Source organism: Micromesistius poutassou, assembly GCF_964030765.1.
Source record: "Micromesistius poutassou genome assembly, chromosome: 4".
Classification (NCBI taxonomy): domain Eukaryota; kingdom Metazoa; phylum Chordata; class Actinopteri; order Gadiformes; family Gadidae; genus Micromesistius; species Micromesistius poutassou.
The window spans coordinates 20,636,163-20,708,251 of record NC_140274.1 but is presented as its reverse complement, the minus strand read 5'-3'; the positions used below and the strand labels follow the sequence as shown (position 1 = coordinate 20,708,251).

The following is a 72,089-nucleotide window of genomic DNA, read 5'->3' as shown; positions in this document are numbered from 1 at the left end:
GTGACAAGGTGAACCACCATAAAGGTACCTGATTGTATTTGATTAAAACTGGATAATTCACAGTCTGAATCAGTCAAAAACCCAGCATAGATTCTAAATCACATATTTCATGATTTTTTTATTAGGCGGAAAACTCTAAACGAACCATCACGTTCAACATGACAGGATCTGCAGACTGTGGGTGAAGAACGTTACCTCTCAATAACAGACGAGTCTCACACGGTAGGTCCTTCATGTCATTCAGACCTCTCCGCAGGTCCTGTGCTGTGGCCTCTCCTGGTATTCCGCACTTCCACCGCTCCAACATCTTCATTTTTTGCATGTTCACATCTGTTTCCCCTGCCTTGATGTCGTCCAGATCTGTGGTGCTCAGGCCCAAGTAGATGCCCACCCGCATCCACTCCTGTCCCAGCGTTTCGGCCACCTTCAGGAGCTGCTTACCGGTCAGAGCCTGCCCTTGGATTGTGTCTGGAAAATGGACACCATGGTAAATCTGATAATTACACTGGGAACATTTCCTACTAAGTTTCTACTCAAAGTGCAAGCAAACTTAAAATAAATAAAGAAATGAGTGTGATATTAACATTAAAGGTATTATATGTAATTTCTGCCACTAGGGGTTGCGTAATCAAAACAATACCAAAAACCGCCATTGCCGGTGAAAATTGATCTGATGTGTCTCGGGCGGAAATCATGTTCACAGACAAATTCATGTATTAAAGCTTATATTATTCACATTACGTTTAGTCACCTTATGTAATTTTATTCTAATGAAATTGCCGCAAGTAACATAGCGTTAACTTGCTAACTTACCCATAGATGAGTCGTCTACTCAAACATTAGATAATGTTACATGTGGTAGCCCAGTGCTGTGTGGTAGCCCAGTGGTCAAAACAATCATACTAAAAATGACTTTTAGGATGTTGAACGTTGTTGTAACTTCATAACATTATCATACACATTACAGTGTTTTACACAGAATTCGATTTTGTGATGGTTGCTGACCAAGAGGGTTGATTACAGCGATGTGACGGTAATCACCGGTATTGGTATGTGTATATCAGGCCTTCCTGCCCAGGAGAGGGTAGGACAGCAGCAAATCCAAAATCTCTAGAGAGGAAATCTAGCGATTTTTAACCCCATTATCATTTTCCTGAGGGTCACCCCATGTTGAGGGAAGTAAAAAACCTGAAGAAAATTTATTTGACATAGCCAGAGATCTGCAGGGCTTTCTGGATATGTCAACTGGGTAATCTGAGGTGAGTGACTCCAGGCAAAAACACAAAGTTTATACTGTTTCTCCACACTATTTGAGAAACGAGCACAGTGGTGTCTCGTAAGGAACCAACTCGTGTTACATAGGTCTTGGAATGGTTTTCTGAATGTGTTTAGAGGCCCCAAAAGTGGATAAAGAGCTTGCCCCCATAGGTTAGTGTTATAGCTATTACGTAGCGCCGGTAGCCAGTGCAGATCTCTGGCTACGTCAAATAAATCTTTGTCTGTTTTTTTACTTCCCTCAACATGGGGTGACCCTCAGGAAAACGATAATGGGGTTAAAAATCTCAGGAGTTCTCCTTTTCATAACCTAGCTAAAATCCAAATAAACTGGAGACATCTCATGTTCAAAAGGTTCCTAATGGATTAAAATCGCTGTTTAGAATCCCAATATGCAACCAAATGTAACATACCTTTACCGTTAATAAAACTACCGATTTTTATGGTTTTGAACATTTTTGGAAACAATTTGGATAAAAATATATAACATAGATGTAGTCGTTTTTAGTTATTTAAATGCGTAAATGATACATATTAGGCCTTTAACATTAACAACTAGCTATGGCAAATAGTTTCTATGTAATAACGTAACATAGCAACTATTGTTACTAGCTAGTTGTTAATGTTAATTTATATCAATTATTTAATTGCATTAACACCATCCAAGGCTCACCTGGCAACAAAGGATTGTTATTCGGCATTACTTCAAAACAGGACTTCTTTTTTTGGCCTGTGCTCTGCTCTGCTGAAGAGAAGGCGGATGTCATAGATAATAGATAACCTGTTAACAACAATGATCCAAAAAACACAGCACCACTAAGAAATGTGTGAAGTGATACCTTTCGTTCTTTTCCTTGGCCTTGGTACCTTCTTACCCGCCCAGTCCCCTAGGATTTGCCATGAAAAAGATCATCACATAGTCTTACAATGCAAATCATAAAAAACACAAAATTAAATTGTGTACTTTTGTTACCTTTTGTGATTTTAGCAGTCCATTTCTGTTCCAAGTCATGAGAGTCCACGAGAAACAATTTGAAAGTGAGAGGCTGATCGAAGACTGCTTCAAAGAAGCCCTTCCTCTCAATTGCCTTAGTGCGGAACTCTAGTTGCTGTTTTTTTGCGGGTGCGTGTGCACACACACACACACACACACACACACACACACACACACACACACACACACACACACACACACACACACACACACACACACACACACACACACACACACATTATGGACTGCAAAACACTTTTTCATTGCAGGATTATGTACATGCAAATGAGATTAAATGGGTCCAAAACACATACCGAAGGTATAATTTCCCCTTCTGGCTTGCTTGTGAGATGGTAGGCCTTCTCTTCCAGCGTACAGTCGACCGATTTGTAAATGCTGATCAATTTCTTACCGGAAGAGAGCACCTGTTCTTCAATAGCCTGCACACACAGGAACAGGATGTGCAGGAGCAAATGATCAGAGATGAAGAGAGGGAAAAAGTAATATGTGAGATGAGATTAATTTTCAAGATAGCAAATCTTGAAAAGGATTTAGACAGATGGGAACCTCAAGATAGGATCTTCAACTGAGTTATAAAGCCTAGTCTACTCCACTCTAATTGCACCTAGCCTTACCCAGCCCAGCCTTGTCCAACCCAGTCTGGCCTAGACCAATCCAGTCAAGCCCATTGTAGTCTAGTCTAGCCAGTTCTTGGCTAGCCCAGTCCAGCCTAGCCAGTTCTTGACTAGCCCAGTCCAGCCTATTTTGATCTATCACCAGGACTCTTGTTCCATGACTGACTCATTGGTCCATTTGCCTCCCTCACCTTGATCTCATACTTGTTGTTCAAGGCCATAAACACGTGGAAGCAGAATTGTTCTTGATGGTCCTTGTAAACCAGCACCGCCCCGTGGTGCTTCACCTGCAGACTGCTCTGAATGATGGGACCCACGGGAGAAAGTGAGGACACGCGCCATTTAACATGGCTCGCCGTGAAGTCCACCGTCGACTCAATGTTGCCATGTTGTTCCTTAACATGCAGAACACTGAAGCTCAGATCATGCTCAGGTCCTGTGGAAACGTTAGCATAACATAACATTATTCTAGCCTGTTGGGTAATGATAATGATAATAGCCAGTATGTACATAAAATATCATAATTCTGAGTAATTCATGCGAAAGTAAAATGTATGTAAATATCTGGAACATGTAACAGAAACAGAAATCCCACTATCAAAAGTCCCTCCCTCTCTCTCGCCAATAACTGTAATTTGGAGCATCCCGTTCAAGGCATTACGTCGTTGAATGAGAACTCCTGGGAAGGAGGTTACCAAAGCTGCCACACACACGGAGATTCAGTATTCGGCTCATTAATCCACCCCCCCTCTTCTTATGTTCTCACCAGGAAGGCACAGAGTGTGTGGGAAATGGATAAACTTGAGTACAGATGAATCCGTGTTGACCACATCCACATCCACATCATAAATCGATCCAGCAGGTCTCCAGGAGTCCTTGAGGAACTCAGAGAATTTGGACCAGGACAGGACCGAGTAGCGGACCAGAGCCTGCTCCGACACTTCAAACACCAGACCTGTAGCCGAACACTCATAGGTCCCCTCGCCTTTCAGCTGTACCCTAACACACACACACACACACACACACACACACACACACACACACACACACACACACACACACACACACACACACACACACACACACACACACACACACACACACATTACAAAAGAATCTGTTTGTGGTTGGGACCATATTATTCTGATAACCCCATGGGACCGAATGTCACTCACTTGAAGCTCCACTTAGAAATCTTCATTGGGGTAACCTTCTCATACTCAGGACTCTGTAAAAAAAAAAAAAAAAAGCAAAAGCAAACAATAAAGAGCAATAAAACTTATTAACTTTACTTTAAGGTAATTTATGTAATGTAAATAAAAAGGTATTTATTTGGTCGAAATTCACCTGCTGAGCTGCTTTACATTTTTCACAATGTGACTTGAAGTGCATCTCCTCTGTCAGGATAAATAATTACTGTCAGTAACAGAACCGACAGCATGTCCAGTGTAAGAGTAATGTGTACATTAAGCCCTCCAATAACAGTTGGCCTCATGATACACTGGCAGGAAGCATTCCTGGTTCAGTGATCCTGGATATATATTTTTTAACAGAGTGAAATACTTCTGTTGTGAGATCACCTCGTCATTGAGACTCAAAGCTCAATGGAAGAGTGACACTGCTCACCTTCATCATCTTCATCAATCTCAGCACTGGCATCTGGCAAAAAGACAAAACAAGAAGAGAGAGCAAGAAGGAGGTAGGGAGAAGCCTGGAGGTATGTAGTGTGAGAGAAGAACCAGAAGAACCACGACTCTTACCAGAATCAGAACAGTCCTCCTCTTCGTACCTGTCCACCACGGGCATGCTTGCTGTGTCTTCGCTGAGACTTGTCCCTGTAAAAGGGGGATAAATCAAACTCTGAAATGTCTGAAAGCACCTCCTCAACCAATCATGGGGAGTTTAGTTGAAAGTTCAACTTAGGGCTTATTTCAAAATAAGAACATACCTGAGCTACTGCTTTCCATTTTTGATAGTAATTCTGCAACGGCACATAATTAGTGTTTAGCGAATAGTTTCAGGGCGTCACTGTTTATTACTCAGCTTGGTCTGGATGTCCTGACCGATGCGTCACTATCGAGGTAACTCTGCCAACAGCACCTTAGAGAACTACTTTAAAGCCCTCACTGGCAGCAGTGGCACACAGCACGGTAACAGACATGTTTTAACGCAGCATCAAAGCAAGTATCCATTCACAACGCCACCTACAGATCTAATGCTGGAGGCAGCGCACCTATTACACAAAACACATTTCTTTACATTACATCACATTTATTTAGCTGACGCTTTCGTCCAAAGCACCAAACTCACCAAAAAGTGAGTACACACACTTGATCAAATAAGCAAACTGCTTTAGGTGCTACACTATAGAATCAAGTGATGGAGAAAGTTGTTTTTATTTGTGTATATATTTATATATTTCTAAAGTAGATACCACCTCATAGGGCATTATGGCTGATGTCGTGGCACCTTACAACCATGTAACCAACCCCCCAACACAGACCTCCACTCATTAGCCAGAGTTTCATAGATCAACGCTCATACAGGAAAGACGTTCACTGTGTGTGGGTGAAGTACGTTACCTTTCAATAACTGATGAGTCTCGACCGGTAGGTCCTCCAGGTCTTCCAGACCTCTCAGCAGGTCCTGTGCTGTGGCCTCTCCTGGGCTTCGGCGCTTCCACAGCCGCAACATGTTCCGTCTCTGCATGAACTCTTTCTCTTCTTTCTTGATCTCGTCCAGATCTTTCTTCTTCAGCCCCAGGTGGATGGCCACCTGCTCCCACTTCGGTCCCAACTTTTGTGCAACAACCCGGAGCTGCTCATCAGACAGTTCCTGCCCTGCGGAGCGGGTTTCATTGTTTATGGCTGGAAAAAAGACAATGAAAATCCACACACAGGCAGGTCAAGTTCCACCTTCTGATGAATTTAGATTTACCACTTTAGAATTTGGTGTGAGGGGTTAAGGTGAGGGTTACCAAACTATAAAAGGTATCCTGTCCCACTAGCATCAACACCAATGAGCCAAGGAACACAGCAGCACTCAGTAAAACACTCACCTCTTGTTTGTTTCTTTGGCTTTACTACCGTCTTGTCATCCCCAAGTCCTAGGATATGAAAAAGGATTGTCAGTCTTTCGGTGAAAACCGTGCACAAAATCCTTCCAAGTGGGAAGTTGCATTTGATAATGAATCACTGGATTCCAGTGGATAAAAGGACAAGAAGATCCCCTGCAGGCAGTGACCGTTTCTTTAAAAAGTACATTCAACGACCCACCCACAACAGCCGTAGAAGAAGAGATCAGACCCAGGGTTGAGCATAAGTGTTTGTCCCTCTTCTTCATACTATCAATCACTATCTGACTTGCTCTCTCCCCTTTCCCCATCACCATGTCAATCAGACATGCTCTGATCATCTGGTTCTCCATCACAGACTTCTTGTCCTCAGTACTGAACACTTTCTGCTGCAAAAGGTCATCCAGGAGACCTCTGATAATTGGGATTTTAACTGTTTTCACAAATTCTAAACAGATCTTTCGAAGCTCCCCTTGAAGATAAATCAAAAGGCAATATACAAATGACCGCGTGCGAACACGATAGTTGAGGCAGGGTGTTCAACACATAGTTCTGAAATGTTGCCGTCAGAATTTAGGAGCCATTGATTAAACTCTTCTTGACCTCTGTAAATATTAAACCGTTTGTCGTACCACCTTGTCCCCCACAACATGTCTCATCAATAAGATTGTGTTTGATAGACTTAGTATCTCAAAATGCTATATTAGGTAAACTTTCCATAAAAACAAGAAGTTTCTCGTTATTGTGTTATATTAAGCGTTACGTAAATGTATTTGTGGGGTTTCAAATCTGATGATATAGAGGGTTATGCAGGTAGACTTAAAACTAGGAGACTTCAACTCACCCAGCATCCTGTTAGTAGGAGGCATTTTGAGGGGCAGAGAGGAGGACAGCTCACCAGGACGGCTCCCCTGTCCGCTACTGCATGACAACTTCTTCTTAACAGGTTTAGTTCGAAGTTCTGAAAGACAAATCAAGAGAAATGGCAAACATCAATGTTTTTTTACTCTCTACATCTCTACGAAAGTTCCTCTACAACTTAAAATCTGACGTCCACAGATAGCTGCTGATAATTGTGCCTCAAAGTCTGTTCAAATTGCCACAACTCAATAAGCAAAATTCCCAAAAGTGGCATAAACTTCCATTGTTTTCACCTCATCTGGCTAACTAGTTTTGACAGATAAGCTATATCTAAGGTGGAAAAGATGGAGAGGTTTACCACTGCGTGTACAAGGGGGGTGAGGGCATCTCAACAGCCAGGACATGGTTAAACCATACACCCCAGACCGTCCAGTACGCTCTATGACTTCCAAACGACTTGCCAGTCCCTCACTATGAGGTGCTGTTTGCCGTCCCGGCTAGTGGCAGAACCATTGTATCTCCTCATCATCCTTCAGTTGTGTTCGGTGGGGGTTCCACCCTGATCAAATATATCAGAAGGCAAGATTGGACTGAGTGGAAAAGGGAAAGTCATAAGAACAGTAGGAGCGTAGGATTCGGTTTGGGAGTTTGTGTTCAATACACAACAGGTGTGCAGCCTCTACCAGCCTCCAGAATCGAATCATTCCAACTCCGGCCGGATGAGGCTGCTTAAACCAGCCATACTCGCAGGGTTTTGAACGCACGCACGCACGCACGCACGCACGCACGCACGCACACGCACGCACAAAAATTAAATTACTTCTTTGTCTTTCTTTTATGCATTCATTTTACAGTAATTTGTGTATGCACACCTGATGCAGACCAACAGGTTCATAATAAGAGCACCTTATTATCGTCACAAAAAGGCAATTCAGCCTCTCCGGGTAGGACTATCCCGCAGCCCATAGCAGTTATTGATCTCATTTCCATCCTGACAACCTGTAGCAGTATTTCATATTTTGTAGGCCTATTGCTTCCGTCCAAAGACGATACATTGAAAAGCTAGGTCTACCAGAAATGGGCGCCAACTGAGTCTTATTAATAAAGCCCACACAAGCAGCAACATGTTCATATAAAAAAAACCTGTAGGCCTATAGCGTAAGGTGACCAGATTTCTGAGACACAATCCGGGGACATTTTGGGTTCAGCGGTGTAAAAACCTCCAACATGTAGTGTTTTTATCATAGAATAACTAAAACGGGGACACTGGCCTTACCATTCACAAAGCAGTTTCTCTCACTCTATTTATCCAAAATGGCAAAGGAATTGATTAATAATTCTGTTTTTTTAAAGTAGTAAATTCTGAGATCAAGAACATCCTTAAAATCAGCTGTAAAAAAACACTTCACCCAAACTAAGGCCTCCTCCTTACACCATATGATTTTCACAAGATTTGGGGAAGACTTTAAAATGGAAAATGCCACACTTCAAGTTGAATGACAACTTCAGGTTATATGGTTTTAGAAAATATATGGTTTTGAGGGGGTTGAATCAGTTTTCCCTAAATGTGGGTGGGAAGTAGCAAGCAGCTGACCTGCCATATATTGTTGTACAATATTAATATTAGTTATTGTGAATGGTCCCTAACTTGAAATATGTGAATTATTAAAAATATATATACATTACGAATGAAGGCCAACATACCTTACACCTTATTTACCTAACCCAATGTATTATACATGGGCAGCACAGTTATGAGGTTGGGACATGTGTCATGCCTGATTTATATTTAGACTAATTCCATGTAAAAGTGGGAGTGACCCACCAAAGAGTTTTTAGTGAAAAACAAATGGTTGCACTCAATTCAGAAAGTTTTAATACAATGGTCTTTACAAAAACTAAGTCAACTTAATCACACACACACACACACACACACACACACACACACACACACACACAACCCCCCCCCCCCCCCCAGCACACACAGAATTGCTACAGTTGGGACACAACATGCAAGTGAATCAAACAGCTGTGTCAAACATATCTGTCATCATACACACACATCGTAGATAATACACATAAATTCAACGTTAAATAACATAACATACAGCATGATAAACAGTAACACTTACAACACCTTTGGTTCGCCAATCGTATTCAATCAATGATATTCCTGCTGTGTTTACACCATAGCTGGCTGAATAGATGCACGAATGCCATGAAAGTACCGCGTAGGTAGGCTACCTGTAGCCTCTCGCGAAGGGAAGAAGATAGTTCTACAGCGCAGCTATGTGCTTTCTAGAGGGACATTCTACTCTGATCGGGGCTTGTTCTGGCTGGCTTTAGCCTGTGGCTGTGCGAGCAGTAGATACGGTGCGCAACTACATGTCTTTTGGTCAACATTTTAGTTTTTTCATTTTTTCCTTTATTCAAATTCGGATCTTTCAGTCACAGTGAAAACCGGGGACATTTCCGGGGACAGCAGTAGCCGGGGACAGGTCACTGAAAACGGGGACTGTCCCCGGAAACCGGGGACGTCTGGTCACCCTACTATAGCGTTATGGAACCGTGGGAAAGTGAGTTAATTCATTCGATCACAGACAGTGAAGGATTGAACATGGAATACAGGAGTGAACCGAATTTACAGTGAAAGGACAGTGAATCTGATATCAGTCCAGATTTAGTAATGTTCCGCTACAATAGCACGGTATAGACCGACCACCACAGTATACATTACCTCTAAAACCAATGTGAATTTCAATAGTGCACACCAAAATCATCATAAAAAGTCCAAGGGGAGTTTATGACAGCTTACCTTCCATAGTTTGGGGTCAGCATGGGCTATGTGGCTGGCTTCCTTAAGATACAATATCCAACATGAATCTACTTTCTACTTTCTGTTCACACACTAGTTCCTTTATTTTTCCAGGTTTGTTGTTGGTTTCGATTCTTGTCTTTAATTACCATGACGTGTTTCGTGTATGCACACCTGACGCACAGGTAAAATGGGGAAATGACTTTCAATTATCTCAGAGGTTTTGTTTAAAAGCCATAATTTCGTAATCATCCAAGGTACACTTACCACGAACCAAGGGATTATGAAACGGACTATCGGGTATAAAACGGGTATATGCTCCTGTAGAAGCCACACGTTAAAGTTGTATTCGCTCGAGTTTGATTTCCCTTCAGTAGGCCTACTGTGCAAATGAAATGAAGTGAGAGTCTGGTACGACCAAGCTAATTTAAAAGCACTACACTACCCACAATCCCAAAGTGTGACGCGACGTCTTGGATTGGTGGAGCTCGCTGTAACGATGGAAACGTTTACCGCCGGCGCGAAAGTCAAACTGTCGTTCACCGCTGCGGCTGAACTCGGTCGTCTACCACAGAGCGGAGTGTCCAAATGGGTGAAAACCAGTACAAGTCCGGCCATGTACTGGTCTGTAGTGTTTGTGAGGGCCAGCTTGAAAGAGAAGACATACGTCTAGTGGTGAGTTTTGCAGGCCGGCCAATTAGTTAGCTGACTCGTTATATCATGCCGTCAAAAAGAAAATAATAAATTAAAAATACATGATATGGCAGTTCTATATAGTAATGTGGGTAGGATAAAGGCTAGGAATATATCATGTTGAATGAATATGTAACTGAATTCACATGTATTGAAAACGAGTAGTTATTCCCTTATACAACCGTCCACTCGTTGTCCTAGCAACCACACTCGGCGGAAACCGGTGGAACCGCCATGCCATTGATGGACGCGCGAGCGTGGTGCGAGGTAATTGGGGTAAGGAACACACACACACACACACACACTATATATATATATATATATATATATATATAAGCAATAGATCATGACAGGCTGTGGAATGTTCTCATTATACCACAGTTAACAGTTTTCCTAACTGTTAGTTAGGAACCAATCAGATCGCTTGATTTAAGCCACCCGTTTATAAATATAAATGATACAACTTTAATTAATTTTCATAAGCGCTAAACGATCTGGTTGGAAGTTGTCGGAAAAGGTTCGCAATGGTTTATGGAAGTAGTTCCTTCACCCGTTCACAAAATAATGCCTTTTTCCAGTTTTTCAATTTTTCAAAGTCATGTAATGGTTTGTTCCCATTGGCTGGCTGTGTGGAGTGTATGCTGTGTGCGTGTATGGTTACCTTCCATCAGTAGCCTACCGGTTAGTCTTATCATACAGTCTGCCCATACACAAAGAGTATCTGGAAACTATATGTCCTGATATTCTCCAGACCGCAGCCTATGTTTCCAGCTTGAAAATAATGCTGCGTTTGAGCCGCCTGAGGATGACCTCCAGGACGAAATAAGCAGCACCTGTTGACCAGGGAATAATGAACCAACATTGACTTGACCTGTCCATGCTCCCTCGGGGAGGAAACTACCACCAGGTGGAGCTAAAGGTCTTCCCGACAGAGGATCGAGGTCCCGCTGAGAGATGAGGCGCATTTCATCTGTGGGTAAGAACCTTTTCATGGTGGAAAAAGTCTCATATCCCACCTGCCAAGACGCTGCAAAACTTTGTAGTTTCCCATATTCATTATCAGTGTAGTTATCCAAGTCATCTGGACAGGGAATAGAAGTTTGAGATTGTGATCATTGTTACGAACGAAATGCAACGCAGATGATTGATTGGTCTACTCAACATTGTAATGTGACTGTAATTAGGACAGGCTTTAAGCATGTATCCCTGTCGCCCCCTAAGTGTGGAGTTTAAAATAATGATTAAAAAAATAAGAAATTATGATACACAGACTCATAATGCCAGATCAATGTTCTTTGCAATTAAGAAATATCTAACCTATTTTCATAATAGTTCGAATCAATTTTGCAATAACATCAAATCATCGGATGATATATAGATATGCCCCATTCAGAGTTTTCAATCAAGTTCGATATGCCTGTCTGAGAGTCTTTCCATTTGTAGACTTCTCAAAGTCTTCAATAATTTCAATGTTATTTGCTTAACCGTATACAAAATGCCTAGCCTGGTCCTACCAGACTCTCGTAGGCCTACTTCATTTCATTTGCTAGGGAAATTAAAATTGAGCGGAAGTACGTAGGCGGGCGGTGCCAGGCTACAAAATGCCTGCAGTGGTAAGTTATACTCTATTCAAACTTAGAAGGATAAACAGTGCCATACAATACATGGTCTTATGGCCCCTGGAAGTAAACCTTACACAGGTTTACTTATAGTAGTTTCCCATATTTATTATCCATGTAGTTATCCAAGTCATCTGGACAGGGAATAGAAGTTTGAGATTGTGTCAAATGTCCATTTTATTTAAATTTGGTTTACCAGTGTTAAACTCAGGAAGTACATTTTTTTTATTTCAGTATTTTGCTGATTCTCTTAATTTGTCTTTCAGACTTTGCATCTTTAAGAATTCCGACATTCAGTAGCGGACAGAGGAGCCGTCCTGGTGAGCTGTCCTCATCTCTGCCCCTTGAAATGCCTACTAGTGACGGGATGCTGGGTGACCCTCACTACAAATGCACCTGAGCTCACATTTCTACCCAAAGATCTTTAGAGAAACCATAAAAAACGTTACACATGAATCTACCGAAGAGTCAATGTTGACCCAATAGCTTTACACTGATGTATTGCATTATAGAATGGTGCTGAATTCTATTAATGTGATAATATTTACTATATTAAACATATTTATTGATATTGAATGTATTGGAAAGAAAGGTATAGAAATATGTCAAACAAATGAAGCAAGAAAGCCGCCTTTTCCACAAAAAAAATTTATTTTGCCACTAACCGACGTCTGAACATTCCTGGCTCAGGCTAATGTTACAGTGAAAACCCTGCAGGGGGATATTGGTTATTGGCAGGTTATACTCAAATAGCTTGATGTTTATGAAGTCACTTGAATAATTACAGTATTGGTCATGACCATGTTAACATAATATATAAAATCTTTTATTTTTTATAAAACACTACTCGCTGCCTCTTGGGGAAAATGAGAAATGCTGAATAAACCTTCTCTATTTTGCCCCAAACAGACGTCTTAACATTCCTGGGTCAGGATAATGTTATGATGAAACCCTGAGAGTGGGATTTTTGTTATATCCATTTTAATTTTTGTTACATCCAATTTTATGTATAATATATATAAAAAAAACATGATATGAAACAATAAAAGCTGCCTCTTGGGGGAAATGTAAAAAAAAAAAAAAAAGAATAAAGTCATTGTGGACTATTAAAAATATCAAGATAAGCGTATTATCCTTTGGCATAATGTCAACTTGTTTTACAAATTCCTTGATCATAACCATACAAAAATTACTTCAAAATAAAATGTTACAAAATTCCTAGCTATACCTGAATACAGGAGGTACCTGAGGGGAACAGCTTAGTACACATGTACTAGCACAGGAAGGCGGTCCTATTCTAAACATGATAGCAACAATTACTATACAGAGTCAAGACAACAGAACAACTGAATTGCAGGACTGACTCAATGAGTCCATCTTTGTAATTCCAATAAAACATACATTTAGTTGCCTCAGGAAAGCAGGGACATGGTCAGATGTTGTCATTTGGCCAGGAGGACCAGGAAACATTCACAGAGCTTCACTGTTTCAATTTGGTCCATTGCTTGTTTTGGTCAATCTTCATTGTTTCTTTCAATGGAGACATCTACTGCACTATAGGCTCTGCAAGTAACTATTATAGAATGAACTATATAGCTAGCCTGGGTACCAGACTAATCTGTGTCATATATTTTATTTGCTCTCGCGTATGCGTCTAGCCCCCGTCTCGTTCAGACAGATTTCCAGCAGACCTGGCCCAGGTCATTTACATTTATGGCATTTAGCAGACACTTTTATCCAAAGCAATCACAAGCGTTTATCTAATATGGGCGGGTTTGATACGATCACTGTACAGAGGAGAACCCAAGGTTCAGGCCATTGAGGAATTATCCTAAACAATGCAGATGGCTGCCGCTGATTTGTCACACACTTCGTTGCTCTGATTGGTTGTTGGTCTATCCAATTGTGTCCAGTTTTGGCCCATTAATAACAGCCCTTGGAAATCTAATATTTACTAAGAAGTTCCACACTACAATGCATTTGCTTGGTGGTCTGGCGGCGTCAGGTTACCGTTCATCATGCCTGAGGAAGCAAAAACTGAAAGGAAATGAGTACACATCAGTATACTTCAGAAAGCAGTTACAACCACAAATAATTGAATTGAATATCAAAGCAAACTAACGCCTGAAGAATCATTCCACATCCCCCCAACCCTCTATCTTGTTTCACATCGTATCACTGAAGTGAGATTCACTTTGAAAATATGCAACCTCATGGGGCATGGCGTCCCCTCTGTTGGGAGTATAGCTCTGGACGTTTAGTGTAGAGCTCCCTTTACACCAGGCACATAACGAATAAACAACATGAAAAGCAAGAACAACTGGGGGGAAAAAATTGCGTCAACTATTTACAGAGTTTACTATGCGAATATGTGCCATTTTCACACCGGTGAAAAAAGCGAATGGATTTAACCTCATGTGGTAAGGACAAGTTTTGTGGTTTGACTCAAAATCTATGTATTTAGAAGATTAAAATATAATGGAGCTTCACTTTTGAATCCAACTTGCAAGTGTAAAATAGTGTGGCGAACGGTAGTTGGCTGATGGGGGATAATGATTTGTGGAAGTGTCTCTGTTGGCTTTTGGAGACGTTAGTTTTCTAAGTTTTTGGGGGTTGCTTCCCTGTTCAATAACTAAAAGTAAGCCAATCCCACGTTGGTATCCAAAACGAAAGCAAAAAATTGGCTTATAGCACTGACCACTGTCCATATGATACATCAACTGATTTACTATCAGTACAGAAAATAATGTGAATGTAGTTTACTACTATGGATGCAATAGGACTGTGTGTGGACGTAAAACGTAATATTAGTACCGCCATTTTATACAACTTGTGACCAGGGAGATTAGTGACAAGGTGAACCACCACGAAAGTACCTTTTTGTACTGGATAATTCACAGGCTGAATCAGTCAAAAATCCACAATAGATTCTAAATGTATGTGTAGTAAAATCACATTGCATGATTTTTTATTAGGGGAAAAACTCTAAATGAACCATTGCGTTCAACATGACAGGATCTTCAGACTTTGGGTGAAGTACGTTACCTTTCAATAACTGACGAGTCTCACACGGTAGGTCCTTCATGTCCTTCAGACCGCTCAGCAGGTCCTGTGCTGTGGCCTCTCCTGGTATTCTGCACTTCCACCGCTCCAACATCTTCATTTTTTGCATGTTCACATCTATTTCCCCTGCCTTGATGTCGTCCAGATCTGTGGTGCTCAGGTCCAAGTAGATGCCCACCCGCCCCCACTCCTGTCCCAGTGTTTCGGCCACCTGCAGGAGCTGCTTATTGGTCAGAGCCTGCCCTCTGTTTGTGTCTGGAAAATGGACACCATGGTTATTCATTAATTTGATAAATAAACTGGGAACATTTCCTACTTAGGTTCTACTCAAAGTGCATGCAAACTTGAGAGATATTGAAACTTGAAGATATTATATGCATACCTGCAAACTAGTCACCTTTCAGCGAAATTCGCCGTTTTCAACTCAAAATAGGTCATTTACGTGAATCGTATAGATCCGAAGAGTTTTTGACCGACCGACCGACCAACCAATCAACCAACCATAGACTGTATAATAACCAGGGGTGCACATAACTGGTACGCAAGTACACATGCACGCCCATAATCAGCGATGCGTAACGTCATTGTGCCACTACAGCGCTTTTGCGTAACTCACCGGCTTTTGCGTTACCCCCGACCCCCCCCCCCCCCCCCCTGTCAACAATCCTGCCCGACCGCAACTAAACACTCTACCCCCCCCTTATCATTAATTAATTAATTAATCACCTTTATCATTATCAAAACGACGCTACGTGTGGAGTGCATACCGAACACCATCTCCTGGTACTCAAATGAGTAACTCACTAAAAAAGTTATGTGCACCCCTGATAATAACCGACTGTATAATGAGCGAGAAACAAGTTTGCTATCTTCACAATAAAAAAATCTTTGGCCAAATGACTCCACGTTCCACATTCCATGTTCCACGACCACCAATCACTATCAAGATATACCACAGCGTGCGTTTTTTTCCCCATCGTTCCAGTCCTGGAGTGGACTGCTCAGTCGTAACTGACCAGTTTCTGGGTCAATAAATGTGCCATTTTTACCATAAGAAAATGTTGTCTTTTCCCTTTATTTTCTTCTGGGAGTACACCAGAATGCTTAATTTACATGTTAAAATAGCAAAATTTGGCTGGGGGGGGATGCCCCCAGACCCCCCCTACAATGGTTTAGTTTGTCACCTTTTTCAACCCTTATGAGTTTGCAGGTATGTATATGTCATTTCTGCCACTGTATATGTCATTTCTGCCACTAGGGGTTGTGTAATAAAACATCTTTCTCAGACAGAGAAAGATCTCAGTACTTTTAATTCAGCCTTGGGTGAAATCGAAGCGTAGTGTCTGTGTGCTTCCACCTTTAATGAATGAATGCCATACGCACTCCCACGGCCGGGACACAATTCTTATAGGGGGTAACTACATTCACCGGCTTCCTCCATCTTCTGCGCCACCTTTTTAAATAAATGGCCGTTTCTCGTTTTCCGACGGCGACAACAACACGACTATCGTCTCCTTCTACTTCCGGCTCACGGCCCCGGGAAAAGATCTCGAGCATGCCCAGAACGCAATTCAACGCATAATCCAATTTGACTCTGTACATGCACACTTAACTCGACTATGAATCGCATTATCTAGGGGTCTTAATTCGACTATAAGTAACCCAATTCGATTCGATTTTAGCTCGGCTAAGGTGTATACATGCATCTTAATAATCCAATCATAGTTGGACTCAGCCAATAATTCGACTTTCGAGTGTCATGTAAACGCACTGACTGAATGATCCAAAAAACACAGTACTACTAAGAAATGTGTGAAGTGATACCTTTTGTTTTTTTCCTTGGCTCTGGTTCCTCTGGTTCCTCCTGGCGTTCCCAGTCCTCTAGGATTTGCCATGAAAAACATCATCACATAGTCTTACGATAGTCTTATGAAACCAGAAAAAAACACAAAATTCAATTGTGTACATCTGTTACCTTTTGTGATTTTAGCATTCCATAATTTCTGGTCAAAGTCTGGGTCCATGAGAAACAATTTGAAAGGGAGATGATGCGGTTCAAAGATTGCTTCAAAGAAGCCCTTCAGCCTTGTTCCTTCAGTGATGAATTCTATTTTCTGTGTGCGTGCACACACACACACACACACACACACACTCTTAATGGACTGCACTTTTCATTGCAGGATTAGGTACATGAAAATGAGATTAAATGGGTTCACAACACATACCGAAGGTTCAATTTCCCCTTCTGGCTCGCTTTTGAGGTGGTAGTACTTCTCTTCCAGCCTACATGTGGGCGGTTTGTCAATCTTGATCCATTTCTTAATGGAAGAGGCCACCTGTTCTTCAATAGCCTGCACACAGGAACAGGATGTGCAGGGACAAATGATCAGAGAAGGAGAGAGGGAGGAAGAGTGAGAGGGGAAAAAAAGAAGAAATTTCGAGATCTTAGTCTATCACCAGGATCTCAGAGTCGTTGTTCGAGGCCAAAAACACGTGGAAGCAGAATTGTTCTTGATGGTACTGCTCCTTGTAAATCAGCACCGCCCCGTGGTGATTCTTCTCCGGACTGCTCGGATTGATGGGACCCACGGGAGAAAGCGAGGACACGCTCCATTTAACATGGCTCGCCGTGAAGTCCACCGTCGACTCAATGTTGCCATGTTGTTCCTTTACATGCAGAACACTGAAGCTCAGATCATGCTCAGGTCCTGTGGAAACGTTAGCATAACATAACATTATTCTAGCCTGTTGGGTAATAGCCAGTGATAATAGCCAAATGATAATAGCCAGTATGTACATAAAATATCATAATTCAGAGTGTAATTCATGCAAAAGTAAAACGTATGATTGTTTGATTTTCTTTACGGAAAGTTTGACAGAGCAATATCTGAAACATGTAACAGAAACAGAAATCCCACTATCAAAAGTCCCTCTCTCTCTCACCAATAACTGTAATTTGGAGCATCCCGTTCAAGACATTACGTCATTGAAAGAGAACTCCTGGGAACGAGGTTACCAAAGCTGACATGCACACAGAGATTCAGTTTTCGGCTCATTAATCCACCCCCCTCTTCTTATGTTCTCACCAGCAAGGCACAGAGAGTGTGGGAAATGGATAAACTTAAGTACAGATGAATCCTTGTTGACCACATCCACATCATAAATCGATCCAGCAGGTCTCCAGGAGTCCTTGAGGAACTTAGAGTATTTGGACCAGGACAGGACCGAGTAGCGGACCAGAGCCTGCTCCGACACTTCAAACACCAGACCTGTAGCCGAACACTCATAGGTCCCCTCGCCTTCCAGCTGTATCCTAACACACACACACACACACACACACACACACACACACACACACACACACACACACACACACACACACACACACACACACACACACACACACACACACACACACACACAACAATACAACAGATTCTGTATGTGGTTGGGACCATATTATTCTGATAACCCCATGGGACCGAATGTCACTCACTGGAAGCTCCACTTAGAAATCCTTGTTGGGGTAACCTTCTCATACTCAGGACTCTTTAAAAAGCAGAAGCAAACAACAATAAAGAGCAATACAACTTATTAACTTAACTTTAAGGTCTTTATGTAATGTAAATAAAAAGGTATTTATTTTGTTGAAATTCACCTGCTGAGCTGCTTTGCATTTTTCACAATGTGACTTGAAGTGCATCTTCTCTGTAAGAATAAATAATTACTGTCAGTAACAGAACCGACAGCATGTCCAGTGTAAGAGTAATGTGTACATTAAGCCCTCCAATAACAGTTGGCCTCATGATACACTTATTGAGGTGACTGACTGAGTGAGTGAGTGACAGACAGACAGTGGTCAGTGGAGCTCTGGTGTGGGTTTAATGTATATTATACAGTATATTGTACTGTACTGTACATATACACTGTTGTGGTCACAGCAGTCTGCTGTGTTTTCCTCCTCCTGGGTCTGCCACTCTCCCTGTCTGTCTCACTTCACACCTGGCCCTCATCTGCAATCATGCTCACCTGGTCGTCATCTCCAATCAACTCCCCTTCATAAAACCTTGGATTCCCTGCTGTCGGTGCCAGATCGTACTACGCACTACAGTGGTAATGATACGTGCCTGGTTCCAGTAAATCTTGTTACCTCGCTCTTGTCTCTTGTTGCTTTTGACCACAACCTAACTCTGTTCCCCTCTGCCTGCAGCTATCCGGATCACTCACTCCAGCTCGCCTGCCTCACTCTCCCCCCGGCTTCCTCATCCTCTACCTGCTCCTCCACCTCATTCAATAAACCCTCTTGCATCAATTCAACACCGTTTCTGTCTGCTCTTGGGTTCAGCATCGTTTATCGTAACAATACACATGTATATATACAGTATGTTGTACTGCACTGTATATTATACAGGTTAAACTGACTTAACATAGACTGTATTTTATACAGGTTAAACTGACTTAACGTAGGCTGTATATTATACAGGTTAAACTGAATTAACATAGGCTGTATATTATATAGAATAGACTTAAAATGTATATTAAACAGTAGTGTTTCCCTGAAGTTAGGGGGCATGAAGCCATCGACATGTGACCGACGGCAATGGACAATTACTGTAAATAATGCGTAAATGTTACATATTAGGCCTTTAATATATGAAGGATTTTATTATAGACGTGTTTCATGTATATTTTAACTGATGAATGTTGGATTGCATCAAAGACCAGGAGGGTTTTATCGTTTAACAGCCAGTTAAGACTGCTTCATTGTGCTACTTTTACATCAGTCTTTTGTAGAATAATATGATATTATGTACCCTGTGTTTTTTGTCATCTAGAACTGACTTAACAGTAAAACTCACAGGAAAAATACTCACTACTTCTCTCTATGGAAGTTCTTCTACAAAGTCCTGCAATATCTTTTATATAAACGCTGCCTTGTTGTGCTACCAATTAAATCAGACTTTGTATTATATTATTACATTATGTAACATGTGATCCAAAAATCTAATAATTTTGAGAACTTCAAATAAAATACGAATCAATTAATTAAACGTGAATTACTGGTTACTGGTCAGTAACCAGTAATCCGCTGACCAGTAATGTTTTTCGTTATATGGCAACTAGTCCTGCCTTTTGAAATCATGTAACTTTATTGAAAACCACCTTTCCCATACACATGTGTAAAATTGCATGACCTACCTTTACCACAGGGGGGGCGTGACAGATTAAGTAGCTCAGGAGGCAGCTCAGGAGGGAAAGCGGTCCTCAACCTCACTGGTCCCAACGAGCTTCCTGGTGCTGCTAAAGATGAACCAAAATGAAATATCATTAAATCAAATTTGTGGTTTGGAACGGAAAACATTGGGATTTTGTCTTCAGGAAGATGATTCATTAGATTAGTTTGGGTGACTATTTCACTTGCATGTGGAATACCCGGTTGGAGAACAACACATGGGTGGGCTGGACCAGATAACCTTCACACTGCTGCTGGTGCTCCTCAATAGTTAGCTAGTGAATCTGCTGCTCTTCTAAACCCCCTCCTTTCTTAGGCGGATCCAGTAAATATGACTCCTTTTGGTTTTTACACCTGCTTTTGAGTTGTTCAACTCACTTTTGAACAGTGATGGGCAAATTACTTTGAAAAAGTAACTAATTACAATTACAAATTACTTCTTAAAAAAGTAATTGAGTTAGTAACTCAATTACTCTATTATAAAAGTAACTAATTACTAGGAAAAGTAATTTTTGCGTTACTAAAACAAAGTAATATGTCAAAGAATTCGGCTTTTTAGAAGCATGTTTCACACGCCAGTTTCATAGAGTAGAACAGCATAGAGAGATAATTAACCTTAAACAAATATCCTTTGCCATGGGGGGGGGGATATGAACTTCAATAATTCAATTTATTGCTCATCAACATAATATTTATTGAAACTGACACATCACTTGTGGTCAGATGCTTCATTAGATTTGAGTTGCTCGCGGCCGATGTGGACAAACGCTTTCCTCCTGAGCATAACGTGCACTTCAAATACAAGTTCTTCCCCTTTCTCTCAACGATGGTGAAGTAGTGTTTATATTTCCACTTGCTAAACGCCCACTTTCCCACTTTATCCTCCTCTTCTGTACTCGCCATTTCTTCTCTGTCTATCACTTTGGTTTTACCGGTCGAAAGTTGTGTGTGTGCGCCGCACAGAAGCTACGTCGGTTTGTGTGTAAAATAAACTCCTACAAGGATTCGTCAATGATGTCACGCAGCTATACATCGTCAAGTCAGTTACTTCCTTGTTCCATATCCGCAAAACATGACCTGTCTTATCCTTGGTATTTATCGAAACCGTGTTGTACTAGTGTGCTCTCTACTCTGCAGCCCGCTTATGAAGTGAGGAGGAGGAAAGGAAGAAAAGAAAAAACAATAGCCTAGAACTCATGCTGGCTGCAGGCTTTTTTTTTTTTTTTTCCATGATCGCGCTGGGGCCCCGATTTTAGTAACGGACTAACGGCAACACAAGTCATGTTAGTAACGGAAACGGCGTTAGTAACGCTGGATAAAGTAATTAATTAGATTACAAATTACAGAGGAATGTAACGGCGTTACGTAATCGCGTTTATTCTAACGGCGTTAGTCTCAACACTGCTTTTGAATCACTGCATGACAACTCAAAAAATATTTAAGTCGTGGGTATGATCAAAACAAGCCATTAGAATTTGTATCCAAGAATCCCAATCAGATATTGCAGAAATCCACACACCTTTGACCTTGTTTAAAAAATGATGATGTGGTCTTATTATGTTATTACATTATATACTTTTTAACTGGTGTTTGTGAAATTTATTTTGACAGGGAAGAACTATGATGTTATGCAGGTAAAGTTCTTTATTAGACTTATTAGACTTCAACTCACCCAGCGTGCTGTCACTTTGGGTGAAATTAAGACAATGAATCAGAATTTCTTCATTGTAGAATTGGTATCACTTTCCTCCTGTTATTAAAACCTTTAAGAATTATATAATTTTGTACTTTTTGATAACTGAATGAATGTTAATAATTTCTAAAAAAAAAAAATAATAATTTAAAAATACATTCAAATTACAACTCACCGCTCAAACAGATAAAGGTTTCTGACTCAGGGTGGAGCATAGTTCAGGGTGCCTATATACAAAACGATGGCTGTCTATAGAGCCAGAGCCATCGTTTGGATTATATTCATAAACAATAGGCCAATTACAAAGTACCCTTCCTTAATAGCATAACTACTATTGATTAATTCATTAATTAGACAGGAGACATCTCAGCTTTAGAAGTATATCCCACTAGGTCAACAACAGTAAAAAGCAGGTAAAGAACTGCGTGGTCAGTGGAGCTCTAGTGTGGGTTTAACGCACACAGACTGTATATTATTGTTATGACCATGGGTCATTTGAGTCTGTATTTGAGTGTGTTCTCCCTCCCTACCAGAGGGAGGTGCTGTTCTCCCTGTGTGTGTGTGTGTGTGTGTGTGTGTGTGTGTGTGTGTGTGTGTGTGTGTGTGTGTGTGTGTGTGTGTGTGTGTGTGTCTCTCTCTCTCTCTCAGTTACAGGTGGTGGCGGTGATTGGTGGGGAGTGGATCAGTCACACTTCAAAAGGACTGTCTGCTGAGGATGACAGCCCCCCCTCCTGATTCTCTAACCCTGAAGCAAAACTATCAAACTGTCAAATAAACCTTATATTTAGGACTGCAACAAAAAACTTGGTTTCCCTGGTCATCTCTGGGAGTTGGGAAAGGGGGGGGCGGGTCGTAACAATACAGGTTAAACTGACTTAACATAGACTGTACATTATACAGGTTAAACTGACTTAACATAGACTGTACATTATACAGGTTAAACTGATTTAACATAGACTGTACATTATACAGGTTAAACTGACTTAACATAGACTGTACATTATACAGGTTAAACTGACTTAACATAGACTGTACATTATACAGGTTAAACTGACTTAACATAGACTGTACATTATACAGGTTAAACTGATTTAACATAGACTGTACATTATACAGGTTAAACTGATTTAACATAGACTGTACATTATACAGGTTAAACTGACTTAACATAGACTGTACATTATACAGGTTAAACTGATTTAACATAGACTGTATGTTATATACAGGTTAAACTTATTTAACATAGACTGTATGTTATATACAGGTTAAACTTATTTAACATAGACTACATAATCCAGATTAAACTGATTTTCATGTATGAATTGGTGGAAACAATGAGACTTTCTTTCCACCAAAAAGGTGCCTACAAAACTAATACACGAGTACTCATTGAGATTTAGACCTTGTTTTCTATTAGTTTATTGGTATTTCTGCTGTCCCTAATACTACTCTGAATTATTTCTATCAATGAATTTGAGCAGCCGTCTTCTCTGGGGGGAAAAGCAACAACAGTCCTTCATTCTGCTCATGATCATGTTTTGATTCAGAGTAGGCATGGAGAGGAGGGGCTATTCAGACGGGTCTCCTGTCAGTGTGTTGGAGAGAGAGAGAGCGAGACTGAATCTGTGCTGCTGAAGCTCTTCAAGGAAATATGATTTTACCCATTTTAAATGTTTTTTTTGTTTGGAAAACTATCAATCGCAGATGGTGTCGTTCTCTCGGACGGATAAAAAAAATAAAAACGACATGTCTTTGACGTTGTTTAAAAAATCAGGTCTTATTATGTTATTATATGACACGTTATTATCATTATTATCTGGTGTGTGTGAACTGTATTTTGACAGGAAAGGAAACATGATATAGAGGGTTATGTTACTTATTACTCCTAAAACTAGGAGACTTAAGGCCCATTCACACCCTACGGTAAATACGGATACGGACGCTTTCGTCCGGTCCCGGAGGTAATTTCGTCCGTCAGTGGGTCCGTTGCCTCTGAGCTTACGAATCCGGAGTGCTCCTGACGAACCGGAGCAATACCACCGAGGCAGCAGTATAGAGTCAGTCCAACCATTCACGAAAATGGAGAGAGAGTATGTATATATAGTTTGTATTTAACGTTTTATACTTATATTATACTATATACCTGACCTTTTTATTTTATTGTTCACCTGCTAAATAATTTTTTTTACTCAGCAAAATAATGTAATTAAAAAAATCACTTCAGTTTACTTCTAGTAAACCAAATTGTTTCAGTGTTGGATCAAAGTGCCACAAAAAACTAGGGGTGGGAAAAATAATAGATTCTTCGATGCATCGCGATTCTCTCTAGAACGATTCCGACTTGATGCAGAAAAATTAATAATCAGAAACAAATTTAATAAAAAATAAATATATACAGCATATATATATATATATTTTTTTAAATTAAATTTGTTCGCCTGCTGCAGAGCGCTACAGAAAACTCCTTTCTGCCTGAATCGAATCAAATCGTGAGGTGCCCAGAGATTCCCACCCCTACAAATAACCAAGCTGAGTTCCCTACATGACCTTAGTTCCTCCTATTACACATTTAAGAATTATATAGTTTTGTACTAACAAATTGATAACTGAATGAATGAATAATTCCTTGGAAAATAATTGAAAAAAACATTAAACTAACAACTCGCCTATCCGAGCAGGAGTTGGGGTCAGACCCAGGGTTGAGCATAGTTCAGGGTGCCTCTTCGTCAGATAATCAACCATCACCCTACTTGTCTCTCCCCTTTCTCCATCAACTTATCAATGAGACAACGTGCTTTGTCTTCTCTGGTCATCTTCTCCTCTACAGTCTTCTTCTCCTCGTAATTCAACACATTTATCTCCAAAAGGTAATGCAGGAGATTGATGACATCGTAGTCCGACAACCAGTGTTGGGAAGGATACTTTTAAAATGTATCCAGTTACAGAATACAGAATACATGCCCAAAAATGTAATTTGTAACATTTTCCGTTACATTGCTCAATCTGTGTATTGTATGATTACTTCCACATTGAATTGCATTTGTGCAGTATGTGTAGGAATGCGGCATTAAATCCTGCTTACTAAACAAGCCTATTCTGGTGTGTTCTTCTGTTCCAACTGGCTGAATGTGTTAGGCCCAAGTCTCCCTGAAAGTGCACTAGATTATATAATTTGCTATAGAGGAGCAAAGACTATAAGGGTATGTTTATGAAAGAAATATGACCAACAGATGAATTGAGAGAGAGAGAGAGAGAGAGAGAGAGAGGGAGAGGGAGAGAGAGAGAGGTACACATGTGTGCAAAGATCGTTAAATCATTGGACAAAAAGGTCTGGGGTGGGGTAAAGCATTAAATTAAAATAAAAAAGGGGGGGGGGGAGGGGGGGGAAGCGCCGGTGAAAGTAAACAATCATGATATCCAGCGTGATATCCATTGATCTGCTGACCGGACCGGTCGAACTCCTTCTCCCTCATCCTGATGCGGAATGTGTTAAATGCATCGGCATTTTAATGTGTGTTTTCCAGCATACGTTTTATGTGGGCGTCTGCCCAAATATCCAATAGACATTCCGTCTCCTCTTTGCTCCATGTTGAGCCACGACTCATTTTCACCCGACGGTCCGACAATGTGCTGCTAATCGATCCGACAATGTGCTGTTACCGCTAATCAAACAATAATTCCCATAATGCGTGCAGCTGAGCAGGTGCCTGTTTAGTCCAATGAGGCGTATGATTTTTAGAACAGGATCGGACGAGGTGCGTTCGCTTTCACATCTCAAGCGAACCGCACCAGGGTTTGTTTGGAAGCAAACCAAGACCACCTCATTAGGGAGGTCTCGGCCAGCTGATTTGGTGCACACACCAAAGTGAGGTGGTTGCATTCACACCAACGCAAACGTACCGAACCAAGGGACCAAACTCGTATAGTGTGCACTATTAAACACTGTTGGTGCGAAAACACACTAGAGAGTGAATAAACTCATGAGACAGAATTATTGTCACGTAATCTATGGATTTCAACAATGTATCTGTATTCTAAATACCAACTATTTAAATTGTACCTGTAACGGAGTACAGTTACTTATAATTTGTATTCTGAATACATAACGCCGGTACATGTATTCTGTTACTCCCCAACACTGCCGACAACATGTCGTCTAATTTAGAGTGAACCCTTCCAAGTTCTGAAAGACAAATCAAGAAAAAAGGCATATTAAATAAATTAAAGTTTTTTTCTCAGCCAAATAATCTCTGCATGTTGGATTGCATCAGAGACCAGGAGGGTTTTTAGTAGTACAGCCAGTTAAGACTGCTTCATTGTGCTACTTTTATATCAGCCTTTTGTATTATAATATGATATTATGTACCCTATGTTTTTAAATGGTATGCACAGACTCTTGTGGGTTCCAGAAAATGTCAACTTCCAGAAATAGTTTATATTCGAAACTATAGTCATGCAAATGATTTATGTTCGAAGTAAGCCATGGTTTTAGAATTTGTATTCCAGAATCCCCATCAAATATTCCAGAAGCCACACATCTTTGACGTTGTTTAAAAAAGTAGGTCTTATTATGTTATTATATGATATATTATTTATCTGGTGTGTGTGAAATGTATTTTGACAGGAAAGAGCTATGATATAGAGTTACTTATTACTCCTAAAACTAGGAGACTTAAACTTACCCAGCACGCTGTCCGCTTTAGCCATTTTGAGGGGCAGAGACGGGGACATCAGACCAGGAGGGCTCCACTGGCTGCTACCGCTACCCCAGTCCGACCAACTCCCACCAAACCCTGAAAGACAAATCCAGAGAATTTGAAGATGGCATTAATTAATTTTTTTTACTCAGCAAAATAATGTAATTTAAAAAATCACTTCAGTTTACTTCTGGTAAACCAAATTGTTTCAGTGTTTGATCAAAGTGCCACAAATAACCAAGCTGAGTTCCCTACATGACATAAGTTCCTCCTATTACACATTTAAGAATTATACAGATTTGTACTAACAAATTGATAACTGAATGAAGGTTAATAATTCCTTGGAAAATAATTGAAAAAAACATTAAAAGAACAACTCGCCTATCTGAGCAGGAGTTGGGGTCAGACCCACGGTTGAGCATAGTGGGTACCTCTTCGTCAGATAGTAAAGCATCATGCTACTTGCTCTCTCCCCTTTCTCCATCACTGTATCAATGAGACAACGTGCTTTGTCTTCTCTGGTCGTCTTCTCCTCTACAGTCTTCTTCTCCTCGTTACTCAACACATTTATCTCCCAAAGGTGCCACAGGAGCATGATGACATCGTGGTCCAACAACATGTAGATTAATTTAGAGCAAATCCTTACAAGTTCTGAAAGACAAATCAAGAAACGTATTTATCAACATTACCTAAACTTCTGTGTGTTCATCTTAATTCACAGCCTACATACATAATGGACAATATTTAAGATTTTGGGTGACATTATACGATTGGCTGTCTGGTGCAGATATCGTAATCTTTGATGTTCTTTTGTAAGACAAGGAGTAAGAATGTATTGTTAAAATAAGATTGTGTTAATGCATTATTATCGCACTAATTTTAACAGTACGAGTTTATAGCAATAATAATAATAAAAAGCGGTGATTAACGGGGTCTGAGAAAAATGAAAAGTCAAGAACACACTAATGGAAGATATGGAAGATATAAACATGACATATAATTATGAAGGAAATATGTTGACGAAGATGTCTCCCTTAATGCCATACTATGCCATACGGCTTTGAGGTGAGTGGGCTGCAGAGCAATGGCCGAATGTCATGTTCAGCCTGGTCTAATCCACCACCGAACCCAGTGTCGCCTTCTCAAGCAATTCACGTCATGATCCTAGAAACAACTATGCCTCAGACAGGGGCGGGGCTTTTTTTAGTCCCAAAATCAAACAACACACATCACACACACCACACACTTAAAATATGCAGTTTATATGTGATTCTAGGCCCCTGCAGGTGAAGTGGTGCATTACGCTTAACAGCAATTACTTTGACACTGAAACTTCAGCAAATGAGTTGCTGAAAAAACTTAACACACATGTTAAGGGAATTTTATAAACATGTTAAACTCACTGATCCGAGCAGAAGTTGGGGTCAGACCCAGGGTTGAGCATAGTGCAGGGTACCTCTTCGTCAGATAGTCAAGCATCATGCTACTTGCTCTCTCCCCTTTCTCCATCACTGTATCAATGAGACAACGTGCTTTGTCTTCTCTGGTCGTCTTCTCCTCTACAGTCTTCTTCTCCTCGTAACTCAACACATTTATCGCCCTAAGGTGCCACAGGAGCATGATGACATCGTGGTCCAACAATATGTAGATTAATTTAGAGCGAATCCTTACAAGTTCTGAAAGACAAATCAAGAAACGTATTTATCAACATTACCTAAACTTCTGTGTGTTCATCTTAATTCACAGCCTACATACATAATGGACAATATTTAAGATTTTGGGTGACATTATACGATTGGCTGTCTGGTGCAGATATCGTAATCTTTGATGTTCTTTTGTAAGACAAGGAGTAAGAATGTATTGTTAGTGTAGATTTATCTTAAATACCAGCTGTTCTTAGATATGACAGTTTTAAAGAGAGTAGAAAAGAGCCGAAAAGAGCAAGGTTATGAAACTAAACAACTAAGAACCGCCCTCTCCCTCTTTGCTCCCTCGCTCCCTGCGTTTATAGTCATAATAATAATAATAATAATAAATATAGTTGCCAGCAACAATAACGGGGTCCTACGGTATGACAGCCACCAGCCTAGCCACCAGCCTAGCCACCAGCCTAGCCATCAGCCTAGCCATCAGCCTAGCCATCAGCCTAGCCGCCACATATACCATGTGCTCCAGTACTGGCCTCTTGTCAAGCCAGCACCTTCCCCCTCTGCCACAACATGAGACTCCCCTTATATAAGCCAATAAGTCCCAGGTGGACTGATTGGGCCATACCAATAACAAGGGGAACTTCCCTGGCCAAGGCACCTTCTGCCCCTTAGTGCGCCAGAAGTCCAAATACCACATTAAATATGTGTGGGGAGAGACAGTGAGAAGGGATTTTCACATTCTCACATGACCGTATGACCGACAGTATGACAGTTTGACCGACAGTATGACAGACAGTATGACAGTATGACCAACAGTATGACTGTATAACCGACAGTATGACTGTATGAACGAAAGTATGACAGTATGACCAACAGTATGACTGTATGACCGACAGTATGACAGTATGACAGACAGTATGACTGTATGACAGTATGACCAACAGTATGACTGTATAACTGACAGTATGACCGTATGACTGTATGAACAAAAGTATGACTGTATGACTGTATGAACGACAATATGACAGTTTGACAGTATGACCGACAGTATGACCGTAGACTGCCAAGGGCAGATTGGAGTATATTTTGAGAAATATAAGTCTTTCCTATTTGGAGGTATGGTGCCTTAAAAACTGGTTTTCCAGCAGTTAACATATCAAAACAATCACCAACCATGTTTCTAAAGCCTACAGTGTCAAAATCCACTGTCAAACGGATGTTTGCGAAATAACGTGTGTACCCCTTTAAGGCCCAGCCTGCATTGTAGAGAGGCCATGGTTCAGAAGGGAGAACTTCAAACTAATGTTTTTTGGTTGTTTTTTCAGATATAGTCTTCAAATTTGGCATGGGTATACTATGGAATCTCCTCTTAATAGCCACATTCAACAGCTGGGCCTAGGTCTTTTGGATGCAATGTTGGAGCTGTTTAAACATGTTGTAGAGCTGTATACATATGCATGTATTTCACTTTAAAATACATATCTCTGCCATCTTTTGCCTTATTGCTATTATTTGATCACCCTATAGTCCCACAGTGACCTGGTACATGTGTGCCAAGTTTGGAGCTTTTCCCACTTTCAGCACCAAAGAAGTTAATGTGTGGGTGTTTGGTCAAGTTGTGGTCACTGCACTATATCCCAATGGTCTGACCATATGGGTTGCAATGTGAAAGTTGTTCATCATGAGAAATGGTGCATGTATACCAAGTTTCATACAAATTGTACCTTCCTAGTGGTAATGGCAGCCTGTTGAAGTCCTGAACTTCAAGGCCTTGTTATAGCGCCACCTATGTGTTATTCTGGACCATCTTTTGATTCCTTTACTAACTTTATGAGTTCTACAAGCCTGCCAATTTTTATAACTTTTGGAGCCAAAAAGTCAGGATAAAAATAATAATAAATATAGTTGCCAGCAACAATAACGGGGTCCTACGGTATAACAGCCACCAGCCTAGCCACCAGCCTAGCCACCAGCCTAGCCACCAGCCTAGCCATCAGCCTAGCCATCAGCCTAGCCATCAGCCTCGCAGCCACATATACCATGTGCTCTAGTACTGGCCTCTTGTCAAGCCAACACCTTCCCCCTCTACCACAAAATGAGACTCCCCTTATATAAGCCAATAAGTCCCAGGTGGACTGATTGGGCCATACCAATAATAAGGGGAACTTCCCTGGCCAAGGCGGGGTTAACCTTCTGCCCCCTAGTGCTCCGGAAGTCCAAATACCACATTAAATATGATGTGAGGGGAGAGACAGTGAGAAGGGATTTTCACATTCTCACATGACCGTATGACCGACAGTATAATAGTATGACCAACTGTATGACAGACAGTATGACAGTATGACAGACAGTATGACCAACAGTATGACTGTATAACCGACAGTATGACTGTATGAACGAAAGTATGACAGTATGACCGTATGACTGTATGAACGACAATATGACAGTATGACGGTATGACCGACAGTATGACTGTAGACTGCCAAGGGCAGATTGGAGTATATTTTGAGAAATATAAGTCTTTCCTATGTGGAGGTATGGTGAGCTTGGTTGGTATGGTAATATGCATTGGTATGCCTTAAAAACTGGTTTTCCGGCAGTTAACATATCAAAACAATCACCAACCATGTTTCTAAAGCCTACTGTGTCAAAATCCACTGTCAAACAGATGTTTGCGAAATAACGTGTGTACCCCTTTAAGGCCCATCCTGCATTGTAGAGAGGCCATGGTTCAGAAGGGAGAACTTCAAACTAATGTTTTTTGGTTGTTTTTTCAGATATAGTCTTCAAATTTGGCATGGGTATACTATGGAATCTCCTCTTAATAGCCACATTCAACAGCTGGGCCTAGGTCTTTTGGATGCAATGTTGGAGCTGTTTAAACATGTTGTAGAGCTGTATACATATGCATGTATTTCACTTTAAAATACATATCTCTGCCATCTTTTGCCTTATTGCTATTATTTGATCACCCTATAGTCCCACAGTGACCTGGTACATGTGTGCCAAGTTTGGAGCTTTTCCCACTTTCAGCACCAAAGGAGTTAATGTGTGGGTGTTTGGTCAAGTTGTGGTCACTGCACTATATCCCAATGGTCTGACCATATGGGTTGCAATGTGAAAGTTGTTCATCATGACAAATGGTGCATGTATACCAAGTTTCATACAAATTGTACCTTCCTAGTGGTAATGGCAGCCTGTTGAAGTCCTGAACTTCAAGGCCTTGTTATAGCGCCACCTATGTGTTATTCTGGACCATCTTTTGATTCCTTTACTAACTTTATGAGTTCTACAAGCCTGCCAATTTTTATAACTTTTGGAGCCAAAAAGTCAGAATAAAAATAATAATAAATATAGTTGCCAGCAACAATAACGGGGTCCTACGGTATAACAGCCATCAGCCTAGCCATCAGCCTAGCCATCAGCCTAGCCATCAGCCTAGCCATCAGCCTAGCCATCAGCCTAGCAGCCACATATACCATGTGCTCTAGTACTGACCTCTTGTCAAGCCAACACCTTCCCCCTCTACCACAAAATGAGACTCCCCTTATATAAGCCAATAAGTCCCAGGTGGACTGATTGGGCCATACCAATAATAAGGGGAACTTCCCTGGCCAAGGCGGGGTTAACCTTCTGCCCCCTAGTGCTCCGGAAGTCCAAATACCACATTAAATATGATGTGAGGGGAGAGACAGTGAGAAGGGATTTTCACATTCTCACATGACCGTATGACCGACAGTATAATAGTATGACCAACTGTATGACAGACAGTATGACAGTATGACAGACAGTATGACCAACAGTATGACTGTATAACCGACAGTATGACTGTATGAACGAAAGTATGACAGTATGACCGTATGACTGTATGAACGACAATATGACAGTATGACGGTATGACCGACAGTATGACTGTAGACTGCCAAGGGCAGATTGGAGTATATTTTGAGAAATATAAGTCTTTCCTATGTGGAGGTATGGTGAGCTTGGTTGGTATGGTAATATGCATTGGTATGCCTTAAAAACTGGTTTTCCGGCAGTTAACATATCAAAACAATCACCAACCATGTTTCTAAAGCCTACTGTGTCAAAATCCACTGTCAAACAGATGTTTGCGAAATAACGTGTGTACCCCTTTAAGGCCCATCCTGCATTGTAGAGAGGCCATGGTTCAGAAGGGAGAACTTCAAACTAATGTTTTTTGGTTGTTTTTTCAGATATAGTCTTCAAATTTGGCATGGGTATACTATGGAATCTCCTCTTAATAGCCACATTCAACAGCTGGGCCTAGGTCTTTTGGATGCAATGTTGGAGCTGTTTAAACATGTTGTAGAGCTGTATACATATGCATGTATTTCACTTTAAAATACATATCTCTGCCATCTTTTGCCTTATTGCTATTATTTGATCACCCTATAGTCCCACAGTGACCTGGTACATGTGTGCCAAGTTTGGAGCTTTTCCCACTTTCAGCACCAAAGGAGTTAATGTGTGGGTGTTTGGTCAAGTTGTGGTCACTGCACTATATCCCAATGGTCTGACCATATGGGTTGCAATGTGAAAGTTGTTCATCATGACAAATGGTGCATGTATACCAAGTTTCATACAAATTGTACCTTCCTAGTGGTAATGGCAGCCTGTTGAAGTCCTGAACTTCAAGGCCTTGTTATAGCGCCACCTATGTGTTATTCTGGCCCATCTTTTGATTCCTTTACTAACTTTACGAGATCTACAAGCCTGCCAATTTTTATAACTTTTGGAGCCAAAAAGTCAGGATAAAAATAATAATAATAATAAATATAGTTGCCAGCAACAATAACGGGGTCCTACGGTATAACAGCCACCAGCCTAGCCACCAGCCTAGCCACCAGCCTAGCCACCAGCCTAGCCATCAGCCTAGCCATCAGCCTAGCCATCAGCCTAGCCATCAGCCTAGCAGCCACATATACCATGTGCTCTAGTACTGGCCTCTTGTCAAGCCAACACCTTCCCCCTCTACCACAAAATGAGACTCCCCTTATATAAGCCAATAAGTCCCAGGTGGACTGATTGGGCCATACCAATAATAAGGGGAACTTCCCTGGCCAAGGCGGGGTGAACCTTCTGCCCCCTAGTGCTCCGGAAGTCCAAATACCACATTAAATATGATGTGAGGGGAGAGACAGTGAGAAGGGATTTTCACATTCTCACATGACCGTATGACCGACAGTATGACAGTATGACCAACAGTATGACAGTATGACTGTATGACCGACAGTATGACAGACAGTATGACTGTATGACAGACAGTATGATTGTATAACTGACAGTATGACCGTATGACTGTATGAATGACAGTATGACCGTATGACTGTATGAACGAAAGTATGACAGTATGACCGTATGACTGTATGAACGACAATATGACAGTATGACAGTATGACCATAGACTGCCAAGGGCAGGTTGGAGTATATTTTGAGAAATATAAGTCTTTCCTATGTGGAGGTATGGTGAGCTTGGTTGGTATGTTAATATGCATTGGTATGCCTTAAAAACTGGTTTTCCGGCAGTTAACATATCAAAACAATCATGTTACTAAAGCCTACGGTGTCAAAATCCACTGTCAAACGGATGTTTGCGAAATAACGTGTGTACCCCTTTAAGGCCCATCCTGCATTGTATTGAGGCCATGGTTCAGAAGGGAGAACTTCAAACTAATGTTTTTTGATTGTTTTTTCAGATATAGTCTTCAAATTTGGCATGGGTATACTATGGAATCTCCTCTTAATAGCCACATTCAACAGCTGGGCCTAGGTCTTTTGGATGCAATGTTGGAGCTGTTTAAACATGTTGTAGAGCTGTATACATATGCATGTATTTCACTTTAAAATACATATCTCTGCCATCTTTTGCCTTATTGCTATTATTTAATCAGCCTATAGTCCCACAGTGACCTGGTACATGTGTGCCAAGTTTGGAGCTTTTCCCACTTTCACCACAAAAGCAGTTAATGTGTGAGTGTTTGGTCAAGTTGTGGTCACTGCACTATATCCCAATGGTCTGACCATATGGGTTGCAATGTGAAAGTTGTTCATCATGAGAAATGGTGCATGTATACCAAGTTTCATACAAATTGCACCTTCCTAGTGGTAATGGCAGCCTGTTGAATTCCTGAACTTCAAGGCCTTATTATAGCGCCACCTATGTGTTATTCTGGACCATCTTTTGATTCCTTTACTAACTTTACGAGTTCTATAAGCCTGCCAATTTTTATAACTTTTGGAGCCAAAAAGTCAGGATAAAAATAATAATAATAATAATAATAATAATAAATATAGTTGCCAGCAACAATAACGGGGTCCTACGGTATAACAGCCATCAGCCTAGCCATCAGCCTAGCCATCAGCCTAGCCATCAGCCTAGCCATCAGCCTAGCCATCAGCCTAGCCATCAGCCACATATGCCATGTGCTCTAGTACTGGCCTCTTGTCAAGCCAACACCTTCCCCCTCTACCACAAAATGAGACTCCCCTTATATAAGCCAATAAGTCCCAGGTGGACTGATTGGGCCATACCAATAATAAGGGGAACTTCCCTGGCCAAGGCGGGGTTAACCTTCTGCCCCCTAGTGCTCCGGAAGTCCAAATACCACATTAAATATGATGTGAGGGGAGAGACAGTGAGAAGGGATTTTCACATTCTCACATGACCGTATGACCGACAGTATAATAGTATGACCAACTGTATGACAGACAGTATGACAGTATGACAGACAGTATGACCAACAGTATGACTGTATAACCGACAGTATGACTGTATGAACGAAAGTATGACAGTATGACCGTATGACTGTATGAACGACAATATGACAGTATGACGGTATGACCGACAGTATGACTGTAGACTGCCAAGGGCAGATTGGAGTATATTTTGAGAAATATAAGTCTTTCCTATGTGGAGGTATGGTGAGCTTGGTTGGTATGGTAATATGCATTGGTATGCCTTAAAAACTGGTTTTCCGGCAGTTAACATATCAAAACAATCACCAACCATGTTTCTAAAGCCTACTGTGTCAAAATCCACTGTCAAACAGATGTTTGCGAAATAACGTGTGTACCCCTTTAAGGCCCAGCCTGCATTGTAGAGAGGCCATGGTTCAGAAGGGAGAACTTCAAACTAATGTTTTTTGGTTGTTTTTTCAGATATAGTCTTCAAATTTGGCATGGGTATACTATGGAATCTCCTCTTAATAGCCACATTCAACAGCTGGGCCTAGGTCTTTTGGATGCAATGTTGGAGCTGTTTAAACATGTTGTAGAGCTGTATACATATGCATGTATTTCACTTTAAAATACATATCTCTGCCATCTTTTGCCTTATTGCTATTATTTGATCACCCTATGGTCCCACAGTGACCTGGTACATGTGTGGCAAGTTTGGAGCTTTTCCCACTTTCAGCACCAAAGGAGTTAATGTGTGGGTGTTTGGTCAAGTTGTGGTCACTGCACTATATCCCAATGGTCTGACCATATGGGTTGCAATGTGAAAGTTGTTCATCATGACAAATGGTGCATGTATACCAAGTTTCATACAAATTTTACCTTCCTAGTGGTAATGGCAGCCTGTTGAAGTCCTGAACTTCAAGGCCTTGTTATAGCGCCACCTATGTGTTATTCTGGACCATCTTTTGATTCCTTTACTAACTTTATGAGTTCTACAAGCCTGCCAATTTTTATAACTTTTGGAGCCAAAAAGTCAGAATAAAAATAATAATAATAATACTAACGAATACAATAGGTTTCCTACGGATTCCGTAGGACCCCTAATAATAATAATAAATATAGTTGCCAGCAACAATAACAGGGTCCTACGGTATGACAGCCACCAGCCTAGCCACCAGCCTAGCCACCAGCCTAGCCACCAGCCTAGCCACCAGCCTAGCCATCAGCCTAGCCATCAGCCTAGCCATCAGCCTAGCCATCAGCCTAGCCATCAGCCTAGCCATCAGCCTAGCCATCAGCCTAGCCATCAGCCTAGCCGCCACATATACCATGTGCTCTAGTACTGGCCTCTTGTCAAGCAAGCACCTGCCACAAAATGAGACTCCCCTTATATAAGCCAATGAGTCCCAGGTGGACTGATTGGGCCATACCAATAATAAGGGGAACTTCCCTGGCCAAGGCGGGGTTAACCTTCTGCCCCCTAGTGCTCCGGAAGTCCAAATACCACATTAAATATGATGTGAGGGGAGAGACAGTGAGAAGAGATTTTGACATTCTCACATGACAGTATGACAGACAGTATGACAGTATGACCAACTGTATGACAGTATGACCAACTGTATGACTGTATGACCAACTGTATGACTGTATGACCAACTGTATGACCGACAGTATGACAGTACGACCAACACTATGACCGACAGTATGACAGTATGACAGACAGTATGACAGTATGACCAACAGTATGACTGTATAACTGACAGTATGACCGTATGACTGTATGAACAAAAGTATGACTGTATGACTGTATGAACGACAATATGACAGTTTGACAGTATGACCGACAGTATGACCGTAGACTGCCAAGGGCAGATTGGAGTATATTTTGAGAAATATAAGTCTTTCCTATGTGGAGGTATGGTGCCTTAAAAACTGGTTTTCCGGCAGTTAACATATCAAAACAATCACCAACCATGTTACTAAAGCCTACTGTGTCAAAATCCACTGTCAAACGGATGTTTGCAAAATAACGTGTGTACCCCTTTAAGGCCCATCCTGCATTGTAGTGAGGCCATGGTTCAGAAGGGAGAACTTCAAACGAATGTTTTTTGATTGTTTTTTCAGATATAGTCTTCAAATTTGGCATGCGTATACTATGGAATCTCCTCTTAATAGCCACATTCAACAGCTGAGCCTACGTGTTTTGGATTCAATGTTGGAGCTGTTTAAACGTGTTGTAGAGCTGTATACATGTGCATGTATTTCACTTTAAAATGCATATCTCTGCCGTCTTTTGCCTTATTGCTATTATTTAATCAGCCTATAGTCCCACAGTGACCTGGTACATGTGTGCCAAGTTTGGAGCTTTTCCCACTTTCACCACAAAAGCAGTTAATGTGTGAGTGTTTGGTCAAGTTGTGGTCACTGCACTATATCCCAATGGTCTGACCATATGGGTTGCAATGGGAAAGTTGTTCATCATGAGAAATGGTGCATGTATACCAAGTTTCATACAAATTGCACCTTCCTAGTGGTAATGGCAGCCTGTTGAAGTCCTGAACTTCAAGGCCTTATTATAGCGCCACCTATGTGTTATTCTGGACCATCTTTTGATTCCTTTACTAACTTTACGAGTTCTACAAGCCTGCCAATTTTTATAACTTTTGGAGCCAAAAAGTCAGGATAAAAATAATAATAATAATAATAATAATAATAATAATAATACTAACGAATACAATAGGTTTCCTACGGATTCCGTAGGACCCCTAAATATAGTTGCCAGCAACAATAACGGGGTCCTACGGTATGACAGCCATCAGCCTAGCCATCAGCCTAGCCATCAGCCTAGCCTCCACATATACCATGTGCTCTAGTACTGGCCTCTTGTCAAGCAAGCACCTACCACAAAATGAGACTCCCCTTATATAAGCCAATGAGTCCCAGGTGGACTGATTGGGCCATACCAATAATAAGGGGAACTTCCCTGGCCAAGGCGGGGTTAACCTTCTGCCCCCTAGTGCTCCGGAAGTCCAAATACCACATTAAATATGATGTGAGGGGAGAGACAGTGAGAAGAGATTTTGACATTCTCACATGACAGTATGACCGACAGTATAATAGTATGACCAACTGTATGACATACAGTATGACAGACAGTATGACAGTATGACCAACAGTATGACTGTATAACCGACAGTATGACCGTATGACTGTATGACTGTATGAACGAAAGTATGACAGTATGACCGTATGACTGTATGAACGACAATATGACAGTATGACGGTATGACCGACAGTATGACTGTAGACTGCCAAGGGCAGATTGGAGTATATTTTGAGAAATCTAAGTCTTGTGGAGGTATGGTGAGCTTGGTTGGTATGGTAATATGCATTGGTATGCCTTAAAAACTGGTTTTCCGGCAGTTAACATATCAAAACAATTACCAACCATGTTACTAAAGCCTACTGTGTCAAAATCCACTGTCAAACAGATGTTTGCGAAATAACGTGTGTACCCCTTTAAGGCCCATCCTGCATTGTATTGAGGCCATGGTTCAGAAGGGAGAACTTAAAACGAATGTTTTTTGATTGTTTTTTCAGATATAGTCTTCAAATTTGGCATGGGTATACTATGGAATCTCCTCTTAATAGCCATATTCAACAGCTGGGCCTAGGTGTTTTGGATGCAATGTTGGAGCTGTTTAAACGTGTTGTAGAGCTGTATACATGTGCATGTATTTCACTTTAAAATGCATATCTCGGCCGTCTTTTGCCTTATTGCTATTATTTATTCAGCCTATAGTCCCACAGTGACCTGGTACATGTGTGCCAAGTTTGGAGCTTTTCCCACTTTCAGCACCAAAGAAGTTAATGTGTGGGTGTTTGGTCAAGTTGTGGTCACTTCACTATATCCCAATGGCCTGACCATATGGGTTGCAATGTGAAAGTTGTTCATCATGACAAATGGTGCATGTATACCAAGTTTCATACACATTGCACCTTCCTAGTGGTAATGGCAGCCTGTTGAAGTCCTGAACTTCAAGGCCTTGTGATAGCGCCACCTATGTGTTTTTCTGGCCCATCTTTTGATTCCTTAACTAACTTTATGAGTTCTACAAGCCTGCCAATTTTTATAACTTTTGGAGCCAAAAAGTCAGAATAAAAATAATAATAATAATAATACTAACGAATACAATAGGTTTCCTACGGAGATTCCGTAGGACCCCTAATAATAATAATACTAACGAATACAATAGGTTTCCTACGGATTCCGTAGGACCCCTAATAATACTAACGAATACAATAGGTTTCCTACGGATTCCGTAGGACCCCTAATAATAATACTAACGAATACAATAGGTTTCCTACGGATTCCGTAGGACCCCTAATAATACTAACGAATACAATAGGTTTCCTACGGATTCCGTAGGACCCCTAATAATAATAACTAGGACTGCAAGCCGTCCCCGAGGTATTCACAGCCCGCGTACTGCCGACCCCAGCGACCTCAAGTGATTCACGTCATGATCCTAGACGCAACTATTCCTCAGAAAGGGGCGGGGCTTTCTTCAGCACTGGGTCCACTTCTCTGAGGGAGTGTGTTCCACAACCAGGCAGCAGCAATGTTCCCTGGTTAATTTATTTTCTCACAATTTCTTGAGTTTGCAGAGCAAGCGATAGGAGCCATACTGGTTGAGGAGGTCGGACCGGTTGAACGGCCAGCGGACTGGATGGTTGGTGTGGACCAGGACCTTGAGGTCAATGTGTGAGCGGATGGGGAGCCGGTGGAGGTCAACTGATACTGGAGGGATGTGTTCACTGAGAATCCGGGCAGCACAGCTCCAGACTTACTGCAGCCTAGGGCTGTATGGTACGGACTAAAATTTATATCACGGTATGATTTGAGGCATAGACGGTACAGTATTATATCACGGTATGTTCATTTTATATTCTAATTTCGATATAAATGCTTCTGAAGGGGTAAAATACTGGTTAGGCAGCTATTTTTGTATAGAAGAAGTATTTTAAGAACATTTATTGACTGCAATAGAAAAAAATGCTAAATCTTTTCTTTTTTTTAAGTTACTTCCAGTATGGATAGATTTCTTTCTCCACTTGGTCGTGGACCTTGCCGTATAGTTTTGGCATCTCAATTTGGCTAAAGTGTGTGCGGGCAGGTAACGCATACCTGGGATCGAGTGTTTTGATCATCTCTTTAAAGCCCTTTCTATCGACATTTTGAAAGGGAACCATGTCCTTACACAGGTAAACAGTGACGGCGTTTGTTATCTCGTTCCACCGCTGGCTTTTTTGTCGTAAGGACTGGCTTTGGAAAATGCCCACGGAAGTGATGTCTGAGATGCAGAGACAGCTTCACGCTACCAGCGTCTGTCTCGTACGGTGAATGAGAGCTCGTGAAGGGAAATACCATATTGACCACCTTGTGAAACAACTATCAAAATATGTTGGTCTGTTCTTTAAACTGAGACACCTGCTTCCTCACACAACACTACGATTTATCGTTTTCTGATCGAAATTGCGATTTCAGACAACGCGATCTCGTGATCGCCAAAGCCGCGGTTTCTTCCGTGTTCCTGACTGACCCGAGATCTGTTGTCAACTATTTATACCGGCACTTGAAAAATCACCACAGGCATTTGCACGATGAGTGCATGACGAAAAAGTCTGGTGAAAAGTCTCCCCCCGTTAACAATTCCGACCGCGGACCCTGTTATAATGTATTGTCCCCAATTAATGTAGTGCAAATTGGCCCGCCGGCATACCGCATTTCAGCGTTAACGCGCGTCTCGGCGTGGTAACCCTGGCGCGTCAACTCTGGCAGCCCGTAATCCCGTACCTCCCCCCTCCCCCCCCGTCAACAATTCCGCCCGCGGACCCTGTTATAATGTAATGTCCCCAATTAATGTAAAGCAATTGGCCCGCTGGCATATCGCATTTCAGCGTTAACGCGTTGACGCGCGTCTTAGCGCGGTAACCCTGGCGCGTCAACTCCGACAGATCGCATCAAAATTAAGGATTTTTTGCATACATTTGAAATCAATTCTTACCTTTAGTTTTCATTCTTGCATTAGAGTAATGGCATGTAATGTTTTAATGGTATGATGTCATATCCATACATTTCATTCCCTCATGTACAGCGTGGAGTGATTTAGTGGAGAGCCAGGGCTGCTTTCAGGATGGTCGTATCGATCGCTCCGGACCCTGGCTTCCACTGGACACTTGCAGCAGTTATTCTAATAGCGTTCCGGTAAATCACTGAACTTGAGGCTACCCAAACTCTCACAGGCGCACCTTAATTACAATCTCTGGCTACGCCCAAACTTTTAGTGCTGGAAATATGCTCATTGGATAATAGTTTGCATGGTGCTTTTAATTACTTCCTTGATATAATGCAATTTACGTATTTTTATTGTTTGCTTTGGCTCTCTTTTTAACGTGCATACAACGTCATTATCGTGGTCTGCACAAACTTGTCATCGTGCGTGTATTCTGCTAACTGCACTGTCCATAACTATTTGATAGGACTTAATTTGTAGCCTAGGCTATTTCCTTATTTTTCGTTGATTTAGTGGGCTCGTTTGTGGGAAGTTGGGAATGAGTTTCACGGAGACCGCCGGCACTCAACAGCCAATCACCGTACTGACCGCTTCAAAACTCGTGCACGAGAATCGACGTAAGGGGGCGTTAGGGGGCGTTACTCTTAGTAGTGATTTATCCTTAGTATGAGTAGGTCTCAGCGGCTTTGTGAATAACTTTTAAGAAAAAACTCCTACGTAAAATGTTTTAGCGCGAGTTAGGAGCACTCCTAGCGGTAAGATAAAAAGCTTTGTGAATACGGCCCCTGGTGTGTGTGAAATGTATTTTGACAGGAAAGAGCTATGATATAGAGGGTGATGTTACTTATTACTCCTAAAACTAGGAGACTTAAACTTACCCAGCACGCTGTCCGCTTTAGGCATTTCCAGGGGCTGAGAAGAGGTCATCAGACCAGGAGGGCTCCACTGGCTGCTACCGCTACCCCTGTCCGACCAACTCCCACCAAACCCTGAAATACAAATCCAGAGAATTTGAAGATGGCATTAATCAATTTTTTTTACTCAGCAAAATAATGTAATTTAAAAAATCACTTCAGTTTACTTCTGGTAAACCAAATTGTTTCAGTGTTTGATCAAAGTGCCACAAATAACCAAGCTGAGTTCCCTACATGACATAAGTTCCTCCTGTTATTAACACATTTAAGAATTATATTGATTTGTACTAACAAATTGATAAATAAATGAAGGTTAATAATTCCTTGGAAAATAATTGAAAAAAACATTAAAAGAACAACTCGCCTATCTGAGCAGGAGTTGGGGTCAGACCCACGGTTGAGCATAGTTCAGGGTGCCTCTTCGTCAGATAGTCAACCATCACCCTACTTGCTCTCTCCCCTTTCTCCATCACCGTATCAATGAGACAACGTGCTTTGTCTTCTCTGGTCGTCTTCTCCTCTACAGTCTTCTTCTCCTCGTTACTCAACACATTTATCGCCCTAAGGTGCCGAAGGAGCATGATGACATCATAGTCCGACAAAATGTTGATTAATTTAGAGTGAATCCTTCGAAGTTCTGAAAGACAAATCAAGAGAAAGGCATATTAAATCAATTAAAGTTTTTTTCTCAGCCAAATAATATCTGCATGTTGGATTGCATCAGAGACCAGGAGGGTTTTTAGTAGTACAGCCAGTTAAGACTGCTTCATTGTGCTACTTTTATAACAGCCTTTTGTATTATAATATGATATTATGTACCCTATGTTTTCAAATGGTATGCACAGACTCTTGTGGGTTCCAGAAAATGTCGACTTCCAGAAATAGTTTATATTCACAACTATAGTCATGCAAATCATTTATGTTCGAAGTAAGCCATGGTTTTAGAATTTGTATTCCAGAATCCCCATCAAATATTCCAGAAGCCACACATCTTTGACGTTGTTTAAAAAAGTAGGTCTTATTATGTTGTTATATGATATATTATTTATCTGGTGTGTGTGAAATGTATTTTGACAGGAAAGAGCTATGATATAGAGTTACTTATTACTCCTAAAACTAGGAGACTTAAACTTACCCAGCACGCTGTTCACTTTAGGCAGAAGGGACAGAGAAGAGGTCATCCTGAGACCAGGAGGGCTCCACTGGCTGCTACCGCTACCCCTGTCCGGACAACTCCCACCAAACCCTGAAAGACAAATCCAGAGAATTTGAAGATGGCATTAATTTAAAAAATTTTTACTCAGCAAAAAACTAATTCAAAAAATCTGTTTCGCGAGTGAGGGTACGATGGAGCGTGAGATTGGCCGGAGAATCGGAGCAGCGGGGGCGGTATTGCGTTCGCTTTACTGCACGGTTACTACGGTAAATACGGATACGGACGCTTTTTTAGGGTAATGTTACTTATTACTCCTAACTCCCTCGAGACTTAAACTTACTCAGCACGCTGTCTGCTTTAGGCATTTCAAGGGGCAGAGAAGAGGTCATCAGAACAGGACCAGGAAGGCTCCACTGGCTGCAACCGCTACCCCTGTCCGGAGAACTCCCACCAAACCCTGAAAGACAAATCAAGAGAATTTGATTTGAAGATTGCATTCATTAATTTCTTTCATTCACACACACAGTGTACGTTTGGTACATGAGCCAAAAATAAAACCACCCTGAAGATAGGCATGCATTATGATCTTACATGTAAGTAGAACTTCAACTTGAAATCATCTTAACTTAAAGAACATCAACCGGACTATGTACAGTCAACGCCAGCTCCACTAATACATCATGAATCAAATCTCCTTAAGTCTGGTGCAGAGGTTTGAGGGACAACAAGTCTGATGGCCCTCCCTCACCCCTAATTACTATTGGACAGGTGTCCATCTCCCACTCTTAATACTAACGTTATTGGAATGAATCGAAACGTCAATTCAACCTAATTTCTACTCTTATTGATTGATGTTTGAAAAAAGAATTATAATAATCCCGCCAGTTTTTTTCAAAGCCAGCCCAAATTGTATGTACCCGCTCAATCTGGCAACACTGACCGCAAAGGAAACAAGTAAACAAGAGCTTGTTGGTGGCGCTGCAGAAACGGACGATGTGGAAACAATCCAACAAGCTTTGGCAAGGAGATAAATTGCTGGCTTTATGCTGTAATGTTTCTAAAAAAAAAAAACTATTAGATAAGAATGCAACAACCAGTTGGCAGTGACGCCTATTTACACATAAAACCTCCAAAACCCAGACCACACTGATCGTATTAAATTCTCATGAAACCAATGCGCATATAATATCATACAGTAGCCTAATAAAGTATACTCAAATGTTACAAAGTCCTAAGATTTTTTGGACAAAGACGGCTTACCTTCCATCAGGGCCGCGGGAAGTGGGGGTGCTGCAGCACCCCCTGCAGCGAGAGGGAGGAAAAAAAAGAAAAAAGTATAAAAAATATTTTGCACAATTTATAAATTCCTTATGAATATTTTGGGAAATTATTTTGACACACGTAGGCTATTACGTGTATTTTGGATTTTAATTTAATTATTTTGAGGCCTAATCAACACAGGTTCACGGAAGTTAGCCTACGTTGTCAACGTCAGGGAGGCTATAGGTCACAGGGTAAAGGTTTCCCGCTCGTTCCATGTAATGGCCTAGCCCCATCTATAAATCGAATGACACGGAAATATGGCACAAAAACGCATTTCAGATTTTTTTGGAAAACCACCACCAGTGAAGAAGAACACTAGTGCCGCAACTACGACAACGGAGAGCAGAGTTATGTCTGTGCCTACCCATCTCCGTGGTCTCATCCGAGTGCACTTTCTCCGCCTTGCGTCTTTTGAAGACATGGGTACGCAGCACCATGACCCAGAAAAGACTCACACACCTTTCGCTGATGCATGCCCACACTGACATTCTGAACTCCCTGGACATTCGTCCCCTCATGAGAGACATTATCTCCATGACCCCAGAGCGCACCTCGACATTTGGACACCTGCTGTAACCAGGGCACTCGGCCTGCAGCTCTAAGTAAGAGCATGGTGCCACCGCGCACTTTCACTTTTACACTTTACATCTATTCATGCAGTTTAACGTCACACTATGTTTTTGTATTATTTTGTGTGTGTGTTCTTTGCTGTGTTGCTGCTCTTTTTCTGTGTTCGTAATGGATGTGGAGAACTGTTCAATAACGTTCAAATAGTGTGGTGTGTGTAAAAGGATTTTGGAGCTTGTTAATCGCCTTTTTTACATGTTAATCCGTGTGTTAGAATAGCATGGTGAGGTGGTTGACGGCATGGGAAACGCTAAAGAGTAAGGACATGTGTGTGTGTGTGTGAGTGAGTGAGTGAGTGAGTGAGTGAGTGAGTGAGTGAGTGAGTGAGTGAGTGAGTGAGTGAGTGAGAGAGAGAGAGAGAGAGAGCGAGAGAGAGAGAAAGAGAGTGGGGGGGAGAGAGTTTGTATATGCGGTGTGTGTGTGTCTCGAGAGAAATAAACACTCCTCATGAATCCATAAATATTGCATTTCTTTGTTTGACGGATGTTTGACACATATTCATGTTTCCTCAATCAATTCCACTGTCATATTCTATCTTTTGTCAGTCATTTTCCAAACAGCAGATCCTGACAATTATCCCGTAGAAACTCCTGATCAAAACCCCCTTTATTCTGAGTGCCGCCGGGCTCCCTCCCTCACTCCCACCCTGCTTCCGTGTGACTTGTCTTCCTCGCACGCGTCGTCTTCATTTGATTCCACCTCTGCATATCGCTCGTTCAGTCGCTCTGTTCAATAACGTTCAAATAGTCAGAGATTATTTCCTTGGGGTGTGCGTAAAAGGATTTTGGAGCTAATAGAGTCGCGTGTGACAAACGTAGATGGGTGCAGTGACTCAGAGTCAGGTTCATGCCAGCTGACCACTATTGCAATCTATTGCTTTGTTATAGCGTTATTGTGAAGTGAACTATTGCGATCTATTGCTTTGTTATAGCGTGTATATGACAATAAAGTAGTGAATCTCAATATATTTATTCATTTTTTAAATGTATTTTAAATAGGCCTATAGGCTCTGACTTCCCGCGGCCCTGCCTTCCATAGTTTCGTGTCAACGTTGCAATATCGACCAATATGAATCTACTTTAGTTTTTAACAGACTTCATTTATCATGCAGGTTTCTTATTGGTTAGATTATTCTCTTTTCCATCACGTGTTTCGTGTATGCACACCGAATGCAGACATGCAACATGTGGTTCAGATTAAGACCTTTCTTGGGGAAAGACGTGACTTATCGTGATGCAAATTAGCACTCCATCATTAGCAGTCACTCAATCAGTCACTCAACCCTAACCCGTTACTGTTTTGGGGAATTCACGCACAGCGGTGGAATAAACCATTTTGTGCCTTCTGTAAGGGCTGACAGTGAGCCACCACTATTTTTTTTTTTACAAAGTTTAGTCACAACAAAAAACAACTTTTCATCTCAGGCTTTGAGGGCCCTCCCCCCATTGGGGCCCTGGGTAACCAGTCCTTTATTATTTATCTGGTGATGTGAAATGTATTTTGAAAGGGAAGTACTATGAAATAGACTGAAATAGAGAGGATTATGCAGGTCGACTTACTGAAACTAGGGAGACTTCAACTCACCCGACTTCAACTGACGCATCCCGTCAGGAGGCATTTTGTGGGGCAGATACGAGGACAGCTCACCAGTACGGCCCCCCTGTCCACTAATGCATGGCGTATTATAGAACGGTATATTCGGTTCAAGTTCTGAAAGAAAAATCAAGAGAATTAGCAAATGGAATTAATTTCTTTTTTCAACTTTTTTCAACACTTTTCAAGCACAATAATGAATGGGCTTGTTTGTGCGATAGACATTCAAATATTATTTAAACACAATTATTCAAAATAGCACCTGGAACAAGAATAGAGTGTCAAATGCTGTTGGAAACCCTGATGGCTACTTGTCCTGCCTTTTGAAATCATGTCACTTTATTGAAAACTACATTTCCCACACACAAGTGTAAAATTGCATGACCTATCTTTGCCTGACAAATTAAGTTGGACAACCCCAGGCTGGCTTCCTCTTGCTGCCGAAGCAGAACCCAAATGAAATATCATTAAATCAAATTTGTGCTTTGGAACAGGAAACATTGGGATTTTGTCTTCAGGAACACGGTTCAATAGGTTTGTTTGCGTGACTATTTCACTTGCATGTGGAATACCAGGTTAGAGAACAACACATGGGTGGGCTGGACCAGATAACCTTCACACTGTCATGCTCCTCAATAGTTAGCTAGTGTATCTGCTGCTCTTTTAAACCACCTTCTTTCTTAAGCGGATACTTTTTCACAGAAATAATCCATTACGGCAGTAATTATGACTCCTTTTAGTTTTTACACCTGCTTTTGAGTGGTCAATCCTTGGTCAACTCACTTTTGAATCACTGTATGACTAGAAAAAGAAGTCCTGCGTATGATGTATGTTTGAAACGAGCCATAGGTTTAGAGTTTGTAAGCCACATACCTTTGACCTAGGCTAAATAAAACGGTTTTAAAATGTTTAAAAAATTAAGTAGTGTATTCATAAAATTAGGTCTCATTATGTTATAATATGAAATACTATTCATCTGGTGGGCTTGAAATGTATTTTGAAAGAGAAGTACTATGATGAAGAGGGTTATGCAGGTCAACTTATACTCCTAAAACTAGGAGACTTGAACTCACCCAGCGTGCTGTCGCTTTTGGGCATTTTGTGTGGCAGACGAATTTTCTTCTTCAGAATGTACTTCTTCTTTGAAAGATTCTGTACAAGTTCTGAAAGACAAACCAAAAGAACTCACCAATGGCATTGCATTTTTATTTACTCAGGACAAATACTCACTACTTCTCTCTATGGAAGTTCTTCTACAAAGTCGTGCAACTGCCTTTGAGTTGGCAATCCTTGTTCATCAAACTTTTGAATCACTGTATGACAACTAGAAAAAGATTTAAGTCCTGCGTATGATGTATGTTTGAAACAAGCCAGTGGTTTAAAATTTGTATCCCAGAATCCCCAACAGATATTCCAGAAAGCCACACACCTTTGACCTTGGTAAAAAAAAAAATGATGTGTGGTCTTATTGTTGTTATATGATATATTATTTATCTGGTGTGTGTGAAATGTATTTTGACAGGAAAGAACTATGATTGGAAGGTTATGTTACTTATTACTCCTAAAACTAGGAGACTTACCCAGCGCAATTTGCGCAATTTGAAGATGGCATTAATTAATTAATTTTTTACTCAAAAAATACTGAAATTTAAAAAAAACACTGAAACACCAAATTGTTTCAGTGTTTGATCAAAGTGCCACAAATAACCAAGCTGAGTTCCCTACGTGACTTTAGTTCCTCCTGTTACTAACACATTTAAGAATTATATAGTTTTGTAACAACAATATGATAACTGAATGAAGGTTAAAAATTCCTTGGAAAATAATTTAAAAATACATTAAAATAACAACTCGCCTATCGATAGTTCAGGGTGCCTCTTCTTCAGATAATCAACCATCAGACTACTTTCGCTCTCCCCTTTCTTCATCACCGTATAAATGAGACAATGTGCTTTGTCTTCTTTGGTCATCTTCTCCTCTACAGTCTTCTTCTCCTCATCATTTAACACATCATCATCATCATCTCCCTAAGGTAATGCAGGAGATTGATGTCATCGCCGTCCGACAATATGTCTAGACTAATTTAGAGCGAATCCTTCCAAGCAGGGCCGGCGATTGCCATAGAACATAAAAACACAGCACATAAAATGTGTTGAGGGCACCCATCCTAAAGCGCCCCCCCCCCGTCAACAATCACGCCAGCCCGTAATCCCGTACCACCCCCCCCTCCGTCAACAATTACGCAAGCCCGCAATTCCGTACCAGGAGGGGGGCGCTCGGAAGGGGTCTTGCACAGGGAGCAATTCAGGGTAGAACCGGCCCTGCTTCCAAGTTCTGAAAGACAAATCAAGAGAAATGGAAAATGGCATTAAAACAAGAGAGCAGCAATGTATAACTCCAAAAAAACAGAATGTGTGTTAATGCGTCAATTATTATTAATCAAATTAAAATAAGATTTTGATAATGCTTTATTATTATCAGGATTCGAACCTCTCAACCTAAGGATCAAGGTTATTTGCCTACCAGGGGCCAGGGCTCCCGACATCAAAGCTAATCTTAGGGGACTGGCATACGGTCAGACAACATACAGGTTTAGACTAGACGTACCAAACACAGACACTAGTTTGGCCAACATTGTAATTGAGTTGAGTAATAAAAGGAACTATCATGTTTGTTCATATTTATTTCCTAGGTTAAGGTTCCACATTAGGTTGCTTGGTTCAGCCTACTTTGATTGAAATACATCCAAATCATCCGTTAATCACTAAAGTTAACGTTGGCATAATGGAGCTGCTTACAGTCATCATACACAACATGATAGTTACCTTGGACGTGCTATTCATTACTTACACAATAGTCTTACAAACATGACCGTATGCAGGACTTTAGAAATACAGAGGTCCAAATAATCTGAGCTTGCTAGAGTTTGTGGGACATGCAAGTACAAATTTTGGTTTTATCCAAGTTCATTTAGAGTCGTTTTGAGATCAAACATTGGATAACAATTAAAACGATATCAGTGGTCTCTTCTGCACCAGCTCGATTCTTTAGCTTTTTCAAAAAAAAATCCATTATGTATTACTCCACTAGGTTTTTACACCTGCTTTGAGTTGGCAATCTTTCTTCTTACTTTTTAGTCACTGCATGACAACTCGAGAAACCTTTAAGTCATGCATCTGACTTATGTTCAAAATAAGCCATAGGTTTAAAATTTGTATCCCAGAACCCCCAACAGATATTCCAGAAAGCCACACACCTTTGACCTTGGTAAAAAAAAAAATGATGTGTGGTCTTATTGTTGTTATATGATATATTATTTATCTGGTGTGTGTGAAATGTATTTTGACAGGAAAGAACTATGATTGGAAGGTTATGTTACTTATTACTCCTAAAACTAGGAGACTTACCCAGCGCAATTTGCGCAATTTGAAGATGGCATTAATTAATTAATTTTTTACTCAAAAAATACTGAAATTAAAAAAAAACACTGAAACACCAAATTGTTTCAGTGTTTGATCAAAGTGCCACAAATAACCAAGCTGAGTTCCCTACGTGACTTTAGTTCCTCCTGTTACTAACACATTTAAGAATTATATAGTTTTGTAACAACAATATGATAACTGAATGAAGGTTAAAAATTCCTTGGAAAATAATTTAAAAATACATTAAAATAACAACTCGCCTATCGATAGTTCAGGGTGCCTCTTCTTCAGATAATCAACCATCAGACTACTTTCGCTCTCCCCTTTCTTCATCACCGTATAAATGAGACAATGTGCTTTGTCTTCTTTGGTCATCTTCTCCTCTACAGTCTTCTTCTCCTCATCATTTAACACATCATCATCATCATCTCCCTAAGGTAATGCAGGAGATTGATGTCATCGCCGTCCGACAATATGTCTAGACTAATTTAGAGCGAATCCTTCCAAGCAGGGCCGGCGATTGCCATAGAACATAAAAACACAGCACATAAAATGTGTTGAGGGCACCCATCCTAAAGCGCCCCCCCCCCGTCAACAATCACGCCAGCCCGTAATCCCGTACCACCCCCCCCTCCGTCAACAATTACGCAAGCCCGCAATTCCGTACCAGGAGGGGGGCGCTCGGAAGGGGTCTTGCACAGGGAGCAATTCAGGGTAGAACCGGCTCTGCTTCCAAGTTCTGAAAGACAAATCAAGAGAAATGGAAAATGGCATTAAAACAAGAGAGCAGCAATGTATAACTCCAAAAAAACAGAATGTGTGTTAATGCGTCAATTATTATTAATCAAATTAAAATAAGATTTTGATAATGCTTTATTATTATCAGGATTCGAACCTCTCAACCTAAGGATCAAGGTTATTTGCCTACCAGGGGCCAGGGCTCCCGACATCAAAGCTAATCTTAGGGGACTGGCATACGGTCAGACAACATACAGGTTTAGACTAGACGTACCAAACACAGACACTAGTTTGGCCAACATTGTAATTGAGTTGAGTAATAAAAGGAACTATCATGTTTGTTCATATTTATTTCCTAGGTTAAGGTTCCACATTAGGTTGCTTGGTTCAGCCTACTTTGATTGAAATACATCCAAATCAGCCGTTAATCACTAAAGTTAACGTTGGCATAATGGAGCTGCTTACAGTCATCATACACAACATGATAGTTACCTTGGACGTGCTATTCATTACTTACACAATAGTCTTACAAACATGACCGTATGCAGGACTTTAGAAATACAGAGGTCCAAATAATCTGAGCTTGCTAGAGTTTGTGGGACATGCAAGTACAAATTTTGGTTTTATCCAAGTTCATTTAGAGTCGTTTTGAGATCAAACATTGGATAACAATTAAAACGATATCAGTGGTCTCTTCTGCACCAGCTCGATTCTTTAGCTTTTTCAAAAAAAAAATCCATTATGTATTACTCCACTAGGTTTTTACACCTGCTTTGAGTTGGCAATCTTTCTTCTTACTTTTTAGTCACTGCATGACAACTCGAGAAACCTTTAAGTCATGCATCTGACTTATGTTCAAAATAAGCCATAGGTTTAAAATTTGTATCCCAGAACCCCCAACAGATATCCCAGGAATCCACACACCTTTGACCTAGGCCAAATAAAAAATAAAATAAAAAATAAAAAGATGTACTACGTATTCATCTGGTGAGCGAACCATGACATAGAGGGTTATGCAGGTAGACTAAAAACTCGACAACTAGGAGACTTGGACTCACCATGCGTGCTACCAGACATTTCAGGTGGAAACGATGACCCCCATTCCGTAGGGTCAGACAGCTTAGACTCGGACAAGCTCCCCTGTCTGCTGCTGTCTGACGCCATCTGACCAGCATATTCTTTCCAGACAGATTCTGAAATACAAATAAATAGAAATTGTATATTGCGTTCAATTATTTTTTTGATTCTGAAAAATACTGAAATGTAAGCTCCGACTTCCACGGATTAGGCAAGGCAACTTTATTTATAAAGCACTTTTCATACACAAGGAAGACTCAAAGTGCTTCAAATAGAAACATCGTCATGAAATACAATACAATCACCACTGAAACATTATTGTGTCAGTGTTTGTTCAAAATTCCACAAATATATAACATGACTGGATCATGTATCATGTTTGTCACATATCAAGTAATTTATCAAATTGCCCTGCGGAGCGGGTTTCATTGTCTCCACCCTCAAAATAGGCATGAATTAAATGATCTTACATGTAGGTAGAACTCCAACTTGAAATCATCTTAACTTAAAGAACATCAACCAGACTATGTACAGTCCACGCCAGCTCCACTAATACATCATGAATCAAATCTCTGGTGCAGAGGTTTGAGGGACAATTATGATGGCCCTCCCTCGCCCCTAATTACTATTGGACAAGTGCCTATCTCTCACCACTAATACTAACGTTATTGGAATAAATCAAAATGTCAACTCAACCTCACGTATATTGGTATTGATTGATGCTTGTAAAAAATAATTATTTTCAAAGCCAGCTCAAATTAAATGTACCCGCCCGAGCTTGAGTTTCGAAGAAGCCAATTTAAATTTAAAAACTTGTTGGTGGCGCTGCAGAAACGGACGATGTGGAAACAATCCAACCAGCTTTGGCAAGGAGAGATAAATCGCTGGCTTTATGCTGTAATGTTTAAAACACCCAGACGACACTGATCGTATTCAATTCTCATGAAACCAATGCGCACATCATAGGCGTCAGTTACGCTGGGGACGCTGGGGACGAGTCCCCACCAGTTTTCGTCAAGATTCATTTTGTACCCACCACTTAAAAAGACAAAAAACTTGAGTTTAATTATTATGGATTATTACACGGCTCTTCTCAATGCTGTGGTATGCGCTGTTCACTTGCATGGTCCTTCCCGACTTGCAGTGGTGAATTATTTTTCGATAATTGACCGTTGCATAATGACCGCTGTCAAGGAAAGTGGCTCTGATTCACGTCTCTCGTATCACTCCGCAAGTAGTCCGGTAACTTATCAACCCCAGCGTATTTGGTTGCTAAGCAACGTCAACGTCTTTGGCGGACTATTTCTCTGCTGATCAACACTACGAATGGTAATAACAAATGAATTGTAAAAAGACACACAAAAAAAAGGCGCGATCGGGATTGTTGACGGGGCGGGGTGGTTGTTGATGGGGGGGCGCGAGATCAGGATTGTTGACGGGGGGGCGCGCGATCGGGATTGTTGACGGGGGGGCGCGCGATCGGGATTGTTGACGGGGGGCGCGCGATCGGGATTGTTAACGGGGGGGGCGCGCCCTAGGATGTTCATGTTTAATAGACATGTTTCATTTGGGCGCCCCCAACACATTTTGCCGCCCTAGGCGATCGCCTAGTTTGCCTATGGCGATCGCCGGGCCTGAGAACAAGCCCCTTCAGGGCGAGACACCTTCACATCGCGCGGTGTCCGGTTCGCCCTGTCCGCCCTGTCGGGGCTTATTTCCCCGATAATGACCGGCGTTCTATAGATTATCCCTTACTTATTTTTGTATGAGCTGCCAGCCTGGCTTGGACAATGAATGAGGTATTAATACCAATACTCTTTGGCTGGGATGCAATGATGAGGCATCAGACAATCAAGTCGTTTTAGCCTGAATACATGAAGGTAAACAGCACCAGAGCAGGTTGGTAGTACCATGGACACACAGAGCGATCACCTGTTGAACTAAATGGATGTGGTGGCAGGCTGCACCACGGGATGCATCTGCAGACCACTGCCACATAAATAAAGGTAAGATGCGATATTTATTGCTTAAGATTTGCTGGTGCTGTGGTGAGGTGTTTTGTGTTTTTTTGCACTGTTTTTTTGTCGGCTGTTTTAACTCGATTTAAGTTAGCCATATAGCCACCAAGTAGCCTAACTTATCCACGGTTTGCGTTCGTACAGTGTTGGGTAGCGGAGATGACGATAGTGGAGTAATTAGTGGAATAACTGTGGTGGGGCGTGCATGAGTTTTGGTCAGAATGCCTGATGTAGATTGGATGGATGCGTGTTGTGAATTGTTGTGTTGTGAACAGTCAGCTCATGATGTGATACAGCGTTCAGCTGTGCAACAAATATCTTTTGCTTTTTCAATCTGTTTCGACATCTGTAGTGCTGTGTGTAGCCACACGTTTGCCCCTTCACAACTTAAACATGTAGTTAATTTGCTTTCCTAGCTCCTCTTTGTTTGTGTTGGTAGCTTTCCACTGTCGGTGGAAAAGCGACAATAGTGGGTCATAGAATATGTCCAATGCTTTTTGGAAACGCTTTCTTCATAAAACGTGTCAGACATCAGTTTTTTGTATACCTTTTATTGGGAGCGTCCATGTTCCCCGGGTCCTATGTTCCCCGATCGCTGTATTTTTCGTAGGCGGAATCCGGAAAAGGCTCTGCCCCGCCATACCTGCATTAAAGAGAAAAAAAGATTGCATCCTCATTGTACCCAGCACTTCTGAAAATGCACTTTCGAATGCGTCTCTGTCCCCAGCACATTTCAAACCAAACTGACGCCCATGGCGCACATAATATCATACAGTAGCCTCTTAAGGTATACTAAAATGTTACAAAGTCCTAAGATTTTGTAGAAGTTTTATGACAAAGACTGCTGACCTTCCATAGTTTTGTGTCAACGTAGTCTACGTTGAAATATCGACCAATATGAATCTACTTTTGCTTTCGCAGACTTCCTTGATTTTGCAGGTTTCTTATTGGTTGGGTTATTCTCATTACCATGATGACGTGTTACATGTACGCACACTCTGCGCACACCGAATGCGGACAAAAAGGTTTATAAGACCGACTTATTGTGGTGACATGCTGTAGCCTACCCAACTCATCCTCTCTGGGTAGGACTACCCCATCAGCCTCTCTGGGTAGGACTACCCCATCAGCCTCTCTGGGTAGGACTACCCCACTCTCTGGGTAGGACTACCCCACTCAGCCTCAGGGTAACGGCTGCTGCCCTTAGTTTGCTTTTTTTCTCTTTGCTAGTTTATCTTCTTTTATGTGACCCTGATTTCCCTTTCTTGGGGAAAGACGAGATTATCGCCTCTGGTTCTTCCACTTCCACGTCAATATTAAGTAATAACGCAATTTTTAGCTACTGGGGACCAAAGGGAGGCTAGGGGAACTCAACTTAATGTTAGAAAACCTCATAAAGTGAAATTTTCATGCCATGTCACCTTTAAGAATTATATAGTTTTGTACTAACAAATTGATAACTGAATGAAGGTTAATAATTTAAAAAACAATTCAAAGAACAACTTGCCTATCGATAGTTCCGGGTGCCTCTTCTTCAGATAATCAACCATCAGGCTACTTTCTCTCTCCCCTTTCTTCATCACCGTATCAATGAGACAACGTGCTTTGTCTTCTTTGGTCATCTTCTCCTCTACAGTCTTCTTCTCCTCGTCATTCAACACATTCATCTCCCTAAGGTAACGCAGGAGATTGATGTCATCGTCATCTGACAACATGTAGACTAATTTAGAGTGAATCCTTCCAAGTTCTGAAAGACAAATCAGGAGAAATGGAAAATGGCATTAAAACAAGAGAGCAGCAATGTATAACTCCAAAAAAAGAGAATGTGCGTTAATGCGTCAATTATTATTAATCAAATTAAAATAAGATTGTGTTAATGCGTTATTATCACACTAATTTTAACAGTACGAGTTTATAGCAATGATAATAATAATAAAAAATATAACCGCAAGCAGTGATTAACAGGGTCCGAGCAAAATGAAGTCAAGAACACACTAATGGAAGATATATATGGAAGATATATAAACATGACATATAATTATGAAGGAAATATGTTGACGAAGATGTCTCCCTTAATGCCATACGGCTTTGAGGTGAGTGGGCTAGTTTGACCAACATTGTAATTGAGTTGAGCAATAAAAGGAACTATCATGTTTTTTCATATTTATTTCCTAGGTTAAGGTTCCACATTAGGTTGCTTGGTTCAGCCTACTTTGATTGAAATACATCCAAATCAGCCGTTAATCACTAAAGTTACTGTTGGCATAATGGAGCTGCTTACAGTCATCATACACAACATGATAGTTACCTTGGACATGCTATTCATTAGTTACACAATAGTCTCACAAACACGACTGTACGCAGAACTTTAGAAATACAGAGGTCCAAATAATCTGAGCTTGCTAGAGAGGTTGTGGGACATGCAAATACAATTTTTGGTTTTATCCAAGTTTATTTAGTCGTTTGGAGATCAAACATTGGATAACAATTAAAACTATATCAGTGGTCTCTTCTGAACCAGCTCGATTCTTAGCTTTTTCAAGAAAAAATCCATTATTTATGTATTACTCCATTAGGTTTTTACACCTGCTTTGAATTGGCAATCTTTCTTCTTACTTTTTAGTCACTGCATGACAACTCGAGAAACCTTTAAGTCATGCATCTGACTTATGTTCAAAATAAGACATAGGTTTAAAATTTGTATCCCAGAACCCCCAACAGATATCCCAGGAATCCACACACCTTTGACCTAGGCCAAATAAAAAATAAAATTAAAAAATAAAAAGATGTACTACGTATTCATCTGGTGAGCGAACCATGACATAGAGGGTTATGCAGGTAGACTAAAAACTCGACAACTAGGAGACTTGGACTCACCATGAGTGCTACCAGACATTTCAGGTGGAAACGATGACCCCCATTCCATAGGGTCGGACAGCTTAGACTCGGACAAGCTCCCCTGTCTGCTGCTGCCTGACGCCATCTGACCAGCAGATTTTTTCCAGACAGATTCTGAAATACAAATAAATAGAAATTGTATATTGCGTTCAATTATTTTTTTGATTCTGAAAAATACTGAAATGTAAGCTCCGACTTCCACGGATTAGGCAAGGCAACTTTATTTATAAAGCACTTTTCATACACAAGGAAGACTCAAAGTACTTCAAATAGAAACATCGTCATGAAATACAATACAATCACCACTGAAACATTATTGTGTCAGTGTTTGTTCAAAATTCCACAAATATATACCATGACTGGATCATGTATCATGTTTGTCACATATCAAGTAATTTATCAAATTGCCCTGCGGAGCGGGTTTCATTGTCTCCACCCTCAAAATAGGCATGAATTAAATGATCTTACATGTAGGTAGAACTCCAACTTGAAATCATCTTAACTTAAAGAACATCAACCAGACTATGTACAGTCCACGCCAGCTCCACTAATACATCATGAATCAAATCTCTGGTGCAGAGGTTTGAGGGACAATTATGATGGCCCTCCCTTGCCCCTAATTACTATTGGACAAGTGCCTATCTCTCACCACTAATACTAACGTTATTGGAATAAATCAAAATGTCAACTCAACCTCACGTATATTGGTATTGATTGATGCTTGTAAAAAATAATTATTTTCAAAGCCAGCCCAAATTAAATGTACCCACCCGAGCATGAGTTTCGAAGAAGCCAATTTAAATTTAAAAACTTGTTGGTGGCGCTGCAGAAACGGACGATGTGGAAACAATCCAACCAGCTTTGGCAAGGAGAGATAAATCACTGGCTTTATGCTGTAATGTTTAAAACACCCAGACGACACTGATCGTATTCAATTCTCATGAAACCAATGCGCACATCATAGGCGTCAGTTACGCTGGGGACGCTGGGGACGAGTCCCCACCAGTTTTCGTCAAGATTCATTTTGTACCCACCACTTAAAAAGACAAAAAACTTGAGTTTAATTATTATGGATTATTACACGGCTCTTCTCAATGCTGTGGTATGCGCTGTTCACTTGCATGGTCCTTCCGGACTTGCAGTGGTGAATTATTTTTCGATAATTGACCGTTGCATAATGACCGCTGTCAAGGAAAGTGGCTCTGATTCACGTCTCTCGTATCACTCCGCAAGTAGTCCGGTAACTTATCAACCCCAGCGTATTTGGTTGCTAAGCAATGTCAACGTCTTTGGCGGACTATTTCTCTGCTGATCAACACTACGAATGGTAATAACAAATTAATTAACAAATAATAACATATAATAACATATAATAATAACAAATAAAAAGACACACAAAAAAAAGGCGCGATCTGGATTGTTGACGGGGCGGGGTGGTTGTTGACGGGGGGGCGCGAGATCAGGATTGTTGACGGGGGGGCGCGCGATCGGGATTGTTGACGGGGGGGGGGCGCGCCCTAGGATGTTCATGTTTAATAGACATGTTTCATTTGGGCGCCCCCAACGATCGCCTAGTTTGCCTATGGCAATCGCCGGGCCTGAGAACAAGCCCCTTCAGGGCGAGACACCTTCACATCGCGCGGTGTCCGGTTCGCCCTGTCCGCCCTGTCGGGGCTTATTTCCCCGATAATGACCGGCGTTCTATAGATTATCCCTTACTTATTTTTGTATGAGCTGCCAGCCTGGCTTGGACAATGAATGAGGTATTGATACCGATACTCTTTGGCTGGGATGCAATGATGAGGCATCAGACAATCAAGTCGTTTTAGCCTGAATACATGAAGGTAAAAAGCACCAGAGCAGGTTGGTAGTACCATGGACACACAGAGCGATCACCTGTTGAACTAAATGGATGTGGTGGCAGGCTGCACCACGGGATGCATCTGCAGACCACTGCCACATAAATAAAGGTAAGATGCGATATTTATTGCTTAAGATTTGCTGGTGCTGTGGTGAGGTGTTTTGTGTTTTTTTGCACTGTTTTTTTGTCGGCTGTTTTAACTCGATTTAAGTTAGCCATATAGCCACCAAGTAGCCTAACTTATCCACGGTTTGCGTTCGTACAGTGTTGGGTAGCGGAGATGACGATAGTGGAGTAATTAGTGGAATAACTGTGGTGGGGCGTGCATGAGTTTTGGTCAGAATGCCTGATGTAGATTGGATGGATGCGTGTTGTGAATTGTTGTGTTGTGAACAGTCAGCTCATGATGTGATACAGCGTTCAGCTGTGCAACAAATATCTTTTGCTTTTTCAATCTGTTTCGACATCTGTAGTGCTGTGTGTAGCCACACGTTTGCCCCTTCACAACTTAAACATGTAGTTAATTTGCTTTCCTAGCTCCTCTTTGTTTGTGTTGGTAGCTTTCCACTGTCGGTGGAAAAGCGACAATAGTGGGTCATAGAATATGTCCAATGCTTTTTGGAAACGCTTTCTTCATAAAACGTGTCAGACATCAGTTTTTTGTATACCTTTTATTGGGAGCGTCCATGTTCCCCGGGTCCTATGTTCCCCGATCGCTGTATTTTTCGTAGGCGGAATCCGGAAAAGGCTCTGCCCCGCCATACCTGCATTAAAGAGAAAAAAAGATTGCATCCTCATTGTACCCAGCACTTCTGAAAATGCACTTTCGAATGCGTCTCTGTCCCCAGCACCCCATTTCAAACCAAACTGATGCCCATGGCGCACATAATATCATACAGTAGCCTCATAAGGTATACTAAAATGTTACAAAGTCCTAAGATTTTGTAGAAGTTTTACAACAAAGACGGCTGACCTTCCATAGTTTTGTGTCAACGTAGTCTACGTTGAAATATCGACCAATATGAATCTACTTTTGCTTTCACAGACTTCCTTGATTTTGCAGGTTTCTTATTGGTTGGGTTATTCTCTTTACCATGATGACGTGTTTCGTGGTCACACACTCTGCGCACACCGAATGCGGACAAAAAGGTTTATAAGACCGACTTATTGTGGTGACATGCTGTAGCCTACCCAACTCATCCTCTCTGGGTAGGACTACCCCATCAGCCTCTCTGGGTAGGACTACCCCACTCTCTGGGTAGGACTACCCCACTCAGCCTCAGGGTAACAGCTGCTGCCCTTAGTTTGCTTTTTTTCTCTTTGCTAGTTTATCTTCTTTTATGTGACCCTGATTTCCCTTTCTTGGGGAAAGACGAGATTATCGTGATGCAAATTTAATTTGCATCACTAATTTCACTCCACCACCACTCCATCACTCCACCACATTACTGTTTACCATTTTGTGCCTTCTGTAAGAGGTGACAGCGACCACCATTTTTTTTGCCCAAGTTACTTGCAATACTATTTTGCAATACTATTTACTAATAAGAAATTGCAAAAAAAAAAAAAAAACTTTTCATCTGTTGTTGAGGGCCCTCCCTCCATTGGGGCCCTGGGTATCCCCTCCCCCCCCCCACTACGACGCCCCTGTGTGTGTGGGTGAAGTACGTTACTATATATATAGAATAACTGACGAGTCTCGACCGGTAGGTCCTCCAGGCCCTTCATACCTCTCAGCGGGTCCTGTGCTGTGGACTCTCCTGGTGGTCTTAGGCGTGTCAACCCACTCATCTCCAGGGAGTTGGTCGCCTGCTCATCGGACAGATCCTGCCCTGCGGAGCGAGTTTTATTGTCTCGGTCTGGAAAAAAGACAAAAAGAAAAAAAAGAAAGATTATATTATCATTATATCATTATATTGTGGCAACCACGGGCGTGGACGCCCTTTCCGGGTTGTGCCACAAGGGATTCTGGGGGTTCAACTATTTTGCCTTGTGGTTGGTTGTTGTGGTGGGGGGGGGGGGGAATTGTGTGGTGTTCCATTGTTGTGTGATGTGTAGTGTGATCGTGACCGTTAGTGAGAGTGTTGTTGGTGTTGGTAAGGTGTGCCATGTTTCTGTTATGTCGCGGGTGATAATAAAGGCAGTTCTGTTGTCGGGCGTATGGGGTGTATGGGGCGCAGAACTGCATAATTTCTTAAACATGGGCTCCTGTCTCATCCTTCCCGTGCTGCTGCTCGCCACAGTATGTTTGGAACATGAGCTGAAATAAAATCACCCTCAAAATAGGCATGCATTAAACGATTTTAGAACTTCAACTTGAAATCATCTTAACTTAACGGACATAAACCGGAGAACTATGTAAAGTCCGCGCCAGCTCCACTAATACATCACGAATCAAATCTCCGACTCTCCGACTGGTGCAGAGGTTTGAGTGACAGGTCTGATGGCCCTCCCTCGCCCCTAATTACTATTGGACAGGTGCCCATCTCCCTTTCCTAATACTAACGTTATTCGGTTGAATCGAAACGTCAACTGAACCTCACGTATATTGGTATTGATTGATTTTTGTAAAAAATAATTATTTTCAAAGCCAGCCCAAATTGTATGTACCCGCCCAATCTGCCCAATCATGGGTTAATGCAGTTTTGCGAAAGTTTAAAATGTTTCCGCGTAATTTGTCAGCTGTGATCTCATGCCTTTAATAAATTCCACCTTTATGTCATAAATATAACATGCATTTGATTAGGCTAATGTTTGTATGGTGCATCTAATCTGGGCCTATCGTATGTTCAATCAAATTGGCTTTGCCCGCCTGTTTTTTCTGTGCCCACCCATATGGACATTTCTGGCTACGCCACTGCCGGACATGTTAACATGTCAAATCTAAATATGATGTGTTAACACAGAGTTTGGTCGTGTTAACGCGACATTTCTAAGACTTTATTTGCTCTAATGGCCTTCCATGAAAATCGTGGTTGATCGCCGCCCAGTCGGCGGCGATACGACGTGTTTGTTGTGGACATAGGCCTACACGGACCGTGAAGATACCAGAATTTTTCATTACAATAGCACAGTATAGCCCGACCAATATACCCTACAACAAAACACAGACGACACTGATCCTATTAAATTATTATGAAACCAATACGCATAATATCATACAGTCGCCTCATAAGGTATAGGCCTACTCAAATGTTATAAAGTCCTAAGATAGTTTTGTGACAAAGACGGCTTACCTTCCATAGTTTCGTCTCAACGTTGAAATGTCGACCAATATGAATCTACTTTCGCTTTCGCAGACTTCCTATATGTTGCAGGTTTCTTATTGGTTAAAATATTCTCTTTTCCATTACGTGATGCTTAAGTCCGCCTTATGGTCGTCACACGCTGTAGTCCCACTCAGCCTCTCTGGGTAGCCTATCGGTTAGTCGTATCATACAGTCTACCCATACACAAAGAGTATCTGGAAACTATTCTAAACTAAACGATCTATTCTCCAGACCGCAGCCTTTTGTTTCTTGGGTCCAGGGAATAGTGAACAAACATTGACTTGATCTGTCCATGCTCCCTCGGGAGGAAACTACCACCAGGTGGAGCTAAAGGTCTTCCCGACAGAGGATCGAGGTCCCGCTGAGAGATGAGGCGCATTTCATCCGTGGGGAAGAACCTTTTCATGGTGAAAAAGTCTCATATCCACACCTGTCAACACGCTGCAAAACTTTTTTTTTTTTTCAGTTAAAAAAAAAAGTTGTCGGAAAAGGTTCGCAATGGTTTATGGGAGTAGTTCCTTCACCCGTTCACAAAATAATGCCTTTTTCCAGTTTTTAAATTTTTCAAAGTCATGTAATGGTTTGTTCCCATTGGCTGGCTGTGTGGAGTGTATGCTGTGTGCGTGTATGGTTACCTTCCATCAGTAGCCTACCGGTTAGTCTTATCATACAGTCTGCCCATACACAAAGAGTATCTGGAAACTATATGTCCTGATATTCTCCAGACCGCAGCCTATGTTTCCAGCTTGAATATAATGCTGCGTTTGAGCCGCCTGAGGATGACCTCCAGGACGAAATAAGCAGCACCTGTTGACCAGGGAATAATGAACCAACATTGACTTGACCTGTCCATGCTCCCTCGGGGAGGAAACTACCACCAGGTGGAGCTAAAGGTCTTCCCGACAGAGGATCGAGGTCCCGCTGAGAGATGAGGCGCATTTCATCTGTGGGTAAGAACCTTTTCATGGTGAAAAAGTCTCATATCCCACCTGCCAAGACGCTGCAAAACTTTGTAGTTTCCCATATTCATTATCAGTGTAGTTATCCAAGTCATCTGGACAGGGAATAGAAGTTTGAGATTGTGATCATTGTTACGAACGAAATGCAACGCAGATGATTGATTGGTCTACTCAACATTGTAATGTGACTGTAATTAGGACAGGCTTTAAGCATGTATCCCTGTCGCCCCATAAGTGTGGAGTTTAAAATAATGATTAAAAAAAATAAGAAATTATGATACACACTCATAATGCCAGATCAATGTTCTTTGCAATTAAGAAATATCTAACCTATTTTCATAATAGTTCGAATCAATTTTGCAATAACATCAAATCATCGGATGATATATAGATATGCCCCATTCAGAGTTTTCAATCAAGTTCGATATGCCTGTCTGAGAGTCTTTCCATTTGTAGACTTCTCAAAGTCTTCAATAATTTCAATGTTATTTGCTTAACCGTATACAAAATGCCTAGCCTGGTCCTACCAGACTCTCGTAGGCCTACTTCATTTCATTTGCTAGGGAAATTAAAATTGAGCGGAAGTACGTAGGCGGGTGGTGCCAGGCTACAAAATGCCTGCAGTGGTAAGTTATACTATATTCAAACTTAGAAGGATAAACAGTGCCATACAATACATGGTCTTATGGCCCCTGGAAGTAAACCTTAAGGTTTACTTATAACTTGGTAGTTTCCCATATTTATTATCCATGTAGTTATCCAAGTCATCTGGACAGGGAATAGAAGTTTGAGATTGTGTCAAGTGTCCATTTTATTTAAATTTGGTTTACCAGTGTTAAACTCAGGAAGTAAATTTTTTTTATTTCACTATTTTGCTGATTCTCTTCATTTGTTTTTCAGACTTTGCATCTTTAAGAATTCCGACATTCAGTAGCGGACAGAGGAGCCGTCCTGGTGAGCTGTCCTCATCTCTGCCCCTTGAAATGCCTACTAGTGACGGGATGCTGGGTGACCCTCACTCCAAATGCACCTGAGCTCACATTTCTACCCACAGGTCTTTAGAGCCATGAGTGAAACCATAAAAAACGTTACACATGAATCTACCGAAGAGTCAATGTTGACCCAATAGCTTTACACTGATGTATTGCATTACAGAATGGTGCTGAATTCTATTCACGTGATAATATTTACTATATTGAACATATTTATTGATATTGAATGTATTGGAAAGACAGGTATAGAAATATGTCAAACAAATGAAGCAAGAAAGCCACCTTTTCCACAAATCATTTTTATTTTTTATTTGCCCTTGTGTATGCGTCTGGCCCCATCCCGTTCAGACAGATTACCAGCGGACCTGGCCCAGGTCATTTACATTTAGGGCATTTAGAAGACACTTTTATCTAAAGCAATCACAAGCATTTATCTAATATGGGCGGGTTTGATACGATCACTGTACAGAGGAGCACCCAAGGTTCAGCCGTTGAGGAATTATCCTAAACAATGGAGATAGCTGCCGCTGATGTGTCACACGTTTTGGTGCTCTGATTGGTTGTTAGTCTATCCAATTGTGTCCAGTTTTGGCCCGTTAATAACAGCCCTTGGAAATCTAATATTTACTAAGAGGTTCCACACTACTATGCATTTGCTTAGTGGTCTGGCGGTATCAGGTTACCATTCATCATGTCTGAGGAAGCAAAAACAGAAAGGAAATGAGTCAACGCCTGAAGAATCATTTCACATCCCCCCAACTAGGCCTGGGCAATAAAACAATAAATGATCGTATCGTGATAGACTCTTGATCAATATCAATATAAAACATGTTAAATATATATCGATAAGAGACTGGACAACCAAATCTAGCAGCTAGGTTTGTTACACAAACACGCTTCCATACTTATTTACAATATTTGAGTGTTTTTCATTGTTAAACAGAAGTGTTTAAATCCATCATGATAATTCCTAGTCTTTTTAGGTCATTAAAATTATCAATAGTTATCGATATAGATCAATATGATCAAGTTATATCGTGATATGTCTCTCAGCCATATCGCCCAGGCCTAGCCCCAACCCTCCATCTTGTTTCACATCGTATCACTGAAGTGAGATTCGCTAGAAATATGCAACCTCATGGGGCATGGCGTCCCCTCTGTTGGGAGTATAGCTCTGGACGTTTAGTGTAGAGCTCCCTTTACACCAGGCACATAACGAATAAACAACATGAAAAGCAAGAACAACTGGGGGAAAAGGATTGCGTCCACTATTTACAGAGTTTACTATGCGAATATGTGCCATTTTCTAATAAGAATCACACCGGTGAAAAAAGCGGATGCATTTAACCTCATAAGGTAAGGACTTTGTGGTTTGACTCAAATCTAAATATGTATTTAGAATTTAAAATATAATGGAGCTTCACTTTTGAATCCAACTTGCAAGTGTAAAATAGTGTGGCTAACGGCAGTTGGCTGATGGGGGAAATGACTAGTGGAAGTGTCTCTGTTGGCTTTTTCGCGGTTGTAGGGGTTGCTTCCCTGTTCAATAACTAAAAGTAGGCCAATCGTTGGTATCCAAAACAAAACGGTTGTGATTCCACAGCACACCGCCATGTTATCAAAAGAATCCTATATTCATGTACCGCTCTGCAAGTAAACATTGGCTTATAGCACTGACCACTGTCCATATGATACATCAACTGATTTACTATCAGTACAGAAAATAATGTGAATGTAGTTTACTACTATGGATGCAATAGGACTGTGTGTGGACGTAAAACGTAATATTAGTACCGCCATTTTATACAACTTGTGACCAGGGAGATTAGTGACAAGGTGAACCACCATAAAGGTACCTGATTGTATTTGATTAAAACTGGATAATTCACAGTCTGAATCAGTCAAAAACCCAGCATAGATTCTAAATCACATATTTCATGATTTTTTTATTAGGCGGAAAACTCTAAACGAACCATCGCGTTCAACATGACAGGATCTGCAGACTGTGGGTGAAGAACGTTACCTCTCAATAACAGACGAGTCTCACACGGTAGGTCCTTCATGTCATTCAGACCTCTCCGCAGGTCCTGTGCTGTGGCCTCTCCTGGTATTCCGCACTTCCACCGCTCCAACATCTTCATTTTTTGCATGTTCACATCTGTTTCCCCTGCCTTGATGTCGTCCAGATCTGTGGTGCTCAGGTTCAAGTAGATGCCCACCCGCACCCACTCCTGTCCCAGTGTTTCGGCCACCTGCAGGAGCTGCTTACCGGTCAGAGCCTGCCCTTGGATTGTGTCTGGAAAATGGACACCATGGTAAATCTGATAAATACACTGGGAACATTTCCTACTAAGTTTCTACTCAAAGTGCAAGCAAACTTAAAATAAATAAAGAAATTAGTGTGATATTAACATTAAAGGTATTATATGTATTTTCTGCCACTAGCGGTTGCGTAATCAAAACAATACCAAAAACCGCCATTGCCGGTGAAAATTGATCTGATGTGTCTCGGGCGGAAATCATGTTCACAGACAAATTCATGTATTAAAGCTTATATTATTCACGTTACGTTTAGTCACCTTATGTAATTTTATTCTAATGAAATTTCCGCAAGTAACATAGCGTTAACTTGCTAACTTACCCATAGATGAGTTGTCTACTCAAACATTAGATAATGTTACATGTGGTAGCCCAGTGCTGTCAAAACAATCTTACTAAAAATGACTTTGAGCATGTTGAACGTTGTTGTAACTCCATAACATTATCATACACATTACAGTGTTTTACACAGAATTCGATTTTGTGATGGTTGCTGACCAAGAGGGTTGATTACAGCGATGTGATGGTAATCACCGGTATGGGTATGCGTATATCAGGCCTTCCTGCCCAGGAGAGGGTAGGACAGCAGCAAATCCTCTCTAGAGATTTTAATCTCTAGAGATTTTAATCTCTAGAGAGGAAATCTAGCGATTTTTAACCCCATTATCATTTTCCTGAGGGTCACCCCATGTTGAGGGAAGTAAAAAACCAGACGAAAATTGATTTGACGTAGCCAGAGATCTGCACTGGCTGCCGGCGCTACGGAATAGCTATAACGCTAACCTATGGGGGCAAGCTCTTTATCCGCTTTTGGGGCCTCTAATGCGCTCCCAGCCACTAGCCACAGTGGCTGTGCATCCGCGTGCATCTGTTCTGCTATCGGCTAGTAAGGGCTTTCTGGATATGTCAACTGGGTAATCTGAGGTGAGTGACTCCAGGCAAAAACACAAAGTTTATACTGTTTCTCCACACTATTTGAGAAACGAGCACAGTGGTGTCTCGTAAGGAACCAACTCGTGTTACATAGGTCTTGGAATGGTTTTCTGAATGTGTTTAGAGGCCCCAAAAGTGGATAAAGAGCTTGCCCCCATAGGTTAGTGTTATAGCTATTACGTAGCGCCGGTAGCCAGTGCAGATCTCTGGCTACGTCAAATAAATTTTCGTCTGGTTTTTTACTTCCCTCAACATGGGGTGACCCTCAGGAAAACGATAATGGGGTTAAAAATCTCAGGAGTTCTCCTTTTCATAACCTAGCTAAAATCCAAATAAACTGGAGACATCTCACGTTCAAAAGGTTCCTAATGGATTAAAATCGCTGTTTAGCATCCCAATATGCAACCAAATGTAACATACCTTTACCGTTAATAAAACTACAGATTTTTATGGTTTTGAACATTTTTGGAAACAATTTGGATAAAAATATATAACATAGATGTAGTCGTTTTTAGTTATTTAAATGCGTAAATGATACATATTAGGCCTTTAACATTAACAACTAGCTATGGCAAATAGTTTCTATGTAATAACGTAACATAGCAACTATTGTTACTAGCTAGTTGTTAATGTTAATTTATATCAATTATTTAATTGCATTAACACCTTCCAAGGCTCACCTGGCAACAAAGGATTGTTATTCGGCATTACTTCAAAACAGGACTTCTTTTTTTGGCCTGTGCTCTGCTCTGCTGAAGAGAAGGCGGATGTCATAGATAATAGATAACCTGTTAACAACAATGATCCAAAAAACACAGCACCACTAAGAAATGTGTGAAGTGATACCTTTCGTTCTTTTCCTTGGCCTTGGTACCTTCTTACCCGCCCAGTCCCCTAGGATTTGCCATGAAAAAGATCATCACATAGTCTTACGATGCAAACCATAAAAAACACAAAATTAAATTGTGTACTTTTGTTACCTTTTGTGATTTTAGCAGTCCATTTCTGTTCCAAGTCATAAGAGTCCATGAGAAACAATTCGAAAGTGAGAGGCTGATCGAAGACTGCTTCAAAGAAGCCCTTCCTCTCAATTGCCTTAGTGCGGAACTCTAGTTGCTGTTTTTTTTGCGAGCACACACACACACACACACACACACACACACACACACACATACACACATACACACACACACACACATACACACACACATACATTATGGACTGTAAAACACTTTTTCATTGCAGGATTATGTACATGCAAATGAGATTAAATGGGTCCAAAACACATACCGAAGGTATAATTTCCCCTTCTGGCTTGCTTGTGAGATGGTAGGCCTTCTCTTCCAGCGTACAGTCGACCGATTTGTAAATGCTGATCAATTTCTTACCGGAAGAGAGCACCTGTTCTTCAATAGCCTGCACACACAGGAACAGGATAATATGTGAGATGAGATTAATTTTCAAGATAGCAAATCTTGAAAAGGATTTAGACAGATGGAACCTCAAGATAGGATCTTCAACTGAGTTATAAAGCCTAGTCTACTCCACTCTAATTGCACCTAGCCTTACCCAGCCCAGCCTTGTCCAACCCAGTCTGGCCTAGACCAATCCAGTCAAGCCCATTGTACTCTAGTCTAGCCAGTTCTTGGCTAGCCCAGTCCAACCTAGCCAGTTCTTGAATAGCCCAGTCCAGCCTATTTTGATCTATCACCAGGACTCTTGTTCCATGACTGACTCATTGGTCCATTTGCCTCCCTCACCTTGATCTCAGACTTGTTGTTCAAGGCCATAAACACATGGAAGCAGAATTGTTCTTGATGGTCCTTGTAAACCAGCACCGCCCCGTGATGCTTCACCTGCAGACTGCTCTGAATGATGGGACCCACGGGAGAAAGTGAGGACACGCGCCATTTAACATGGCTCGCCGTGAAGTCCACCGTCGACTCAATGTTGCCATGTTGTTCATTAACATGCAGAACACTGAAGCTCAGCTCATGCTCAGGTCCTGTGGAAACGTTAGCATAACATAACATTATTCTAGCCTGTTGGGTAATGATAATGATAATAGCCAGTATGTACATAAAATATCATAATTCTGAGTAATTCATGCGAAAGTAAAATGTATGTAAATATCTGGAACATGTAACAGAAACAGAAATCCCACTATCAAAAGTCCCTCCCTCTCTCTCGCCAATAACTGTAATTTGGAGCATCCCGTTCAAGGCATTACGTCGTTGGATGAGAGCTCCTGGGAACGAGGTTACCAAAGCTGCCACACACACGGAGATTCAGTATTCGGCTCATTAATCCACCCCCCTCTTCTTATGTTCTCACCAGCAAGGCACAGAGAGTGTGGGAAATGGATAAACTTGAGCACAGATGGATCCTCGTTGACCACTTCCACATCATAAATCGATCCAGCAGGTCTCCAGGAGTTCTTGAGGAACTCAGAGAATTTGGACCAGGACCGGACCGAGTAGTGGACCAGAGCCTGCTCTGACACTTCAAACACCAGACCTGTAACTGAACATTCATAGGTCCCCTCGCCTTTCAGCTGTACCCTAACACACACACACACACACACACACACACACACACACACACACACACACACACACACACACACACATTACAAAAGAATCTGTTTGTGGTTGGGACCATATTATTCTGATAACCCCATGGGACCGAATGTCACTCACTTGAAGCTCCACTTAGAAATCTTCATTGGGGTAACCTTCTCATACTCAGGACTCTGTAAAAAAAAAAAAAGCAAAAGCAAACAATAAAGAGCAATAAAACTTATTAACTTTACTTTAAGGTAATTTATGTAATGTAAATAAAAAGGTATTTATTTGGTTGAAATTCACCTGCTGAGCTGCTTTACATTTTTCACAATGTGACTTGAAGTGCATCTCCTCTGTCAGGATAAATAATTACTGTCAGTAACAGAACCGACAGCATGTCCAGTGTAAGAGTAATGTGTACATTAAGCCCTCTAATAACAGTTGGCCTCATGATACACTGGCAGGCAGCATTCCTGGTTCAGTGATCCTGGATATATTTTTTTTAACAGAGTGAAATACTTCTGTTGTGAGATCACCTCGTCATTGAGACTCAAAGCTCAATGGAAGAGTGACACTGCTCACCTTCATCATCTTCATCATCTTCATCAATCTCAGCACCGGCATCTGGCAAAAAGACAAAACAAGAAGAGAGAGCAAGAAGGAGGTAGGGAGAAGCCTGGAGGTATGTAGTGTGAGAGAAGAACCAGAAGAACCACGACTCTTACCAGAATCAGAACAGTCCTCCTCTTCGTACCTGTCCACCACGGGCATGCTTGCTGTGTCTGCGGTGAGACTCTTCCCTGTGAAAGGGGGATAAAACAAACTCTGAAATGTCTGAAAGCACCTCCTCAACAAATCACAGGGAGTTTAGTTGAAAGCTCAATCCATGGCTTATTTCCATATATATCATATGTCATATACATACCTATATGACACCTTTCCACTTTTGATAGTAAATCTGTAACAACAAGACATTTTGCAGTTAGCAGTGATTGTTTTATTTTAGTTAATAGTTTCTGTAAGTCACTGTTACTTTAACTTAGCAGTGATTGGAGTGAGCAGTATTGGCCTAAATCAAAGAACAACAGTAGCAACCCTAATAACTTTATAGACACACACTGTTGCGTGTAGGGCAACTTCCCCTATGCGTTCACTATCGAGGCAAACAGCAGATCAGAGAAGTATTTTGAAGCATGCATGGGCAGCAGCGGAGCACACGGCATGCGTCACATTAGAAATGTATTTGATTCAACATCAAGCCAGCAAACCATTCATTACGTCAATGTCACCTAACACTATTGCCGCTTTTCCACCGACAGTACCAGCTCAACTCGCCACGACTTGGTTTGGTTCCAGGCACGTCACGTTTCCATCTAAAAAAGTACCTCTTCAACGTGGGCGGGTCGTAGAAAAGAACCTCTCCAACATGGGCGGATCGTCATTAGGTTTTAATCCCGGGAGACGGGATTCCCGAGAAATCTGAATCTGATCAAGACTATTTCCTGATTCCCGGGAAAGGTTATGATGGGAAATAAAATAAAATAAAAAGCGCAATGACTGCGCGTCTATTGTTGTCATACGATACAGGAATACATACAGAGCTGTCTTAAAGCTGTCAAAGATCATTACCTCAACAATGGAAAAGAAAAGTTAACTCGATGGCAGTTTCACACACAGTATGTAGACCTGCTATAAAACAGACGAGATGGTTAAAAAGAAAAAAGATTACTAAAGAACTCTATAATTTTTATTTACAAGATAAAAAAACTGGTGGCAATACCTTATAGAATTCAAGAGGCAAACAGTATATTCAGTTTTTTCTCTAAAAAAGAGATTTCAAAGGAAAGAAGAATGGAAAAGATAAAGAAAAAAAAAGAATAAAATAATAATAGTAATAAAAATAATAATAATAATAAAATAATGTTACAAAGTCCTAAGATAGTTTTATGACAAAGACGACTTGTCTTCCATAGTTTTGTGTCAATGTTGTCCAATATGAATCTACTTTAAATTATAACAAACTATTTTCCATTACGTGTGTGATTCAGATAAAGTTGTGCAAACAAACAGGGTTGGTAGGGAGGGCATGGTCTCATCCTGATGGTGGAAAGGAATGGCAGCAAAATTACACAGGGTTATTACAAATGTGCAATTAGAATGAAAGAAGTTTCTTCTACAATGGAAGAAGTAAGGGAAGAGATCAAGGGTGGGAAAGTGATTGAAGCCAAAAGACTGCAAACTAATAAAAGTGGAGTTAAACAAAATAGCTCATCAGTGCTGCTTGTTTTTGATAATTCAATGCCTTCTGAGATCCATATTGGTTGGTTAAACTACAAAGTAAGTAAGG

The 72,089-nt window shown here is 41.1% G+C and overlaps 3 protein-coding genes and 1 long non-coding RNA gene across 4 annotated transcripts in view; all 4 read right to left on the bottom strand.

Annotated features, from left to right (window-relative positions):
* Positions 1–12,613: 12,613 nt before the first annotated feature.
* Positions 12,614–15,149, bottom strand: LOC311341797. Its single transcript, XR_014633358.1, has 2 exons — positions 15,011–15,149; positions 12,614–14,002 (listed from the first exon to the last, which is right to left on the bottom strand). It is a non-coding gene; the product is annotated as an uncharacterized lncRNA (long non-coding RNA).
* Positions 15,150–15,230: 81 nt separating this feature from the next.
* LOC311341754 (uncharacterized protein) lies at positions 15,231–44,446 on the bottom strand. Its single transcript, XM_084466551.1, has 17 exons — positions 44,410–44,446; positions 43,490–43,606; positions 43,129–43,239; positions 42,358–42,630; positions 41,958–42,068; positions 28,055–28,327; positions 27,033–27,302; positions 26,637–26,747; positions 20,228–20,329; positions 18,687–18,736; positions 18,525–18,577; positions 18,115–18,341; positions 17,486–17,736; positions 17,254–17,379; positions 17,004–17,142; positions 16,853–16,907; positions 15,231–15,283 (listed from the first exon to the last, which is right to left on the bottom strand). The coding sequence occupies exons 1-17, from the start codon at positions 44,414–44,416 to the stop codon at positions 15,253–15,255; spliced, it is 2,307 nt and encodes a 768-aa protein (XP_084322677.1). The 5' UTR covers positions 44,417–44,446; the 3' UTR covers positions 15,231–15,252.
* Positions 44,447–54,526: 10,080 nt separating this feature from the next.
* LOC311341623 (uncharacterized protein) lies at positions 54,527–62,076 on the bottom strand (the record flags this gene model as incomplete). Its single annotated transcript, XM_084466434.1, has 6 exons — positions 61,943–62,076; positions 60,437–60,565; positions 59,375–59,470; positions 56,825–56,959; positions 55,451–55,694; positions 54,527–54,590 (listed from the first exon to the last, which is right to left on the bottom strand). The coding sequence occupies exons 1-6, from the start codon at positions 61,947–61,949 to the stop codon at positions 54,527–54,529; spliced, it is 675 nt and encodes a 224-aa protein (XP_084322560.1). The 5' UTR covers positions 61,950–62,076.
* Positions 62,077–64,583: 2,507 nt separating this feature from the next.
* The window catches only part of LOC311341622 (uncharacterized protein), a gene marked incomplete at both ends in the record, with an annotated part of 8,027 nt that continues 521 nt past the window's right edge, over positions 64,584–72,089 (bottom strand). The window contains 10 exons of the mRNA XM_084466433.1: positions 64,584–64,621; positions 65,950–66,222; positions 68,567–68,594; positions 68,939–69,183; positions 69,513–69,739; positions 69,878–69,930; positions 70,046–70,095; positions 70,325–70,366; positions 70,468–70,524; positions 70,668–70,700. Coding sequence (XP_084322559.1) covers positions 64,584–64,621; positions 65,950–66,222; positions 68,567–68,594; positions 68,939–69,183; positions 69,513–69,739; positions 69,878–69,930; positions 70,046–70,095; positions 70,325–70,366; positions 70,468–70,524; positions 70,668–70,700 — 1,046 coding nt within the window. The remainder of the gene's footprint in view (positions 64,622–65,949; positions 66,223–68,566; positions 68,595–68,938; positions 69,184–69,512; positions 69,740–69,877; positions 69,931–70,045; positions 70,096–70,324; positions 70,367–70,467; positions 70,525–70,667; positions 70,701–72,089) is intronic.

Bases quoted from the DNA above. Each gene is read 5' to 3' on its own strand.
- LOC311341754 (XM_084466551.1), bottom strand. The intron at 18,737-20,227 runs GTAGGTCATGCA...TTATTCTTACAG, and splicing joins ACGCCCCCCCTGTGGTAAAG to AGAAGATGCACTTCAAGTCA. The intron at 18,342-18,524 runs GTGAGTGACATT...TGTGTGTGTTAG, and splicing joins ATTTCTAAGTGGAGCTTCCA to GATACAGCTGGAAGGCGAGG.